Source organism: Mercenaria mercenaria, unplaced genomic scaffold, assembly GCF_021730395.1.
Source record: "Mercenaria mercenaria strain notata unplaced genomic scaffold, MADL_Memer_1 contig_2841, whole genome shotgun sequence".
Lineage (NCBI taxonomy): Eukaryota > Metazoa > Mollusca > Bivalvia > Venerida > Veneridae > Mercenaria > Mercenaria mercenaria.
In genome coordinates, this window is record NW_026460925.1 from 1 (window position 1) to 66,852 (window position 66,852).

Below are 66,852 nucleotides of genomic sequence, written 5' to 3' on the forward strand. Positions count from 1 at the left end.
CAGAAGCAGAGATAACTACATTTCAGACTTACAATATTTTATCAAATTGTCAGAATAGAACTAAAAGATATTAACTGATCCTACAGATATCTTGGAAGATACATGTTAAAGAATTATTTAACTGCTTTCATTGTTTGCACTTGAAGAATTTAAATGGAAAGGTAATGTGTAGGATAGAACTTACGACCCCGCAATCCGTAGACCAACACTCAAAAAAATTTGGGGGCCTCTTCCCCCCCCTTTGGGGGCCAAAGGGTGGTAACCTCACTCCCTCTGTCCAAAAAATTTCCATCCCCTTTAAAATTAAAATGGCCTCTTTTCATGGCCGAAATGGTAAAATTTAAAATTTTTGGGCCCAAACTTAGAAATGGAAAAAACCTTTGTTTTACAAAAGGGCTCTAAACTTCTCACTCAAAAGGGGAAATTGGTAAAAAAAAATCTTTAATTATTGTTGAAAACCCCCTTTAAGGTTTATTTTTAAACACCCTTATGTTTTTTTTTTTTCGTTAAAGGGGAACCTCCCTAAAGGGGGGCTTTTTTTTTTGCAAAAAAGGGAAAAATTTAACCTTCCAAAAAAAACGGGTTAACTGCTGCTTCCAAAATTTTTGGGTAACATTTAAAAACTCCCTCAAAATTTGTCGGAAAAAAATTTTGCTTTTGGGAAATTGGACCCCCAAAATGGGTTTTTTGTCTGTGGCATGAGGGTAAAAAATTTTGGGGCACTGCTCTATTTTTGTCGGGGCACCTTGAAAATAAAGATTGTTACATGCACTAGTAAATTGTTTAAAATTCAAATGAAAAGTTTTTAAAAAAAAACCCTTGAAATTAGGTTTCTCCCCTAACCCTTCGGACGGGGAAAAAAATAAAAATTGGGGGGTTTTAAATCTTTTTTGCAAGAAGGGGTTAACTTGGCACAGTTTTTTGTTTTTGCACTAAATTTAATTTTAAAATTGGTTTTTTTTAAAAAAAAAAACCTGGGTATTGCCAAACGTCCTGAAAACTGCATAAATTTTCCGCCAAAAAAAAGCCTTTTTCCCCCCCGCCCCCTGAAGAGGGTGCCTGCCCACCTTAAACTTCGCATTTCAGAAAGGGTAGCCCCTCTAGCCCCCTTATCCACTGCCATGAAAAGGGAAACCCTTCCCACTAGCCTTTTCTCACTGAAAAGAAAATGGAAAACCTTCCCCTAGCTCTTTTTGCACTGCAATGAAAGGTTTAACCCCTTCACACTCTAAGTCTGCACTGAAAAGGGTAACCTTCCATAGCTCTATTATCTCACTGCAATGAAAAGGGTACCCATTCCCTACTCTATCTGTCTGCACTGCAATGAAGATGTCACCTGCACTACTCTCCTGTCTGCACTGAAAATAAATGTACCCTTCCCACTAGCTTACGTCTGCACGCAATGAAGGGGTAAATTTGCACTAGCTCTACCTGTGCACTGCAGAAGATGGAGCCCTTCCCCACAGCTCTATCTGTCTGCCGGGCAATAAAGGTGGAAAAACCTTCCACCTTATCTGTTCCCGGGCAATGAAAAAAAGGGGTTAAACCTTCCCACTAGTTTACGTCTGCACGCAAGAAAGGGGAAACCTTTCACTAGCTCTATTCGCCTGCAAGAAAATTGGTTTTTTAAAAAATTCCCACAGCTCTATTCTGCACTGCATGAAATGTAACCTTCCACTAGCTCTTCTGTCGCACTGCAATAAAGGGTGGAAAATTCCCACTAGCCACTTCTGCACGCTAAAAGGGAAAATTTGCCCAGCTTTTTGTCTGCACTGCTGAAAGGGTAGCCCCCCCACTACTCTATGTCGCACTGCCATAAAAATGGTAAACCTTCCACTGCTTTTTATGTCTGCACTCCATGAAAATGGTAAACCCCCCCACTAGCTCATTCTGACTGCCAGAAAAGGAAACCCTTTCCCCACTACCTTTGCTGCCTGCAAAAGATGGAAACCTTCCCACAAGCTCTATCGTCTGCACTGCAATGAAGTGGAAACCCCTTCACACTCTATCTGTCTGCACTGCAATGAAGGGTAAAACCTTGCACTAGCTCTACCGTCTACTGCAATGAAATGAAAGACCTTGCACTAGCTCTACCGTCTCACTGCAAAAAGGGTTAGCCCTTCCACAGCTTACCTTCTCACGCATAAGGGAAACTTCCACTACTCTATCTTTGCACTGCAGGGGAAGGGTTTCCCTTTCCCCACTGCCTACCGTCTCATGCCATAAAAATGGAAACCCCCCCACTAGCTCTAATGTCGCACTGCCTGAAAATGGTAAACCCCCCCACTGCTCACTTCTGCACTCCATAAAAAGGGAAACCTTTTCCCACGCTCTACTTCTGCACTGCATAAAAATGGAAAACCCCTTTCCCCTAGCTCTTCTGTCTCAGCATGAAGTGGTAAACCTTTGGGACTGCTCTATCGTCTGCACTGCAAAAAGAGGAAACCTTGTTTTATCTCTTGTCTCCACTGCAAAAAGAGGAACCTTGCACAGCTTACTTCTGCCTGCCATGAAGGGGTAGACCTTCCCCAGCTCTATTTCGCACTGCCATAAAAATGAAAACCCTTGACTAGCTCTACCCGCTGCACTGCCATAAATGGTAAACCTTCCCACTGTCTATCGCTGCATGCCATGGATGGTAACCTTCCCACTAGTCTTCTGTCTGACTGCATGAAGAGGGAACCCTTCCCACTACTGTCTGCACTGCCATAAAGTGGAGACTCCACGCTCAAACCGTCTCCCTGCCATGAAGATGGTCCCTTGCACTAGCTTATCGTCCCCGCATAAAGGGTAGACCTTTCTGTCTTCTTCCCCACTGCCATAAGGGTAACCCTTTTTGTTTACCGCTATCCCTGTTCTGTCCCTTTACTTTTGCCATGAAGAGGTAGACCTTGCTACTAGCTCTACCCGCTCCCTGCCATAAATTTTTAAAAACCTTCACTATCTAATGTCTCCCCCCAAAAGAGGTAGCCCTTGCTAACTCTATCCGCACTGCCAAAAAAGGGGTAGCCCTTGCACTACCACCCGTTACTGCCATGAAGATGGAGCCCTTTGCTCCCAGCTCTATTTCCGTTTTCCTCCCCACTTTGCCATGAAATGGTAAACCCCCCACTACTTCGCTCACTGCCTGAAGAGGTAGACCTTGCACAGCCATCTTCTGCACTGCCATGAAGAGGTAGCCCTGTACTGCCTAATTGCTGCACTCCCCATAAAGGGTAGCCCTCACAGTCTATCTTTACTGCCTGAAGGGGTATACCTTGCTCCCGCTCTCCTTCTGCCTGCCTAAAGATTAGCCCTTGCACACTCTTCTGTCTGCACTCCATAAAGAGGAACCCTTCTACTACTCTACCTAAAACCCATGAAATGGTAATTTTTCCCTACTCTTCGTCCCCTCCCATAAGAGGTAGACTTGCACTATCTACCCCGCCACTCCCAAAGATGGAGACCTTCTATACTCTATCCTACTCCAAAAAATGAACCCTTTCACAGTTACCCGCCCCTCACCCAAAAAAGGAAAACCTTCCCCAACTACTCTCGTCTCCATGCCATAAAGTGGAAACCCTTCTACTTCTATCTGTCGCACGCCATGAAGATGGTAACCTTTATACACTATCTTCCGCACTCCCATGAAGTGGAAATTTTCTACTAGCCTACCCTCCCCACTGCATAAAGAGGAAAACCCCTTGCCCCACCTACCTTCTGCACGCCATGAATGGTAGACCTTTCCCACTAGCTTATCTTCTCCTGCCAGAAGGGTAACCCCCCACAGCTCTACCTTCTCCTGCAATGAAGATGGTAGCCTTTTCACTCCTCACCCTCTCACTCCATGAAAAGGTAAATCCCACACCTTCTTCTGCCTGCCATAAGAGGGACTTGCTACTAGCTCTATCGTCTCACGCCAAAAATGGAAACCTTCACTACTCATCGTCTCACGCCAAAAGGAGGAAACCCTTCTACAGCTTACCGTCTCCACTGCCATAAAGGTGGAAACCTTGCTCTTCAATCTGTCTCACTCCATGAAGATGGTAACCTTTGCACTATCTATCTTCGCACTGCCAGAAGGGTAGACCTTGCACTACTCTTTTCCGCCCATGCCTGAAGGGAGACCTTGCCCCATCTCCTCCTGCCTCCATAAAGAGGGTAAAAACCTTTGCACAAACTCTATCTGTCGCACTCCATGAAAAGGAAAACTTTCCCCACAAGCTCTTCTGTTCACCCCAAAAAAGGGAAAGCCCTTGCTCTGCTTTCCCTCTCCACTGCCTGAAAGGAAAACCCTTTCCCCACTAGCTCTATCTTCGCACTGCCAGAAGATGGTCCCTTTTGCTTTGCTTATCGTCCCCCGCCATAAGAAAACCCTTCTACAGCTTTTCTTCTCCCTGCATGAAATTGGTAACCCCGCACTACTCTTTGTCGCACTGCCTAAAATGGTAGACCTTGCCCCGCTCTACCTGTCTGCACTGCCATGAAGGTGGTAGACCTTGCTACTAGCTCTATCTGTCTGCACTGCCATGAAGGTGGTAGACCTTGCTACTAGCTCTATCTGTCTGCACTGCCATGAAGATGGTAGACCTTGCTACTAGCTCTATCTGTCTGCACTGCCATGAAGATGGTAGACCTTGCTACTAGCTCTATCTGTCTGCACTGCCATGAAGATGGTAGACCTTGCTACTAATTATACCTGTCTGCACTGCCATGAAGATGGTAGACCTTGCTACTAATTATACCTGTCTGCACTGCCATGAAGATGGTAGACCTTGCTACTAATTATACCTGTCTGCACTGACATGAAGATGGTACACCTTGCTACTAATTATACCTGTCTGCACTGCCATGAAGATGGTAGACCTTGCTACTAGCTCTACCTGTCTGCACTGCCATGAAGATGGTAGACCTTGCTACTAGCTCTATCTGTCTGCACTGCCATGAAGATGGTAGACCTTGCTACTAGCTCTACCTGTCTGCACTGCCATGAAGATGGTAGACCTTGCTACTAATTATACCTGTCTGCACTGACATGAAGATGGTAGACCTTGCTACTAGCTCTACCTGTCTGCACTGCCATGAAGGTGGTTTGACCTTGCCACTAGCTCTACCTGTCTGCACTGCCATGAAGATGGTAGACCTTGCTACTAGCTCTACCTGTCTGCACTGCCATGAAGGTTGTTTGACCTTGCCACTAGCTCTACCTGTCTGCACTGCCATGAATATGGTAGACCTTGCCATTAGCTCTACCTGTCTGCACTGCCATGAAGATGGTAGACCTTGCTACTAATTATACCTGTCGGCACTGCCATGAAGATGGTAGACCTAGCATCTAGCTCTATCTGTCTGCACTGCCATGAAGATGATAGACCTTGCTACTAGCTCTTCCTGTCTCCACTGCCATGAAGCTCAGCAACGTTTTGGCTACTAGCTTTACATTTGTGCTCTGCAATGAAGCTCAGTGACTTTCTTCCTACAAGCTTTACCTGTGTACACTGCCATGAAGCTCAATGTCATTGCTACCAGCTTTACCTGTGCACACTGCCATGAAGCTCAGTGACATTGCTACACTTTTACCGGTGTGCACTGCCATGAAGCCCAGCAACCGTTCTGCTACCAGCTTTACCTGTGTACACTGCCATGAAGCTCAGTGACACTGCTACCAGCTTTACCTGTATGCACAGCCATGAAGCTCAGAGACATTGCTACCAGCTTTACATGTGTACATTGCCATGAAGCTCAGTGACATTGCTATTAGCTTTACCTGTATACACTGCCATGAAGTTCAGTGACATTGCTACCAGCTTTACCTATATGCACTGCCATGAAGCTCAGAGACAATGCTACCAATTTAACCTGTGTACACTGCCATGAAGCTCAGTGACTTTCTAGCTGACAGCTTAACATGTGCACACTGCAACGAAGCTGAGTGACATTGCTACCAGCTTTACCTGTATGCACTGCCAAGAAGCTCAGTGACATTGCTACCAGCTTCACCAGTGTACACAGCCATGAAGCTCAGTGATATTACTATCAGCTTTTCCTGTATACACTGCCATGAAGCTGAGTGACTGTCTTGCTACAAGCTTTACCTGTATACACTGCCGTGAAGCTCAGTGACTTTCTTGCTACCAGCTTTACATGTATACACTGCCATGAAGCTCAGTGACTTTCTTGCTACCAGCTTTACCTGTATACACTGACATGAAGCTCAGTGACTTTCTTGCTACCAGCTTTACCTGTATACACTGCCATGAAGCTCAGTGGCTTTCTTGCTACCAGCTTTACCTGAATACACTGCCATGAAGCTCAGTGACTTTCTTGCTACCAGCTTTATCTGTATACATTGCCATGAAGTTTAGTGACTTCCTTGCTGCAAGCTTTACCTCTTTACACTGCCATGAAGCCCAGTGCCTTTCTAGCTGCAAGCTTTACCTGTATACACTGCGATGAAGCACAGTGTCTTTCTAGCTACCAGCACTGCCATGAAGCCCAGCAACCTTCTTGCTACCAGCTTTGACAGTATACAGTTCATGGAGCTCAGTGACTTTGCTACCAGCTTTACCTTTGTGCACTGCAATGAGCCCAGCAACCTTCTTGCTACCAGCTTTATCTGTATACACTGCCATGAAGCTCAGTACATTGCTACAAGCTTTACCTGTGTAAACTGCCATGAAGTTCATCAACCTACTGGCTACCAGCTTTACACTTGTATACCACAACGAAGCCAAGTGACATTGCTACCAGATTCACCTGTGTACACTGCCATGAAGCTCAGTGACTTTCTTGCTACCAGATTTACCTGTATGCAATGCAATGAAGCTCAGTGACATTGCGTATACACTGGCATGAAGCCCAGTGATTTTCTTGCTAAAAGGTTTACCTGTGTACACTGCCACGAAGCTCAATGACATTGCTACCAACGTTACACCTGTGCACTGCCATGAAGCCCAGCAATCTTCTTGTTACCAGCTTAACCTGTATATTCTGCCATGGAGCTCAGTGACATTGCTACCAGCTTTACCTGTGTGCACTGCCATAAACCCAACCAACATTCTTCCTACCAGCTTTACCTGTACACATTGCCATGAAGCTCAGTGACATCGCTACCAGCTTTACAGCTGTGCACTGCCATGAAGCCCAGCAACCTTCTTGCTACCAGCTTTTCCTGTACACACTTCCATGAAACTCAGTGACATTGCTACCAGCTTTACCTGTGTGCACTGCCATGAAGCCAAGCAACCTTCTTCCTACCAGTTTTACCTATATACAATGTCATGAAGCTCAATGACATTGTTACAAGCTTTACAAGTGTATTCGCTGGCATGAAGCCCAGTGATTTTCTTGCTATCAGGTTTACCTGTGTACACTGCCATGAAGCTTAGTGACACTGCTACCAGCGTTACCCCTGTGCACTGCCATGAAGCCCAGCAATCTTCTTGTTTCCAGCTTAATCTGTATACACTGCCATGAAGCTCAGTGACATTGCTACCAGCTTTACCTGTCTGCACTGCCATGAAGCCTAGCAACCTTCTTCCTACCAGCTTTACTTGTATACACTGCAATGAAGCTCAGTGACATTGCTAACAGCTTTACCTGTGTAACTGCAATGAAGCGCGGTGATATTCCTACCAGCATTACCTCCGTAAACTGTCATAAAGCTCAGTGACATTGAGACAGGCTTTACCTATATACCCTGCCATGAAGCTCAGTGACATTGCTACCAGCTTTACCTGTGTAAACTGCCATGAAGCTCAGTGAAAGTGCTACCACTTGTACCTGTATACACTGCAAAAAAGCTCAGTGACATTGTTACCAGCTTTACCAGTGTAAACTGCCATGAAGCTCAGTAACATTGCTAACAGCTTTACCTGTGTAAACTGCCATGAAGCTCAGTGAAATTGCTACCACTTGTACCTGTATACACTGCAAAAAAGCTCAGTGACATTGTTACCAGCTTTACCAGTGTAAACTGCAATGAAGCTCAGTAACATTGCTAACAACTTTACCTGTGTAAGCTGCCATCAAGCTCAGTCACATTGCTACCAGCATTACCAGTGTACACAGCCATGAAGCTCAATGACATTTTTGCTACCAGCTTTACCTGTATGCACTGCCATGAAGCTCAGTGACATTGCTACAAGCTTTACCTGTGTACACTGCCATGAAGCTCACCAACCTTCTTGCTACTACTTTTTTCATGTGTACACTGCCATGAAGCCCAATGAGCTTTACCTGTGTACATTGTCATGTTGCTCAATGGTATTGCTACCAACCTTACCTGTGTGCACTGCAATGAAGTTCAGTGACACTGCTACCAGCTTTACAGGTGTGCACTGCCATGAACCCAGCAACCATTTTGCTACCAGCTTTACCTGTATACACTGCCATGAAGCTAAGTGACATTGCTACCAGCTTTACCTGTAAAATTGCTACTAGTTATACCTGTATACAATGCCATCACAGCTTTACCTGTGTAAGCTGCCATCAAACTCAGTGGCATTGCTAACACCTTTACCTGTGTAAGCTGCCACAATCTCAGTGACATTGCTACCAGCTTTACCTGAATGCACTGCCATGAAGCTCAGTGCCATTGCTACCAGCTTTACCTGTGTACACTGCCATGAAGCTTGACAACCTTCTTGCTACTAGCTTTACATGTGTACACTGCCATGAACTCAATGACTTTATTCCTGCTAGCTTTACCTGTGTACACTGTCATGAAGCTCAATGGTATTACTTCCAACTTTACCTTTGTGCATTGCCATGAAGTTCAGTGACATTGCTACCAGCTTTACAGGTGTGCACTGCCACAAAGCCCAGCAACCATTTTGCTAATAGCTTTACCTGTATACACTGACATAAAGCTCAGTGACATTGATACCAGCTTTACCTGTATACACTACCATGAAGCTCAGCAAACGTCTTGCTACCAGTTTTACCTATATTCACTGCCATGAAGCCCAGCAACCTTCTTGCTGCCAGCTCTACCTGTATACACTGCCATGAAGCATGTGACATTCTTGCTACCAGCTTTACCTGTGTGCACTGCCTTGAAGCTCAGTAACATTTTTGCTACCAGCTTTACCTGTATACACTGGAATGAAGCGCAGCGACTTTCTTGCTACAAGCTTTACCCGTGTACATTGCCATGAAGCTCAGTGAATTACTTGCTACCAGCTTTAGCTGTATAAAACTACCATGAAGCACAGTGACTTTCTACCTGCCTGCTTTACCTGTGTACAATGCCATGAAGAGCAGTGAATTTCTTGCTACCAACTTTACCTGTATACACTGCCATGAACCACAGTGGCTGTCTAGCTGCCAGCTTTACCTGTGTACACTACAATGAAGCTCAATGACTTTCTTGCTACCAACATTACCTGCATACCCTGCCATGAAGCTCAGTGACTCCTTTGCTGCCATGAAGCTCGGTGATATTCCTACCAACTTTACCTCTGCAAACTGCCATAAAGCTCAGTGACATTGCTACCAGCTTTACCTACATACACTGCCATGAAGCTCAGTGACATTGCTACCAACTTTACCTGTGTACACTGCCATGAATCTCAGTGAAATTGCTACCACTTATACCTGTATACATTGCAAAGAATCTCAGTGATATTGTTACCAGTTTTACCAGTGTAAAATGATATGAAGCTCAGTGACATTGCTAACAGCTTTACCTGTGTAAGCTGCAATCAAGCTCAGTGACATTGCTACCAGCGTAACCTGTGTACACAGCCATGAAGCACAATGACATTTTTGTTACCATCTTTATCTGTATGCACTGCCATGAATCTCAAGGACATTGCTACCAGCTTTACCTGTGTACACTGCCATGAAGCCCACCAACCTTATTGCGACTACCTTTTCATGTGTACACTGCCATGAAGCTCAATGACTTTCTTGCTACCAACTTTATCTGTGTGCACTGCAATGAAGTTCAGCGACATTGCTACCAGCTTTACAGGTGTGCACTGCCATGAAGCCCAGCAACCATTCTGCTACCAGCTTTACCTGTATACACTGCCATGAAGCTCAGTGACATTGCAAACGGAAGTACCTGTGTACACTGCCATGAAACTCAGTAAAATTGCTACCAGTTATATCTGTATACAATGCCATGAAGCTCAGTGACAATGATAACAGCTATACATGTATAAGCTGCCATGACGCTCAGTGACATTGCTACTAGCTTTACCTGTGTAAACTGCCATGAAGCTCAATGACATTGCTAACAGCTTTACCTGTGTAAGCTGCCATGAAGCTCAGTGACATTGCTACCAGCTTTACTTGTGTACACTGCCATGAAGCTTGGCAACCTTCTTCCTACTAGCTTTACATGTGTACACTGCCATGAAGCTCAATGACTTTATTTCTACCAGCTTAACCTGTGTACACTGTCAGGAAGCTCAATGGTATTGCTACCAACTTTACCTGTGTGCACTGCCATGAAGTTCAGTGGCATTTCTACCAGCTTTACAGGTGTGCACTGCCACGAAGCCCAGCAACCATTTTGCTACCAGCTTTACCTGTGTACATTGCCGTGAAGCTGTGACACTGATACAAGCTTTACCTGTATACTAGGGATGGGAATGAATATTCGGATAATTGAATATTTGACAATCGGCCGAATATTCGAATATGAAAATCAAATTCGAATATTCGTAAATTAGTGTATATTAAGTATAATTTATTTGGAATATTTCAGAATAAAACCGTTTGTTCTGTCGTGTTTGTTTATCGTATATCAAAAGATGTCCAATTAACAAGAAAAAGGCTATGCATAAATAGGAGGGGCTACCGTTACGGATTAACAGTTTGCAACAGGTGTAAATGTGATACATGTCAAAAATGGTCCAATTAACAAGAAAATTGCAATGCATAATTGACAGCAAGGGGTCATCGTTATGGATTAACAGTTTGCACCAGGCGTAAATGTGATATCTTTTTATCTTTTGTTCCTTTTATATTGGCGCCTGTTTTATGTAACAAATTTTAGATTTTTTTTTCAAAAACAATACCAAACTTGTATTGGCGATCTTTTTGCAAAATTTTGTTTAACATTTCATACTGTCCACTGAAACGGTTTTCATCCACAGCGTCCAGGCCATCGGCCGTATTTGAAATAAATTTTGAAGTAGTTTATAATAAAATCAAGAAATAATATATGATCATGTTGAAGGAGGTTTAGTCTGCCTTCGTTAAGTTTGTCGGCTTTTTACTCGCCGATTGAAAATTTTCAAAATGGTGGCGGTAATACAACAGCGCGACACGTGCTTGAATTGGACGACCTGCTATTTTTAGATAACGTTGCGACGGTCTAAATTTTAATCGATTTGAATGTTTCTTCTAAAAATCTGAATTAGTTAAATATGTTCATAATTATACTCACAGAGTCGTGAAATAAAACACTAGGATCGTCGGGTCTAACTAGGTATGGTCGGGTTACCCGAAACAAACATTTTTAGGCCTTATTACGTACGATGATTCACCTTTTAAAGAGGGGAATATATTGTGTATATGCCAATCAATTAATAAAGATTTAAAAATTCCATTAAAACATGCCGAATATTCGAATATATTCGAATATGGCAAACCGAATATTCGAATATTGATTGAAGTATTCGTTCCCATCCCTACTATATATACTACCATGAAGTTAAGCGAACTTCTTGCTACCAGTTTTAACTGTATACACTGCCATGAAGCCCAGCAACCTTCTTGCTGCCAGCTTTACCTGTATACACTGCCATGAACCTTAGTGACATTCTTGCTACCAACTGTACATGTGTGCACTGCCATGAAGCTCAGTGACACTGCTACAAGCTTTACCTGTGTACACTGCCATGAAGCTCACTAGTCTTCTTGCTACTACGTTTTCATGTGTACACTGCCATGAAGCTCAATGGCTTTCTTGCTACCAGCTTTACCTGTGTACATGTAGCTCAATGGTATTGCTACCAACCTTACCTGTGTGCACTGCAATGAAGTTCAGTGACACTGCTACAAGCTTTACAGGTGTGCACTGCCTTGAACCCAGCAACCATTTTGCTACCAGCTTTACCTGTATACACTGCCATTAAGCTTAGTGACATTACTACCAGCTTTACCTGTGTACACTGCCATGAAACTCAGTACAATTGCTACCAGTTATACCTGTATACAATGCCATGAAGCTCAGTGACTTTTTTGCTACCAGCTTTACCTGTATACACTGCCATGAACCTTAGTAACATTCTTGCTACCAGCTTTACCTGTGTGCACTGCCATGAAGCTCAGTGACTTTTTGCTACCAGCTTTATCTTTCTTTACCTGTATATACTGCCATGAAGCACGGCGACTTTCTTGCTACCACCTTTACCTGTGTAAACTGCCATAAAGCTCAGAGAATTTTTGGCTACCAGCTTTAGCTGTATACACTACCATGAAGCACAGTGCCTTTCTAGCTGCAAGCTTTACCTGTATACAATGCCATGAAGCTCAGTGAATTTCTTGCAACCAGCTTACATGTACCTGTATACACTGCTATGAAGCACAGTGGCTGTCTAGCTGCCAACAATACCTGTGTGCACTGACATGAAGCTCAATAACTTTCTTGCTACCACCTTTACCTGCATACACTGCCATGAAGCTCAGTGTCTCCCTTGCTGCCAGCTTTACCTGTATAAACTTCCGTGAAGCACAGTGACTTTCTAGCTGCCAGCTTCACCTAAATACACTGCCACGAAGCTCAGTCACATTGCTACAAGCTTTACCTGTGTAAACTGCCATCAAACTCAGTGCATTTCTTGCTACCAGCTTCATGTGTGTACACTGCCCAAGAAGCTCAGTGCATTTCTAGCTGCCAGCTTTACCTTTGTACACTGCCATGAAGCACAGTGCCTTTCTTGCCACCAGTTTTACCTGCGTACACTGCCATGAAGCTCAGTGACATCCTGTCTAACAGTTTTACCTGTGTTCACTGCCATGAAACTGAGTGACTTTCTAGCTGCCAGCTTTACCAGAGTACACTGTAATGATGCTCAGTGACATTGCTACTAGCTTTACCTGTGTACACTGCCATGAAGCTCAGTGATTTTCTTGCTGCCAGTTTACCTGTATGCACTGCCATGAAACTCAGTGACTTTCTAGCTGCCAGCTTTACCCGAGTACACTGTAATGATGCTCAGTGACATTGCTACCAGCTTTACCTGTGTTCACTGCCATGAAACTGAGTGACTTTCTAGCTGCCAGCTTTACCTGAGTACACTGTAATGATGCTCAGTGACATTGCTACCAGCTTTACTTGTGTACACTGCCATGAAGCTCAGTGACTTTTTAGTTGCCAGCTTTACCCAAGTACACTGCAATGATGCTCAGTGACATTGCTACCAGTTTTGCCTGTGTACACTGCCATGAAGCTCAGTGGCTTTCTTGCTGCCAGCTTTACCTGTGTACACTGCCATGAAACTCAGTGAATATCTAGCTGCCAGCTTTACCCGAGTACACTGCTATGAAACTCAGTGACCTTGCTACCAACTTTACTCATGTACACTGTCATTAAATTTGATCTTCTGACTCCAAACTAAAAGGGGTCTATGAGTCATCTACTGACCGTAAGCAATCAGCCTTTGAAGTTTGAGAACTGCAGACCAAAGCATGCTTTACTTATAGACCAAAAACCAATTTCAATCTCAAGGTCACAGTGACCTCCACCTTTTATCTACTGATCACAAAGCAACAGGGCTCATCTACTGACCACAGGCAATCAACCTATGAAGTTTGATGACTGTATGCCAAGGCATTCTTCAGTTACTGACCTGAAAGAGTTTTCAGTCTCAAGGTCAGTGACATTTACCTCGACCTACTGACCCGAAAAACAAAATTTCTTTGCAAGTAACAATAATCTAGGTTGAGTAGCTACCAGTAACAAGTGTTTCCCATTGCGGCGGTCCCTGGTTCTTCAATGGTTCCTTATCTTCTTTGTACGACAAAATATACACTCCTCATGAGTGGGTAGTACACAAGAACTTCCAGTCTGTCCATTTGTGCCGTGTCTAGGCTGAAAGGAAGATTTATATAGTCAGTATATCAAAGCTTGACTGGGTTTGATATAAGCATTCTCTTCTTGTGTTACTGCTGTTAAAACATACTGATCTCTAACAATTTGATGCTGAGTCTGTTTTCTATATAGTCATATTAGGGCTATTACTCTGACAGTAATAATGGCCTCTTGGTGATCCAATAGAAGGTTGTAGTTCTCGTGGTTATGTGGTTATGTAGTTTCCGTGTGAAATAAGTCAAAGTTTGTTATATAATGAAAAGCTGCAAGTGTAAACAAAGATAAATTTATTATGCTGGATGTCATATATGGCGGGAATATGTTTTATTTAACAGTATAACCACTGTAAGACTTCCTTTTTTATTGTGTTTTCTGTTCAAGTAAATAAAATTCTTTCAACTATTATGCAATTAGTTGATATATCAGTATGGGAAACTTCCCCTTCGGGAAATCATTTATGGGTTTTTCCCAACTTCTTGAACGGGAAATTTGTACTTTTTATAGTAACATGCTTCCCAAATACCGTTACAAGTACATTTTTCTGCGGGAACTTTATTTTTGCGTTTTCTGCGAAAGACAATAAGACTGCAGATTTAAAATCCGCAGAAAATTTTGTCCTGACATGCCAAGATACGACGATACAAGCGGCCATTATAATCCAGTTAAGAATATGACAATGTCAGACAGCATTATCAGCTTTTGTCCCACATGTAGCCTAAGGCCGACGAAGCAAGATGAAAATTTAGTAGTAACGGTAACATAATAGAACCGTTTTTTTATTGTTTTGCTGTTGAATAAACATAATAAAAACAAGAGCTGTCCATAAGACAGCGCGCTCGACTTTTCTCAGTACTTGACTCTGAATTAGAGCTTTGCTAGTAAAAAATTCAAAGTTAAAAAGGGACATAACTCTGTCAAAATTACAATCAGAGTTATGGGAATTGTGTCTCCTGGTGTAGACTTTGATAGTAAATAACTATTTAGAGTTTCAAGTCAAAAGCTTTAATAGTAACAGAAATATTTGACTTTTAACAAAAAATTCTAAGTTAAAAAAGGGCATAATTCTGTCAAAATTCAAATCAGAGTTATTGTTTCTCCAGGTGTAGACTTTGATGGTAAAGAAGTATTTTAAGTTCAAGTCAATAGCTTTGAAAGTAACAGAGATATCTGACTTTATCAAAAACTTTAACCAAAATTTCTAAGTTAAAAAGGGGCATATTCTGTCAAAATTCAAAGCAGTGTTAAGGGGATTGTTTCTCCTGGTGTAGACTCTGATAGTAAATAACTAATTCAAGTTTCAAGTCAATAGCTTTGATAGTAACAGAGATATTTGACTTTATCAAAAACTTTAACCAACGGCGACGCCGACGCCGACACCAGGGCGAAACGAATTTATTTTAATTTTCGTTCACTACTGAGCAATCAGCTGTCAGTTTCAATTTTCTTAAATTATATGACAAACACAATCCATTGTGTCCTTTGTGTCTATTATTAACCGATCTGGGGCCACTATCTCGAAGGTACCTTAAGTCCAAAGATGTTCATAAACTTTCCTGGGTTCGTAAGGTATTTGTAGCAGATATTTCCTCTATCTCAAAAGCCTCGTTATTTACGACACTTCGTAAATGTTCTTGTAAGTTGAGGCTGAAAAATCCACCCCTTAGCGTTCTTGTAGCATATAAAAACTTACATTTTTCGACCTATCTGAAGATGAATCAGTTTGTTTCTTATTGTACCACGCTGAAACTCGCGGAAATATATTTATTGAAGTTGTCTTTTCATCCGATCGTGTCAAAGAACATGAATTAATTTCGTATAGATGGATAAATTTAATGCTTTTAATCTGTTTTTATAGACGAAAACGCACAGGTTTTGTGCCCCCACAACAGAGTGGAGGGGGCATATATATTTGGTATTGTGCATCCTGTCGTCCGTCTGTGGGTCTGTCTGTTGGTCAGAATATTTTGTGACGCGCCTAGCTCAAAAACTATCTGATATGAATAAATGAAATTTTGCGTAAGTCTTTATCATGATATGAACTTGCGCACCTCCTATTTTTCGTCTGGTTCTGCCCCATATTTCCAGAGTTATGGCCCCTGAAATAGTCAAAAAATGCACATTTTCACCTTGTGATGCTCCTCGCTCAAAAAGTGTTTCATATAAATTGATGAAACCTTGCAAGAGTCTTAATCATGATATGAAATTGCGTACCTCCTACTTTTCATCTGTACCTCCTATATTTCGTCTGTCTCTGCCCCCTATATCCAGAGTTATGACCCCGAGAGTCGAAAATGCACACTGTCACCTTGTGACGTGCCTAGTTCAAAAAGTATTTCATATAAATTGATGAAAACTTGGCTTTTACCACAATTACTGCTGTATATATTCACTGGTGGATTCTATTCATATTGGTGTTGGAAAAAACGCAAACATTATAAAGCTTTAGAACAGTATGAAACATGTGTTAATATAACAGATATACATGTAATTGAAATTTCCTATCATAGAATTACTGGAATCTTTGACATTTAGCCCCTGAACTGTAATAACTGGTGAGACAGAATTATTTTTCCGTCACTGTTTCCTGAACTGACCAAAAATGAAAGGAATTGCATTGTGCAAGACTATGTATGTATAGTTACAAAGAACCAATCTGTCCAATTTTTTTGACAGTAAATATTTCACAATAAGAGTCGCCTCCTGAGAAAGTAACAAGATTAAAAACAGGCTGAAACGTCTATATAGATCAAAGATATATAGAGGATATTACATGAGTTTATTAAACGAGTTGAATAAAATGATAAAATGCCAGGCTGTGCCGAGCATTTTATCAATTTTATTCGACGAGTCAAATGAAATCAATGTGGAAAGTCTCAAATGAAATACTCTTTTTATCACATACTAGTATTAGCTTTTCCTGTCGAAACGTTAAAATTTCTACTTTCTTTAACTATTATAAATAAGTCAATTTGACCAACGTCTCCTATACTTTAAACGACGTCAACGTCAAAGCTTTATTACACTGGTGTATTATCATTTTATGTAATGGCCCGCGACATCAAACATGTGATAAATTGATTTTTAAAATTGAACACTACACGCAAATCCCTGCTCAGCTAGCATAAAACATAGATCACACAAGATCTCAAAACAGGTTCGAATACCTGGCGAGGCATTCTGTTCTCTGTGATTATTGGCTAAAGACAATATATCTCAGGTCATTCATTCTCCACCTCTGACTTATGAGGGGGAGTTGCCAGGCATTTGTGGAGAACAGCTTAAGACTAAATGTAAGGAACCCAGGGATACTAATGCAGTTAACTGACTAATTTTATCACAGAAAAAGGCATGAAACTCTACTTCTCACAAAGGTTTGACATTTGTTTATAGCAAACTCTGACAGTGTTCTTTGCCTTATCGGTGCAGTAGATTGTTTTGACAACACTCCTGTGCAGATGTTGGGTATTTTAAGGCAAAGTCGATACAGTTGAAAAGATGTTTAGTAGAAAGGTTTTTTGAATATAATTATGTATGAAATGTTTGAATACCCTAGTCTAAAATAATACCGTACATTCCTTACAAAACTAAGTATATGTGACCAAAAGTTTAGAGTTTAAGTTGAGCGTAACTCAAACATTTTAGAAGTCATCGCTGAATAAATATTAGACAATTGTTTGTATTTTATGATGGAAGAAAGTCTGATGAAATGTAAATACTTTTAGTAGGCTTTATACCGTTGCAAGTGATAAAGTTCACTTAATATGGACACATTCCTATCATGTTTAGCAACAGACAATTTGTGGGCTATCAGATACACGTGCAATTGGTCGAAAATGACATCACTAAATGGATTATCCACGACTTACAATATCGTAACTAACTAACAATACCTTAAGTTACAAACCCTTTACGATGGCATTAAGAGGTGTTTGGAGATAGCTGAATAATACTACCTAAAGTCTAACCTTAGGTTTATCGTAAATCATACCTTAACTTACGATACATTAAGTTTTCAAGATAGTGGCCCCTGTCTGGCAGTAGTCATATGACCATATTTATAAAATGACTGTTTTTCTTTCGTTTAACATTCAACATTATGTGATGATGATGATGTTACATTAGTATTTGTCAACTTCTTCAACTTTTCAAATCGGAAGCAAACAAAACTGTTAAATTTACAACAAAATACGTACCTGTCTATTTGAAATTAATGAACAAACAGCGAATACAGAAATGAAGAAATAAATCCCATCAACATCAGAAGGAAGACATCGCAGAAATAAGGTACGCTGAAATTTAATACCACCTCATTTTTGAAAAATCGCAGAATATTAAGACCACAGAAATAAGTACTTATACAGTATCACAAGTTTTAGACCCATTTCATCCAAATACCCAGTGCATAAGAATATATATAAGATCTGCAAATTGAATATGCCACATTAAACTTGAATGATATATCTAAATTTCTATCATTAAAATTTTTGTAATGTCTTATCAAAATTTTTATTAAACACTGAAACTGGCCATTTTTTCAGAAATAGCTTAAAAGCAGAGTTTCCGGAATTGGAAACCTAACTTCCCGGTCAGGAAACCTAGCCCTTAAATTACTTCCCAATCAGGAAACTGAAAGCAGGTATCCAGAAAATTTATTCTTTTATTTTGTTACAAAAGGCAATAACTTCAAGTTTCAAGTTTTCAATGAGTTGTGATCCTGTAATTTAGTGTGTCTGGTACCCCAGGATTTTAACAGACTCATATGAGTTTGGATTCAATGGCACTGGGTCAATTACTTGAATGTTTACTTTTGATACATCCACAGATTTTGTTTTTTGTGACTCTAGTATAGTTTCTGATGTTTACATAATCTCTTTCTCAGTTTTTTACTCTTCTGATTTTTAAAAAACATCAATGAGGTAATGTCATCAATTGATGGTCGATGTCAGCATTGTTTAAATTTATGTTTAGATCCACTTTTTCTGAAACACTGCAAGAGCTACAGCTTTGAATCTTTGCACACTTGTTTATCATCATTAGGTGACTATGTAGTTCAAGAACCAAAGCTCTAACCTGCATTTTGTCAGAATTACCGCCCTTTTTTGTACTTAGAAAATCTGAACTATAACTCTTTTCTTACATACTGTCCAGCACTTGCAGACAAGCGATGGCACCCCTATGCGGTGCTATTGTTCTTTTCTCTGCATCACCTTGCTCTGAACAACCTGATTCACTGTCCTCATTGAATCTTTTTTGTGTTTCCCTTAGATTCATTTTGCCAATACTATCGATAGAAATTGCATTCAACAAATGCGGATCACTGCTCTTCAAAAATAATCTTCAATACCTTGTCTAAACAATTGTACAAATATTCATAATGCGTGTCATAAACTGAATCATTACACTGGCCTGTTTTATTCCTTACAGGTAGTTTTCACTATATCGGAACCAGGTATTTGGGTGTATATCCTTGTCAAACTGTATGTTCTAAATGCAAATCTACTGCACAAAATGATGCATTAGCTTTGTTATCAGCTTTAACTGACTATGTTGACGGACACACGACATATGACGGACGACACACGACGGATGACGGACACTGAGCGGTCACAAAAGCTCACCATGAGCCTTTGGCTCAGGTGAGCTAAAAAAAAATTAACCAATACAGATGCAGACACCAGACTTTCTTATTCTTTGAATAGTTGAGCTAGGAGTTGTACAGATGACTTAAAGCTGATTCAATTCCTGATATTTGTTGTCATTCTTACTGACAGAATTAATTATGTTGTTAATAGACTGTGCATCAAATTACCTGTTTCAAAAAGCTGCTGAACTCTGTTTCCATGAATGCCTTAAAAACTTGTACCTGCTGTATCTTGTCTTTCCTGAGGTCATTTTCCTTTTCTTTTCCTGTAAGACAATATTCAACGATATAACCAAGAAAATGTTTAACTGCCAGAATTATATCACATATGCATATACCACCCTTTATTAAATGTGATATCCTTGAAACATTAAAGCAACTGGCAACAATGTATGAAGCCAAGTTTGTGATTTATATGTGCCTTTTTCCCATATTGGCAAACTGATATAATTTCTAGACAATATTATCATAAGAACAAGTGCTGTCTGTAAGACCACCAATGTTTGACTATTCAAACTGTTGTCCCAGAAGTAGGAATATTACCCTGTATGTTAAAATATCTATAGAGTATAGAGTTTCAATCCAGTAACTTGCATGCAAAACATGACCAGGATTTTCTAAGTCCCAAAAAGGGCATGATTTGGCCAAAAACTTGAATCACATAGATTTATAACTTTGAAGATAAAATTAATGTGAAGTTTCCATTCAACAGTTGCATTGGTTTTGGAGATAGTAAGGTGCATACAAAACTTTAACCGTCCAAAAGGGGACATAATCTGGCCTAAACACATGTCAGGGTTATGGGACTTGGCCCAGTGAGGTTGGCAAATGTCACAGAAAAAGCTATACGTCTTTAAGAGATAGCTATATGTACTTGCATGCAAAACTTTAACTAAGATATGACCCTGTTGCCGACATCAGGATGAGTAGAATAGCTTTGAATAGTCAAGCTAAAATAATGATACATGCATATAAGGTTTATGTGTAATTTCATCCTTTTGTTTTATATGTACTAAATATACCTTTCACCAAGCCAGCTCATCCTGTTTACACAACAGGTAAATCTTTCTATCTGAAGGTTGTTGGTTTGAATCCTGGGGAATGTTTGGCTATCTGTAAGACAAAACATCAAGGTGATATTTACTCCTTAGTTCATATGAAGAAGTTATCACACAATTACTTGTAGCAAACAACAAGAATTTGTAGAAGATTTACAAACAGCCCCAGGCTAGGGACATTTTTCACAAAACATTGCGTGCAAACACAGTATCTTCTTCTCAGTAATAGAGCAACATACTAAAAATGTATGTAAATCAAAACTACATATCAGATAATTCACACAGATGCTGTTTAGTTTGAAAATGTCTGGAAATCTATAACTGGTGAATGCTTTCAAATGCTAATATCTGAATATATATATAATATCTGTAAAGATTTACTTTGATTTTATTTTTAAACTGGTAAGGTAACTAAATAAAAATACAAGAGGACCATGATGGTCCTGAATCGCTCACCTCTTCCCACATGACCCAGTTTTGAGTATGACGTCGTTTTTTCTATTATTTCATATAGTGACCTAGTTTTTGAGCTCATGTGACCCAGTTTTGAACTTGACCTAGATATTATCAAGATAAAAATTCTGACCAATTTTCATGAAGATCCATTGAAAAATATGGTCTCTAGGTTTTTCTATTATTTGACCTATTGACCTAGTTTTCGAAGGTACGTGACCCTGTTTTGAACTTTACCTAGATATCATCAAGGTGAACATTCTCACTAATTTTCATGAAGATCTCATGAAAAATATGGCCTCTAGAAAGGTCACAAGGTTTTTCTATTTCTATACCTACTGGCCTAGCTTTTGACCGCACATGACCCAGTTTCGAAACTGACCTAGATATCATCAAGGTGAACATTCAGATCAATTTTCATGAAGATCCATTGAAAAATATGGCCTCTAGAGAGGTCAAAAGATTTTAATAATTTTAGACCTACTGACCTAGTTTTTGAACACAGTTGACTCAGTTTCAAACTTGACCTAGATATCATCAAGATGAACATTGACCTAGATATCATCAAGGTGAACGTTCTGACCAATTTTCATGAAGTTCTTGTGAAATATATGGCCTCTAGAGAGGTCACAAGGTTTTTCTATTTTTAGACCTACTGACCTAGTTTTTGAAGGCACGTGACCCAGTTTCAAACTTGACCTAGATATCATCAAGATGAACATTCACACCAACTTTCATAAAGATCCCATGAAAAATGTGACCTCTAGAGTGGTCACAAGGTTTTTCTATTTTTAGACCTACTGACCTAGTTTTTGACCGCACGTGACCCAGTTTCGAACCTGACCTAGATATCATCAAGATGAACATTCTGATTAACTTTCATGAAGATCCCATGAAAAATGTGACCTCTAGAGTGGTCACAAGGTTTTTCTATTTTTAGACCTACTGACCTAGTTTTTGATCGCACGTGACCCAGTTTCGAACTTGACCTAGATATCATCAAGATGAACATTCTGACCAATTTTCATAAAGATCCCATGAAAAATGTGACCTCTAGAGTGGTCACAAGCAAAAGTTTACGGACGGACGCACGCACGCACGGACTGACGGACGGACGACGGACACCGCGCGATCACAAAAGCTCACCTTGTCACTTTGTGACAGGTGAGCTAATAATGAAATAAGTTATCATATTAAAGGGAGGTAATTAATAAGCAAATGAAATACATGCCATTTATATGGTACTAAAAGAGTCTACCAATGTTAATAGTTTTTATACCTATCAATACGAATCATCTTACTTAAAACATAACTTCATCCTGAAATTAGTGGGAAAACCGATATAAATACATATGTACTGTACTTTATCATATAAAAGGGAAGTAATTTCATGTACAAACATAAAAAGAAATTTAACTTGGGTGTCTGTGACCTTGAATTTATACATGACACAATGTCTTGTAATGGTGAATATTTATGCCAACTTATTTGCAATGCATAAAAATAGTTACAGCGCAGACAAAAAATACAAAAAGGTGAACTTGACCTTGAGTCAGAGGTCTGAGTCTTTCTTGGAGTGAGTGAGTTGAGTTTTACAGCGAATCAACACAAAAACGGCCATATATCGCCGAGTCTTACATGGAACAAATCAATTTGCTGTGGTGACTGTTTGTGTCAAGTTACTTGAATATCCATACATAAAAAGTAAAGTTACTGACTAGATAAATAAACAAGACTTATTTGCTTTGACATCTAAATGTGACCTTGACCTTAGAGACAGGAGCCCGAGTCTTGCACACGATATATCGTCTCATTATGGGGAATATTTGTGCTAAGTGGTTTTAAAACCCTTGATGAATGGTAGAGTCATGGACTAGATATGAAACTGATGCTCAAATCTATGACCTCTATGTGGGACCTTGACCTTGGAGCTAGGGGTCTGGGTCTGGGTCTTGCGCATGACATATCAACTCTTTATGGGGATCATTTGTGCCAAGTAATTTTAAAATCCTTCGATAAATGGCAGAGTTATGGACTGGACAAGAAACATACCATGTGAACATTAAACCTCTAAGAGTGACCTTGACTTTGTACAATGGGTCTGGGTCCTGCATATGACTCGTTGTCCCATTATGGTGAACATTTGTACAAACTAATTTCAAAATCTCTTGATGAATGGCAGAGGTAAGGACCGGACATGAAACAGACCCAAGTTAACCTTTGACATCTATGTAAGACCTTGACCTTGAAGCTAGGGGTATGGGTCTTGCGCATGAAACTTCAACTCATTAAAGGGATCACTTGTCCTGAATCGCTCACCTGTCCCCACATGACCCAGTTTTGAACAGAGTATGATGTCGTTTTTTCTATTATTTGACATAGTGACCTAGTTATTGAGCTCATGTGACCCAGTTTTGAACCTGACCTAGATATCATCAAGATAAAAATTCTGACCAATTTTCATGAAGATCCATTCAAAAGTATTCAAAAGTATGGCCTCTAGAGAGGTCACAAGGTTTTCCTATTTTTAGACCTACTGACATAGTTTTTGATCGCAGTTGACCCAGTTTCAAACTTGACCTAGATATCATCAAAATGAACACTCAGACCAACTTTCATCCAGATCCCATGAAAAATATGGCCTCTAGAGAGGTCTTTTTATTATTTGACCTACTGACCTAGTTATTGACGGCACATGACCCAGTTTCGAACTTAACCTAGATATCATCAAGGTGAACATTCTAACCAATTTTCATGAAGATCCATTCGAAAGTATGGCCTCTACAGAGGTCACAAAATTTTTCTATTTTTAGACCTACTGATCTAGTTTTTGACCACAGTTGACCTAGTTTCGAACTTGATCTAGATATCATCAAGATGAACACTCAGACCAATTTTCATACAGATCCCATGAAAAATATGGCCTCTAGAGAGGTCACAAGGTTTTTGTATTATTTGATCTACTGACCTAGTTATAGATGGTATGTGACTCAGTTTTGAACTTGACCTAGATATCATCAAGGTGAACATTCTGACCAATTTTCATGAAGATCCATTTAAAAGTATGGCCTCCAGAGAGGTCACAATGTTTTTTCTATTTTTAGACCTACTGACCTAGTTTTTGACCGCACTTGACCCAGTTTTGAACCTGACCTAGATATCATCAAGATAAACATTCTGACCAACTTTGATAAAGATCCCATGAAAAATGTGACCTCTAGAGTGGTCACAAGCAAACGTTTACGCACGCACGGACGGACGCCACATGATCACAAAAGCTCAACTTGTCACTTTGTGACAGGTGAGCTAAAAATCCCTTGATGAATGGCAGAGTTATGGACTGGACAAGAAACATACCATGTGAACATTAAACCTCTAAGAGTGACCTAGACTTTGGCACTAGGGGGTGTGGGTCCTGCACATGACACGTCGTCCCATTATGGTGAACATTTTTGCTAACTAATTTCAAAATCTCTTAATGAAAGGCAGAGGTAAGGACCAGATATGAAACAGACCCTGTTAACTTTTTATCTTTAAGTGTTACCTTGATCTTTGAGCTAGGGGTCTCGGTTTTGCGCATTACACATTTTCTCATTATGGGAAACATTTGTGCTAAGTTATTTCAAAATCCCTTCATGGATGGCAGAGTTATGGACACGACATGAAGTGTTACATACGAATGGACGGACAGACTAAATTCTAAGTCATAAGGTGGAATGGCCCTATATCGCTTACCTGCTATCATTGAACTTAAAAACAAGAAAGGTCAAAAAATCATTATCAAGATCAATCAAAAGAATTATGAGAAAATATAGCTGAAATTTCTTAAAGTTACTTCAAATAAAACTATTGTCAAATCAGGCCAGTAGTCTCATACAAGAAGTTTTCTGTATAGCCATATGGGAAAATGAGCCCCTCCACCAGGCGGCCATTTTTTCAATGAATCAAAATTATTTGAAGGAATTTGGTAGAGGGTCACCGAAGAAACATTTTTGTAAAATATGGACCAGCAGTTTCTGACAAAAAAATTTTCAAAGTTCTATATAGGCATATAGGCAAAATAAGCAAAACCCCTTGGGGGCCATGTTTTTCGCTGAATCAAAATTATTTGAAGGAATATAGTAGAGGATCACCCAAGGAACACTAGACTTCTATAAAATTGTTTTGAAATCAGTTTTCTATACAGCCATAAGTCCAAAGGACAGGAACAACAAAGGGAAGAAATTTAACCAAAAAAAAAAAAAAAAATTCTTACAAGGTACAGATGTGTCAAAATACACCTGAAAATTGGAGATACCATCCATGTTGTACCACTGAAATGTGGTCTCGGTTTTTCCCTATGGCCAATAATAAAAAAGTTACTAAATAAGCTATTTAAAGTAACATAAAAGGGAAGTAATTAAACAAGAGGACCATAATGGTCCTGAATCGCTCACCTGTTCCCACATGACCCAGTTTTGGGTATGACGTCGTTTTTTCTATTATTTGACATAGTGACCTAGTTTTTGAGCTCATGTGAACCAGTTTTAAACCTGACCTAGATATCATCAAGATAAAAATTCTGACCAATTTTCATGAAGATCCATTGAAAAATATGGCCTCTAGAGAGGTCAAAAGATTTTTCTAATTTTAGACCTACTGACCTAGTTTTTGACCGCAGTTGACCCAGTTTCAAATCTGTTTGAACTAGATATCATCAAGATGAACATTCAGACCAACTTTCATACAGATCCCATGAAAAGTATGGCCTCTAGAGAGGTCACAAGGTTTTTTTATTATTTGACCTACTGACCTAGTTTTTGACGGCATGTGACCCAGTTTCAAACCTGACCTAGATATCATCAAGGTGAACATTCTGACCAATTTTCATGAAGATCTTGTGAAATATATGGCCTCTAGAGAGGTCACAAGGTTTTTCTATTTTTAGACCTACTGACCTAGCTTTTGATGGCACGTGACCCATTTTAGAACTTGACCTAGATATCATCAAGATAAACATTCAGACCAATTTTCATGTCTGAAGATGAGGAATGTTCACAGGTTATATCTGCATTAGTATCAAGTCATTCTAGTAAGGGGTATTGACGCTAGACGAAACGGTCCCATTTGGTTAACCTCGTACGGACGGACGAACGGATGGACGGACAGGACGATCACTATATGCCTCCCGCATCAGTAGATGCCAGGGGCATAAAAATTATTGTAAGTGAACAAAAGAAGCAACTGCCAAATAAAAACAAGAGCACTGCAATGCAACGCAAATGCAGAGCAATATACACACAAAACAGTCATATGACCTTTGACCCCTAAGTGTGACCTTGACCTTGAAGTGAGCCCTCCTAAACATGCGCTCTGCACGTCGTTTCGATGAGGTGAACATTTGTGTCAGGTTTCTTTGGAATCCTTCAAGTAGTTCAAGAGTTACAGAGCGGAAGGGAAATTGCTAACCAACAGACATACAGACAGACAGACACCAAGGCGATAACATAATATGTATAAACAGGAATTGAGATCTTATGATGATACAAGTTGTGTGCAAGTTTGGTTAAAATCAAATCATAAATGAAACTGCTATTGTGTAGACAAGGTCAAAATAGCCCATTTTGGCCCTTTCCAGGACCATAAATCTGGAACCCATTATGGGATCTTGCCGGTTCAGGAAATGAACCAAGATCTTATGGTGACACAAGTTTTGTGCAAGTTTGGTTAAAATCAAATCATAAATAAAGCTGCTATTGTGCAGACAAGGTCAAAATAGCTACGTTTGGTCCTTTCAGGGACCATAACTCTGGAATCTATAAGCTATTGTGCAGACAAGGTCAAAATAGCAAATTCTGACCCTATCAGGGGCCATAACTTTGGAACCCATAATGCAATCTGGCCAGTTCAAAAAAGAGACACCAAGGCGATAACATAATATGTATAAACAGGAATTGAGATCTTATGGTGATACAAGTTGTGTGCAAGTTTGGTTAAAATCAAATCATAAATGAAACTGCTATTGTGTAGACAAGATCAAAATAGCCCATTTTGGCCCTTTCCAGGACCATAAATCTGGAACCCATTATGGGATCTGGCCGGTTCAGGAAATGAACCAAGATCGTATGGTGACACAAGTTGTGTGCAAGTTTGGTTAAAATCAAATCATAAATGAAGCTGCTATTGTGCAGACAAAGTCAAAATAGCTAATTTTGGCCCTTTTAGGGTCCATAAATCTGGAGCCCATTATAGGATCTGGCCAGTTCAAGAAAGGAACCAAGATCTTATTGTGACACAAGTTTTGTGCAAGTTTGATTAAATTCAAATCATAAATGAAGCTGCTATTTTGCAGACAAGGTCAAAATAGCTAATGCTGGCCCTTTCAGGGGCCATCACTCTGGAATCCATAATGGAATCTGGCCAGTTCAAGAAAGGAACCGAGATCTTATGGTGATACAAGTTGTGTGCAAGTTTGGTTAAAATCAAGTCATAAATAAAGCTGCTATTGTGCAGACAAGGTCAAAATAGCTAATTCTGGCCCTTTCAGGGGCCATAACTCTGGTACCCATAAAGCAATCTGGCCAGTTGAAGAAAGGAACCAAGATCTTATAGTGACACAAGTTATGTGCAAGTTTGGTAAAAATCAAATTATAAATAAAGCTGCTATTGTGCAGACAAGGTCAAAATAGCTTATTCTTGTCCTTTCAGGTGCCATAACTCTGGAACCCATAATGGGATCTGGCCAGTAAAAGATAGGAACCAAGATCTTATGGTGATACAAGTTGTATGCAAGTTTGGTTAAAATAAAACCATAAATGAAACCACTATCGTGCAGACAAGAAACTGTTGACGCACGCACGCACGCAAATTCTGGCCCTTTAAGGGGCAATAACTCTAGAACCCATGATGGGATCTGGCCAGTTTTCAAAAGGAACCGAGATATCACGCCAATACAAGTTTTGTACAAGTTTTATTAAAATTGCTTGCAAAATGTGGTCTCTATGGTGTTCACAAGAAATTGTGGACGGACGGACGACGGTCGAAGGGCGATCCCATAAGCTCACCCTGTCATTACGTGACAGGTGAGCTAAAAACAGGAGCAATGACATGGCACTTTTAAGTATGAATCATGTGAAAAATTATCAAAACTTCAACCTGAAAATTTAATTAATTGGGGGCATAACTGATGTTAGATTGGTATAAAATTTATGGTCTTAGTTTCATATGATGTGAGTGTTATGAGGAATAGCTATTTTAAGTCTGAATAAAGCTATCCAGTAATAACACAGGTGAAATAGAAGTGCAAGAAAACTTGAGTAACCGAACTGCAGGCGCAGAAGCCAGTGCCAGAGAGACAAGGATAGCTCACCCTATACTTTGTACAGTCAAGCCTAAAATATTGATTTGTTTACACATTTTTTTTCAACAAGTACATACCATATTCTTACACATGTATTTTCCTTACCACTTTCCTAAAACAATTCCTTCAAGGCCATACATGTAGAACACAAATCTGTGCAAAAAATGTGAACTTCTTGGGTGTGTCTATGACAAACTGCAGAGCTCTACCTCATGTATTTCTTTACAAAAGAAAAATATTTCCTTACATGATTACATAAAAGCAAGTTTTCTCAATGCAAAGAATGTAAGACAATATTTACAATTCAAATGTGTTTCCTATAAATGAAAGTTTACATCAATTATATATAACATTTTATAAGCTGTTAAGCTGGGAGCATTTCAAAGGGTTACAAAGCTCTACTGGCAGGACCTGATAACATATCTCAGTGTCATATCAGAATTGTACGTTGTAGCAGTTGTTTCTAAGTGTGTGATGTGATGCTGTGTTAAAACATTTAATGTTCGAACAGCTGCTTTCCTTGTTTTCAATTTTGTTATTTCTGAGACTGATAGCAGCACTGAACCAAGTGAAACAAGTGATGGAAGAATTACTGATCTGCAGCTATTAAGGGGAAATTACACAAAACAAGACAGCCATAATGGCCCTAAGTTGCTCACCTGACCTTTACTATGACCTTGAATATATGTATGACACACTGATCCATGAAAGGTAACAAACATGTTTAGTTAAGAAAAACAGAAAACAGGTTCAAGTGCGCCTATCTGAACAAATCTGAGGTAGGACCATACAAAGATGCTACTGATAAACTTAAAAGTTAGTAGAAATCTGTTTGAGAGAGGATATTACAATGATGGTAAAGAAGTAGTTTGATGAAAAAACATTCAGCAGGTCTTTAAAAGCATTTGTTCAAATGTTTTTTTCTCTATTGAAGGGATTAGATACAGGATCATCAACAGAAAATTGCAATGAAATTATTTTGAAATCAAACAAGTACTTTAAGAGGAGAAGATTTTTTAAGTTTCCATATAGCCATATAGAGAAAGCTAGCCATTACCCCTGCCAGCCATATTTCTTTTGACAAACAACATGGCTTGAAGGAATTTGGTACAAATTCACCCAAGGAACATTGCTGCAAAATTATTTTGAAATCAAGCCAGAAGTCTGGGAGAAGATATTTAAAGAAGCCATATAGAGAAAACTAGCTAAGACCCCAGACAAACAACATACCTTGAAGGAATTTAGAAGAGTGTCGCCCAAGAACCATTGCTGTCATATTATTTAGAAATCAGTCAAGTGGTATGAGAGTTAAACATTTCAAAACTTATATATAGCCTTTACGAGAAACTAGCCCCACCTCCTGCCAACCATGAATTTTAAAGAAACAGAATGATTTGAAGGACTTTGGTAGAGGGCCATCAAAAAAACATTGCTTTAAAATTAGTTTCAATTCCAGCCAGACATTTCAAAGAAGATTTTCAAAGTTTTCCTTATAGCCATACTGGAAAAACTAGCCTGGCCCCCATGGTTTTTAATAAAACAAGAGGACCATGATGGTCCTGAATCGCTCACCTCTTCCCACATGACCCAGTTTTGAGTATGACGTTGTTTTTTCTATTATTTGACATAGTGACCTAGTTTTTGAGTTCATGTGACCCAGTTTTGAACCTGACCTAGATATTATCAAGATAAAAATTCTGACCAATTTTCATGAAGATCCATTGAAAAATATGGTCTCCAGAGAGGTCACAAGGTTTTTCTATTATTTGACCTATTGACTTAGTTTTCAAAGGTACGTGACCCTGTTTTGAACTTTACCTAGATATCAAGGTGAACATTCTCACTAATTTTCATGAAGATCTCATGAAAAATATGGCCTCTAGAGAGGTCACAAGGTTTTTCTATTTATATACCTACTGGCCTAGTTTTTGACCGCACGTGACCCAGTTTCGAAATTGACCTAGATATCATCAAGGTGAACATTCAGATCAATTTTCATGAAGATCCATTGAAAAATATGGCCTCTAGACAGGTCAAAAGATTTTTCTAATTTTAGACCTACTGACCTTGTTTTTGACCGCAGTTGACCCAATTTCAAACCTGACCTATATATCATCAAGATAAACATTCAGACCAACTTTCATACAGATCCCATGAAAAATATGGCCTCTAGAGAGGTCACAATGTTTTTTCATTATTTGACCTACTGACCTACTTTTTGAAGGCATGTGACCAACTTTCGAACTTGACCTAGAAATCATCAAGATGAACATTCTGACCAATTTTTATGGAGATCCATTCACAAGTATGGCCTCTAGAGAGGTCACAAGGTTTTTCTATTTTTAGACCTACTGACCTAGTTTTTGACCGCACATGACCCTGTTTCGAACTTGACCTAGACATCATCAAGATGAACATTCAGACCAACTTTCATACAGATCCCATGAAAAATATGGCCTTTAGAGAGGTCACAAGGTTTTTCTATTATTTGACCTACTGACCTAGTTTTTGATGGCACGTGACCCACTTTCGAACTTGACAAGGTTTTTCTATTATTTGACCTACTAACCTAGTTTTTAACCGCACGTGCCCCAGTTTCGAACTTGACCTAGATATCATCAAGGTGAACATTCTGACCAATTTTCATGAAGATCTCATGAAATATATGGCCTCTAGAGAGGTCACAAGGTTTTTCTATTTTTAGACCTACTGACCTAGTTTTTGACCGCACATGACCCAGTTTCGAACTTGACCTAGATATCATCAAGATGAACATTCAGACCAACTTTCATACAGATCCCATGAAAAATATGGCCTCTAGAGAGGTCACAAGGTTTTTCTATTTCAAGACCTACTGACCTAGTTTTTGAGGACACGTGACCCACTTTCGAACTTGACCTAGATATCATCAAGGTGAACATTCTGACCAATTTTCATGAAGATCTCATGAAATATATGGCCTCTAGAGAGGTCACAAGGTTTTTCTATTTTTAGACCTACTGACCTAGTTTTTGAATGCACGTGACCCAGTTTCGAACTTGACCTAGATATTATCAAGATGAACATTCAGACCAACTTTCATACAGATCTCATGAAAAATATGGCGTCTAGAGAGGTCACAAGGTTTTTCTATTATTTGACCTACTGACCTAGTTTTTGATGGCACGTGACCCAGTTTCGAACTTGACCTAGATATCATCAAGGTGAACGTTCTGACCAATTTTCATGAAGATCTTGTGAAATATATGGCCTCTAGAGAGGTCACAAGGTTTTTCTATTTTTAGACCTACTGACCTAGCTTTTGATGGCACGTGACCCATTTTAGAACTTGACCTAGATATCATCAAGATGAACATTCTGAATAACTTTCATAAAGATCCCATGAAAAATGTGACCTCTAGAGCGGTCACAAGCAAAAGTTTACGGACTGACGCACGCACGCACGCACGCACGGACGACGGACACCGCGCGATCACAAAAGCTCACCTTGTCACTTTGTGACAGGTGAGCTAAAAAAATGATTGAAAGAAATCTGGGAAAGGGTAACGTAAGGAAAATTGCTGTGAAATTATTTTAAAACTTGACAAGCAGTTTTAGAAAGATACTTAAAAGTTTTCCATATAGCCATATTAGGAAAAATAGCCCTGCCCTCTGGCGGCTATGTTTTTTAACAAAACAGAATGACTTGATTCACTTGAAGGACTTTGGTAAAGGTCACCCAAGGAACATTTCTGGTATAGTATTTCAAGTTTGAGTCAGCAGTTTCTGAGGAGAAGGTTATAAAGTTTTTCCTTTTGGTTACCATGGCAACTAGAATTCTGCTATGATAGTCTAGATTTTAAGAAATCTGAAATAAGAACAAACCTATGAAGTTTGGTTGAAACTGTCATCATGGTTTAGGAGGAGATGGAGAAATTTTGGATGATAGATGGACGACAGATAACCAATGATCCTAAAAGCTCACCATGTTAACTGAAAAGACTTTAAACCAACGAAGAAAAATTACCTAAAATCTTTTGCAATCTGTCTTTGTAACTGTGAAAAGTTATGCCAAGTTATTTGAGAATCTACGTATCCATTGCAAATTTGTCAGCTGGACAAGTGATAGCCTGACAGACTGATACACACATCTCTGTCCTATAGTCCTGTAAAAAAATATATGGTATGGTAGTGGTTAAATGGTATGAAAATATAAAGTTGCATTTATAGTAATTATTGAAGCATCCATCAATTCTAAAAAAAAACAACTACTGTATGTAGTTCATACTCAATCCAAAACTATAAAACTGATAAGTCTGAAGGTGACAATTTCTGTGAAAACAAGGGCATTTTAGAGTTGTTTTTTTAATTGTGTTAGCTCCCTTCCAATTGTAAGTTTGTTTTATAAAAAAAAAGACATTTTGCTGCTTTTTTAAAACTAATTGTATCTGTTCAGCTATTCTGCAATTTATTAGTGGAAAATTAATCTTAAGGTAGTCGCACGTTTGGATCAAATTTTTTTCTACAATGCAGAATTTTGATTAAACTGTGTTTTTTCCCAAACTTCAGAATTACCCAAAAAAATCAGCAAATAAAAAGATAGGTCATGTGCTTGGTTTTTTGCAAAGACTGACTTGAAAAATTTCGACCTCAGGCAATATTTCATAATGTGAGTCTATGGGAAAATCTTAACTTTCATAACATTTTCGCAAAATAGAAATTTTTCTAAAAGAGATTTTGAAAAAAAAATTCTCACGTTGTAAATAATCACATGGCCTAAAATTTGGTGACGTAAAATGTATAGGTCCGTGTGCTTAATTTGAGATATTTGACGAAAATAAAGTGAAGCGGACATTTCACGCTAATTTTAAGACATTATTTTGATTTTTTATCATGTCTTATGTTTTAATATTATATTTCGACTATAGAAATTAGAAACAGTGCCATTGTAATAAATTTACTTACGGGTTTCGATTAATTCATAAAATTATTTTTTTTTTCCGTATCCCAATCTGGCTTTATTCTACGTTTTCCAGTAAATGATGTTACGCCATCACTTCCTGTTTTTCAAACGTGCAGAACTACTTGCATACAAATATCTGGTTACTTATTAGATATTCTATGACTGCCAAGAAATCCAAAATTCCTCCATGTTCCTCACACATCAAACCCATATAGAACAAAGCCTGCATCTCTTCAATTCAAATTAACAGTCTTTAGCCATTAGTTTTACTGTTACTTCCACACTACAAAAGAAGAGACAGTTTATAAAGTGTTTAGAAAATACAAAGAAATATAAGTTTGCAGATAATAAATTATGAGAATTTTATTTTACAACTTAATGATAATCCCTAGCTGAGCCCCTAACATGTAACTTAAACAAGAGCACCGCCTTGTGGGTGCAGATGCTCATCTGATATTTTTGTCTTGTTAATAGAAAATTGTTCTACCCGTGCGTTTTTTTAAATGATATTTTCCAAGTCCAAAAGGGGCCCCCAATTTCCCTTGCAAAAGCAGGATGGAGTTATTTTTCTTGTTGCACAGAGTCGCTATTGATGGTGAACAAGTCTTGCAAGTTTTAAAGCAATAGCTTAATAGTTTAAGAGAAAAGCTGACCTAAACATAAAACTTAGCAGGCAAAATGATGACAATTTTAAAACTCAACTTTTTTTTCCCCAAAATCAGATGAGATAACTGGGGTCTGAGTTTCCTATTATGAGATTTCATGCAATGTTATTTGGAAGTGAATCTATGTCTGTAAGAAAAAGGTTTAGCCCAAAACAAGAAATTTTACCTAATAAAATTTGGGCCTTAAAAATTCAAAAAACCTCATTTTCTACCTGCTAAATTTCTATAATGCACCATGTGTCCATCTTTCAATTTGGACAGTACCTTTAACTGTTTAAGGGCGTTTACAAAAAAGGGAACTGACTGACTGGCGAACAGTGCAGATCTTGATCAGACTGCACAGATGGTGTAGGCTGATCATGACTACACTGATCGCAAAGGCATAATAAATTTGTGTCCAGCATGGTAAGAGTTAAGGAACAATGATAGAAAGTACAGAACAGAAAATTTTTGTATGAATCAATCTGGGTATCAAAGATTTAAAACATGCTGGTTGTAGTATATACCCGACAAATTTAACTTAAACCCTTGATTTGTTTTTAAATGTTTTAGAATAGTGAACATTTTTGTAAAAACAAACCCTGTAATTTAATTACCAAAATAAAACTAAGCAAATGTTATTGTTTTTTAATTGAGTTACCTCCCTTGAACTGTAAAGTTAAAAAAAAAATCTTATTGTATGTTTTAAGCTTTAGAAAAGCAGCTGGAAGTACAGGACAATAATTCTAAATACAAAATACAAATACAAATACATGGCATTTATATAGCGCAAAAATTATAAAATATTCTATTGCGCTTTACAATTACATAACACACATTTAACATATATACATACAAAATATGAACAGGATTCTAGAACTTAGATTTAAAGATTTGGACATATAAAATACTATTTTACACCACTTCTGAATATTTTGTATTTTAACAAGACACCCTCATTGTTTTATAAAACTGCCTAATAAATGTGTTTTCAGTTTTGATCTAAAGCTGGCTTCCCGACTGAATGTTTTTCAGATAGCTAGGGGAGATCGTTCCACCTTTTTGGGGCCAACGCTGCCATAGATCTGTCTGCTAGTTTTGTTCGCCGTCTAGGGATGTTAAGTTAGTGTCACTTTGTGAGCGAAGTCTGTATCGTTGTCGAGTAGGTACAAACATTTCCCTCAGATATACTGGAGCTGTACCATTTATGACACGGAAAAACTATTACTAAAACTTTGAACATTACTCTAGCCTTAACTGGAAGCCAGTGTAATTCTTTCAGAAGTTCGGTACTTGGTTTTCATAGGAAGCATTCTTGACTACTCTAGCGGCATGATTTTGGGCTCGCTGTAGTTTATTGATTGGTAGGCTGGAAATTTCTGTAAATAAACTGTTGCAGAAGTCAATGTGAGAAAGAACCAATCCATGCACTAATGATTCAGTTGACTTCTGTGTGAGATGTTTCCGATAGCCCTAAGGTTTCGTAACTGTACATGAGCTATCTGACCTTTTTCTGAATGTGAGGTCCCAAAATTGAGTGTATTTGGGCTTTGTTACACCTAGATCTCTGACGTGATCGACGCATTTACGTCACACCCACCAACGTTTACACTTGTGATGTCCAACTTTGCTAACTGTTGTCTTGTTCCATACAAATAATTTCAGGTTTTAGACTGATTCTTTTCAGTTTGAAAGGTTGCCATCCCCTTTATGATTTCATTTAGACAACTGTCGAGTTGTTGAGAACAGTTGTCTCATTTTGAGAATTCCCGCTTTGGGAAATTTTTTAACGCAATCTTGTGGTCGTCCGCGTATCCATAGAGATCAGCTGGATATTTCTGCACCACTCGGTTAAGAGCCGATATATACAGGGTAAAGATCACAGGTCCGGCACAAGAACCCTGCGGGACACCAAACCTTAGTGGCTCCGTGTCAGATGCTGACTGTTCGACTAAAACTTTCATTGCTCTGTTCGTGAGATAAGATTCTATCCATTTCAAGGGAGTGCTATGTATACCAAAGTCATCTTGAAGGATTTGAATCAGTATCGGGATATCGATGGTATCGAACGCTGCACTCAAGTCAATCATGACCACGATTGTTATTTGATTTTCATCTATGGTTTCCAAAAGATCATTATACATTTTGACCATTGCTGTTTCAACCCCATGATATGTTCTATAGGCACTTTGGTAAGCTGGGAGGAGATTGTTAGCTTCAATATGCTTGTTGATTTGATTTAGTGCAGCTTTTTCAAGAATTTTGGAGAGGAATGTTAAATTTGACACTGGGCGATAGTTTTGCAGTTCAAGTGGGAGACCTTTCTTCTTCAACAAAGGTTTTATCACAGCACTTTTCCATTCATCAGGGAACACACCAGATAGCAGTGATCGATTTACAATTTCTGTCACAACGGGAACAAGTTGTGAAAAATGCTCCTTTAATTTCTTAGTTGGTATCACATCAAGTTCACAAGTTGTAGATTTTGATGCATATTCGGAAAGTGGTTTGAACGCAGTAAATGTATTCATAGTCACAGGTGGATTTGAGTAGGAAGAATTACCATTGGGTGTTTCAGTTGATATCTTGTCAAGATCATTTCTCAACTTGATTATTTTATCAGCAAAGTATCGTAGAAAGTCATTTGCCAAAGATACTGCACTTGTGTGTAATGGGAGCGGATTGTCTTTCGACCTTCCCAGTAAATCGGATGTTACGGCATACAGCTTTTTGATGTTTCCTTCTGCTTCTCCAATCTTGTTCTGGTAATACTCATCCTTGGCCCTAGAAAGCTCAGCGCTATATACATTTCTTACACCACTATACACTTTCTTTGAAAGGTCAGATTTGTCATTCATAAAGATTTTTTCTATTGATCGTTTGTATTGTTTCAGCTGTTTTAGGTATCCAGAGTACCAAGGGACTGTCGGTCTACAGAGAATAGTTCTTTCCTTTAGAGGGGCATGTTTCTGAACAATGTCGGACGTGATTCTAGTGAACTCAGACACAAGATCATTGACATTGGAAGTGTTCACTACAATTTCATTTAATTGACCGAATTCTGATTGTAATATGTCACAAATACAAATTTATGGTGTGTTTACTAACTAAATCATTTCATTTCTGCAATCCACAATGTTTCCATATACACCATGCTGAATAATGACATGCATCTCTTCATTTCTTAAGTTCATGGTCTGTAGCTATTTTGCTTTTCTGTAACTTCACACCTACATGAGAGGCATTTCTCATAAACATTTTGTAAATCCAGAGAAGTTCTATATATGCACATTCAAAAAGTTCTTGCACAAATTAATGAAAATTATCTATTTCAGTTGGACAGACATTAGCAAACCTGTTTGTAAAATTATAATAACCACTATATCTGATATTATATACTTAAATTTCAAAGGTACCTTCAATAAATGTAAGGTTATATGACAATGGTCACTCAAGTACTGGTAGAATTAAACAGCCTTCTTGCATCAGAAAACACAAAGGTTTGTAGCATGTGGAAAGGAGTCTAAAAACAAACTATGTGTATTATCAAGACAGGCTGCAAAAGTTAGTGTTCTTGGTGCAATTCTGTTGACACATGCTACTTGCCAGTAAATGCAAACCTCTTATGGTTACATGGTAACATGTATCAATGATCTACCTTATATATCCAAAACTTTGCCATGGTTCCATCATTTACCATTTAGAACAAAGACCTGCATCTCTTCAGTTCTGAAGTTAATGGTCTCCAGCCATTCTGTGTTACTGTTACTTCACACTACAAAAAGAAATATAAAGTGCATAGACATATCAGATGCACATATACAACAATAAAATCAAGCAAAGGTTTTTTGGTTATATAGCAGTGATTCAGACAAAAAAGTCCCTAATTTAAATAGATCCTAATTTTTTCTTTTTTTCGCAAAATTTAGCAGTTTAGGTACTAGTAAGCCAAACGGGCATTATTTCACTTGTGGAATGTATTTTTAGCTCACCTGTCACATAGTGACAAGGTGAGCTTTTGTGATCACGCAGCGTCCGTCGTCCGTCCGTGCGTCCGTAAACTTTTGCTTGTGACCACTCTAGAGGTCACATTTTTTGTGGGATCTTTATGAAAGTTGGTCAGAATGTTCATCTTGATGATATCTAGGTCAAGTTCGAAACTGGGTCACGTGCCATCAAAAACTAGGTCAGTAGGTCTAAAAATAGAAAAACCTTGCGACCTCTCTAGAGGCCAAATATTTCAAAAGATCTTCATGAAAATTGGTCAGAACGTTCACCTTGATGATTTCTAGGCCAAGTTCGAAACTGGGTCACGTGCCTTCAAAAACTAGGTCAGTAGGTCAAATAATAGAAAAACCTTGTGACCTCTCTAAAGGCCAAATTTTTCAAGGGATCTGTATGAAAGTTGGTCTGAATGTTCATCTTGATGATATCTAGGTCAAGTTCGAAAGTGGGTCAAGTACGATCAAAAACTAGGTCAGTAGGTCTAAAATTAGAAAAACCTTGTGACCTCTCTAGAGGCCATACTTTTGAACGGATCTTCATAAAAATTAGTCAGAATGTTCTTCTTGATGATATCTAGGTCAAGTTAGAAAGTGGGTCACGTGCCATCAAAAAGTAGGTCAGTAGGTCAAATAATGAAAAAATGTTGTGACCTCTCTAGAGGCCATTTTTTTTCATGGGATCTGTATGAAAGTTGGTCTGAAGTTTTCTTGATGATATATAGGTCAAGTTTGAAAATGGTTCAACTGCAATCAAAAACTAGGTCAGTAGGTCTTGAAAGAGAAAAAACCTTGTGACCTCTCTAGAGGCCATACCTTGAATGGTCTTTATGAAAATTGGTCAGAATGTTCATCTTGATGATATCTAGGTCAAGTTTGAAATGGGTCAGGGTCCCCGTTAAAAACTAGGTCATTTGGTTTCAAATAATTAAAAACCTTGTGACATCTCTAGAGGCCATACTTTTCATGGGATCTGTATGGAAGTTGGCTGAATGTTCATCTGATGATATCTAGGTCAAGCTTGAAACTGGGTCAAACTGCGGTCAAAAACTAGGTCAGTGGTCAAAATTATTAAATCTTTTGACCTCTCTAGAGGCCATATTTTTCAATGGATCTTCATGAAAATTGATCTGAGTTTTTACCTTGATGATATCTAGGCCCAGTTTCGAAACTGGGTCACGCGTGGTCAAAAAAACTAGGCAGTAGGTATAAAGTAGAAAAACCTTGTGACCTCTCTAGAGGCCTTTTTTCATGAGATCTCATGAAAATTGTGGAATGTTCACCTTGATGATATTTAGGTAAAGTTCAAAACAGGGTCACGTACCTTCGAAACTAGGTCATGGCCCAAATAATAGAAAAACCTTTGTGACCTCTCTAGAGACCATATTTTTAAAATGGTTTCATGAAAATTGGTCAGATTTTTATCTTGTTTAATTTTGGTCATGTTAAAAACTGGGTCACATGAGCTCAAAAAATAGGTCATATGTCAAATAATAAAAAAAAAACGACATCATACTCAAAATGGGTCATGTGGGAAGAGGGTGAGCGATTCAGGACCATCATGGTCCTCTTGTTTATAAAGAAAGACATTTTTTATGTTTATTTTCGATGTTTTCAGGTTGTTTATTTGAAAACGAAAGTGGGTGTTTATTTGCAGACTGCTTTCTGAAATACTGCAATACAATGGTACCCGACTTCAGCTGACTTGCATTTCACTGATACTATTCAACACCTTTTCTCTTTTCATTTTTCCCTTTAAGCAAATGTATGGATACTTGTGGAAAACATGTCTAAGACAGAGTGAATATCTAAAAACTATATCAAAATTGATCTTTTGTAGCTGGATTTTATATGAAACAAAGAACAATTTCTTTTACTGGTATACAGTCTTTTAGTGTTCATTTTTTAAATTGCGTTACCTCCCTTCCATTGTAAAATTTGTTTCATTTTTAGAAGAACTATATTCAGCTTTTCTATAACTCTAGAGAGTGCAGCTGGATAAGAGGAAAATAGTACTAAATGTAAATGATCTTCTTACTTGTCACATGCTTCCTATCCACTATGTGTCCCACATACACCGTGACATGCTTCCTATCCGCTATGTGTCCCACATACACCGTGACATGCTTCCTATCCGCTATGTTTCCCACATTCACCGTGACATGCTTCCCATCCACTATGTGTCCCACATACACCGTGACATACTTCCTATCCACTATGTGTCCCACATACACCATGACATGCTTCCTATCCACTATGTGTCCCACATACACCGTGACATGCTTCCTATCCACTATGTGTCCCACATACACCATGACATGCTTCCTATCCACTATGTGTCCCACATACACCATGTTGAACAATTTAGAACTGCATCTGCATTTTTCAACTTGATAGTCAGTAGCTGCTTTACTGTTACTTCACACATTGCACTGCAAAAGATTTGTTTGCTTTATTGTTTTGGGTTAAATGCTGTTTTTCAAAAATATTTCAGTTGTGTACAGGTAGGCAGTTAACCTACCCAGTGTTCCTGGATTCTGTACCAGTACAAACATGTTCTCTACAAGAAACTGCCAATTACCTATATGAAACTGAGGTAGAGGACAAATGATTTAAGATACAATGTCTTTCTCATATTGTCAAGAACATATGCCTCACTCTATGTTCTAACTCACAACCCGTGATCCGTAGATCAGACTGCCATATAGAGGCAGTTTTTTTTGTTTTTTTAAATGTTTAGTAAAGCCAGAAAGAGTCAAGTCAAGTATTCTAATTTACATTCACTGAGGTTGAATTCCATCAACTTTTCTCCTCATGTTTTAGATTCAAGTCTTCTTGTTGCCTGTGGTAGTCTTGCAGCTTTTAAAAGCAAGACAAACTGCAGTGTCACTTGTAAACTAACAAACTGGAAATTTGAAGTCTTAAAAGAACTAAATCAGAGCAACATCCCCTTTAGTCATGTTGTAGATTATAACGAAAGTTACATTTAGTAAAATGAGAAGAGATTTTAGATGCTACAATGTGTTCTAAAATTTTAGATAAAATACAACTAGGGGAAATAGGAAGGTAATATCAGGGATTTTTTCAATATTCTTTTTTTAAAAAGGGGCAAAACATTCCCTTAAATGTCCATACATTGGGTATTAAGAAATTAAATACAGGTTAGTGTTTATTAATGTGTATTCATAAAATTTAATCAGCTACGAGCCACACAGCCGCGAGGCTGATTAAGTTTTGTAAATGCACATTAATAAACACTAACCTACTTAGTGTTTGAAATTATTTTTGTTTCCAGATGACGTCAGAGCGAATAAAATCAATAACACACCTCTTGTCCCTTCTATACACATGACTAACATGATCTAATAAACGACTGCATGTTAATGCTGATTTACTAAAATAAATTTCCGAAAATTCGAAAAGTACTGCAATGCCATTGGTCAGAAAATAATTCTAAACACTATTAAGGATTTTTGAAAAACAACTATTTTTACTGTGATATACTGTGAAATCATTTTTATTCGCGTAGGACGCATTTTCGCGTATTTCGCGCTAGGACCGATGCGCGAATTAAAGACCGTGCTATTATTATTTTTTTATTATATTTTTCCCTTTCTAAAATTGAAAATGCGCAAATTTAAGCCCGCGCGAAACAGTCCTTTTTCACGTTTGCGCGAAATTTCATGCCAGTGAATTTAAATGATCTCACAGTAACACAGTCTGAGAGTGCTCCAGAATGCACCAAAGACATCCTAGGAAAAAAATCCCCCCATCCCCCCTAGTCAAAATAATTCGACGTTCAGATTGTTTTATATTTGTGACTGGCAATCTAAACGTCAAAACTTTGAAGGACCAAAATAATGGAAGATAAATCACAGTACACTGTCATGTAAAGTTATTGGTTTTATCGCTTGCGCATACTGGCATGTAGACAGGACTGGTAAACGTTAATCGTGTACAGTACATACATAGGTTTTAATCACCTGAAAATTCGTAATTTTGGATATTATTTGATAATTTTTACATAAATCAATGAGAAATTGAATCCCCTTTCGATACATGTAAGTTTTATTTGAATTTATGGCCAATTTGTGAAATAATCGGCATTTAAACCTATAGCATGTAAAGCTTGGCAGCATTGCTTCAACTATTTTGGTCTTTCGAGTGTTTGACGCGAGTGGGGATATTGCCCGTATGAAAAAATTATCTCTATATATTTCCTAGGATCGCATCAAATTAGTTGGACTACCCCTGACATTGCGAAAGTTGCCAAAAATGCCGGACATTTGGTCCGGCACTGCCTGAAAGTTTGTCGGACCGAACAAAATTTTGCCAGACTGAACATTAAATATGGAACAAACAGGAGTCTTGCTTCCTTTTATCAGTATGCAGCTGTTGATATATTTTTCTTGTATCCCATGTTCTACATTGCTTTGGATTCAAAAATCAATAATCATCATCAACCCACCCGTGTTAAAAGTGAAAAGAAAAACATTAACAATTATCGGTAATTATTTTGTCAATGAACTAAGTAATTGGCCTTGTTTTCATCAGCAATTAACACCCTCAAAGAGCTAAAGAAGTGTGTCGGTTTCATGGCATCTGAAGTGGAGATCAAAGCTGTATAGTTGCCCGAGATTGTCATGGCATTACGTCATGTTTTCATGCCATGTGACACATCACTGTCTGATTGTACCGCCTCGGTTCTTTAAACTGCTGAGAAGAAATCAATAAAAGTTTCTTCCAAGTTTCTCCCAGTGATTTTCTTCCTTCTTTATAAAGTACCCCTAAAAGGACCTTTTCCCAATTCAAAATTGCAATCTTTTTTCCCAATTATCATCCACAAATTCCCCAAATGACCAAATTAAGTTTGCATTTTGATGACTGCAGAAGGAAAACTTAGTTACATTGACATCCACCATGATTTAACCATTTAAACAGTTTGTTTGATTCTATTTACATGGAATTAAAGGAAGAAGCATTCTAAATAATGTTATTAATTAACTATAAAAATTCCCAATCTGAGTGAAAGCCCCGCTATTTTTCCCAATTTATCCGGTACCGGACCTTTTCCCAAAAGGGCAAAAAAAATCACTGTCTCCTTTAATTTTTCAAAACTGATTGTGCAATATCCTGTATAAACTGACGGGTAAATGTGTCAAACGATAATAGTAGATATTCTAACTCTGAGACCTATTTGCACTCAAGGAATTTACATTATTGTTTGAGAAGAATATCTAACATAGTGTCGTGTCAAAAAAAATACTTGTACGAAGATTCATTTAAAACTTAATTAAAACCACAGCAACATCATACTGCTTTATTTTAAAACCACATTTCTATTTACGTGCACAAGGTCACGTAACCTATTCTGCCGCACTAACAGAAATCTGTTTGCCGAAAATCGTTTCTCTATGTATTTAAATAGCTGCCGCTTTTTCCTTATTTAAGATTTTGTAATTCAGTCTCTTTTTGTACTTTCTGGTCAAAAGTCTGAATTTTATGACCATAGTATGTATCATTTATTTACTTTTAGAAATAAATAAAAAAAATTAAGATCGCGCTGTTTTAAATTTTACAAATTATATGAAAATTTGATCATTTTTATAGAATTTGTCTACATTTCGGTTGATATATTCTTAAAATTATTATAGGATTCAAACTGTATATTTTTCAAGTGGTGCTGAAATTTGAAGTGATTATAGTAGAAATGAATGCACTACGCGCGTTTGTGGGACAGTCATAATCAAAAGTAACGGCGGACCGGTAAATTAGACTTACAATAGGTCGCCGTGCTCGTGGAATGGAAAAATTACTGCGTGACATTTTTTGGTATCTTTAGATTGCAAGTAATTCCAGTCATTCTAGGTAGTGTTTAGGATCGGATTGTAAAACTCTGAATTTGGTAAGAATGACGTAAAACCACCGGCCGAGAATTGCAGTGAGATCCACTCGTGCTATCTAGACTTTAATTCACATATGCGAGCGGGCGAGTGGGAATTTACACCCTAAATGCTGGAGGGGCGGACCGGCCCTTGGACTAGACGAAAATGGCGGCCGCGTCAAAAATTCCGCGTCTTGTCCATTGGACCGACGAATTTTCCCACGATGGCTGCTACCCCGCCATCCCCACCCAACCTCCCTTGATGCCTCGGTGAAATTTGTGTCGGCTATGCAACTGACAGTGATGAAACAATCACAACTGATAAATTGGGCTTGTAAAGTTTTTATCATACAAAACGTTATTTTTATGCAGTTTTGAAAAAGGTTGTGGTCGGAAAATCTGGTTGTAGTAATTGTAGTCTTGGTAGTAAGTATAACTTCACCAATAATAGACGGCGTCACTATTAACTTTTAGCATATTTAAGGGAAAAGAATGTTTAGACTTTCAGATATCTAAAACTTACTAACACTTTAAAACTGGTGCTGGCATTCATATCAATATTTGATTTATTTGAATCATTCTTTTATGTCTGAGTTATGATGAAATATTTTCTACCTGTATCTGATTTACAATAGGGGGTCACTTTTGACAATAGGGGGTCACTAGTTTATCATTTTTTGATCCATTTAAAATTTGTTTTTCCGGACAAAATGACTGTGTATAAAACATTTCCAAGACAGACAGAATATAAGTGAGAGACAGTATTGTAAAATTTCAAACGGAGATATTAAGTAAAAGAATATAGCACTAGTTTTCACAAGTGATTTCTATGCATAATAGCACCGCCTATATCTAAAAACTAAAATCAAAATACTGATTCACAGAACCTTATTCATTATCGAGATTTTGCCAGTGAAAACCAAGTACATCAAATCAACCTTTACCCCAATTGCCATATAAAGCCAGAAGATTGGCGCCTGGGCAGTTTTAGATAAATTAGCATGTTTCACCATCACAGAGCCCTTTTTCAAATTTTAAATAAACTACTGAATAAAAAGTTAGAAACATTGCATAAATACACCATTGAAACATTCTTTATCAATTGGCTGTTTTTATTTTTTAAAACAAAAATTGTGAAGTATAGTTTCAAAAAAATGTTTAAACTAAATGCAAAAATTGAATTATGCCGGGAGGAAAGTAATGAGGTTATGAAACCTTAGAGAAACAGAGGAATGTAAACAATTCCCATGTGGTAATTTTATCAACAAACTTGATCGCAGAAGGCTTGAGTCTCAATGGAATTAACCCCTAGAGGCAGTAAAACTTTCCAGGAAAGTAATTTGATTTTTAAAACTGAATAGAATAATCATATTCATCATGTTGCAGTTATATTTTTATGTGTTATTAAAAAATGTTCTAAAGGATATAGGGAAAATGAATAACAGAATAAGTGATAATTATTTCAAAAGCTTATCAGTTTATAGCCTTATCACAGCAACAATTGCTATTTTGGTGCATTGTGATAAAATCTCAGACTTAAATAGTTTATTATTTGCATTTATGCTAATTATCTCAATTAATGGACTGCCAGCAATTGACCAGAAAAGTTAAGAATGTATGATTTCGAGTTTCAATGTACAATTTTACATAATAAGAAGCTTTAAAAATCAGAATGCGTAGTTCTAGAACCAATGGTTCATAAACAATGAGATTGAGAGGATGCACAAAAATAATTTTAATGATAATGTAATCATCAAAACATGTAAGTTCATATTTCTTCTTCAACTGACCATTGTTTACATTTGCTTGGGAATCATTGAAAGTGAGCTATTTTTAGCTGACAGACAGCCTAGATTAGCCTTGTTATTTGACAGGCTCCTCCTACAAAACTTACTGCCAGGGTAGTAAAAGTTGGGGCTTTATATAAACAACCTTTTGATTATCCCTGAAATGGGTGATTCTCTATTGGCTGAATGACCACCTCTGTTTAATGGCACTTTTGTTCATCGAAGTCAATCAAAAAATTCATAATCATATTATTCCTAGAAAGTGTGTTTTCACCCCTTTAAAATGGTACCAAATTTGGGGGGTTTATCTAAGAAATTTGTGAGGTATGCTCAAAAAATTCTACTTTGAAGAATTCAAAAGTTTTCTAAAATCCAAGTCAAGAAACATGGTTGCCAGAGTTACCTACTCATGAAACTGAAACTCATTAGATTAGATCCATCTTCTTTTGTCTAATAATTGCTAAATGATAAGTTTATATAACTGGATACTTAAACATTATATTCCAGGATACTCTAATATGTTTAAGGTATAGGTCCATGTTTCGTAGAAAAAAAGTTCGAACGTCATCAAATCATAGAAAGAAAGCATTGTTTTACATAAAAATTCAACAGCATATAAAACATTTATATCATTTTACAAAACCATTGTCAATTTACGCATATATTTATTGAATTCTGGAAAGGGACTGCATGAAGGGGCCACACTTCTGGACAGTTCAGCGCCTTTAAAAACTCACCATTTTTAAAAAGCTGTTACATGTCTTCGTTTTGATGCATTTGCAACATCGTGCGAGTGTTTAAACTTCACGTAAGTAGGTAAAACATCATTTTTGACAATTGTTTACATTTATTTCTTTACAAATGGCATTTTTATTTACAGGGGAACAACTCATTTTGAATAATTTTAGTATCCAACTTTGTGGGACAGAACAGTAAAACATGTATTGGACAAATAAGATGTGTGTCAAGATGCTATTCATTTACTAAAAAAATCTGTTGTTTTGTGATATACTGTTAAACCTTAAGAGAGATTCACATTTTATTTTCAAGTGACCGCTATTGGCAGTGATTCTCTATTGGCGAGTTGACTGTAGTCGAAGTAATCCAACATTATACAGTTTGTTTTATACTGCGACGGTCAAACTGTCAGAAATTTAAAAAAGCAGCCACTCAGCAACAGTAAGCTTGTCTTAGTTTTGACTTTCCTGGAAGAACGCACCTCTGGCCTAGGGTCTGTGCCTCCTTACTTTTCAATTAAAAGAGCAAGTTCCACTTACTGGTACAACACCTGTATATTCTGACACTAAATTAGCACACAGTTTTAGACGTCAGCTTCCAAGTCATGCTTATTCATGACTTGTTTTAACTGCTCAGACGATATCACACCTCCAGTACAAATGGCGTATTTGATTAAAGGGCAGTAACTGTGTGCTATCAAAAATACCTTCCCGTAATTAAAGATCTAGCTATCTATCTTCCATATAGTCAAACCCCTGCTGGGGACCTAGACTTGGCGCTAGCAAGACATTTCGACCCCAAGACATTTCAACCCCAAGAGACAATTCGACCCCAAGACATTTCAACCCCAACTCCTTGGACTTTTCGACCCATTCGTTGATATGCCTGAAAACATCAAAGAATGCCGTCATTATTATAATTAAGCTTTAATCTATAGATAATTGAGCAATTTCAAAATTAATAACGTTTAAATTTAAACAATTAAAATGTTAAAATACGGTTATTTTCGCGAAAAAAGATTTTTTTTATGAAATGAGCCATATTTGTCAAAATTTCTTTATTTTCAAAAATTCTTTTTCTAATTTCTTAAAGACTTTATTAGTACCTGCCTTATATGAGAATGGGTGATTTTATTTCACAATAACGAAATAATCATCATTTATAATTTTTTTTGATTAACGAAAATAACGGGATTATGTATCAGCCGCTATATTACGTAAATAATTTAAGAACAAATCGTTCTGATATCTATCTTAAAATAACCTTTATATAAATATTTTCATATTGGTGTTTATTTATTTTTTCAAATCATTTTTAAAGACTATTTTAGTCACGGCTATATTAAAAAAACAAACAAGATTTTTAAATCAGGGGCCCCCGGATTTCGCTGTTTTTAAAATTATGAAAATAATTTTAATAAAGTCACATCTTTAATACCTCTTTATTTTTTTATTTCAACCAAATATAAATAATTATAATGAAACTCAAAAAATTTTTTTTAAAGATGTCACTATCTTCTTTACATTGATATTTAAAATCATAATCAGAAAAACGTGATCTTTTGATTGGATTATCACACCTTGATTAATTGTTTGTTGATTTTCAGCACGTGTATATTTATCTTCAGTGCGCATTGCAATTAATAATCAATTAAGCGATTGTGGTGACATCGGATATTTATAAACATGTGTCAACATTATCTTTAATTTCGGCGAAAATGTAAAGAAAACAATAGGAAATTAAACAACACTTTGCTTATTTTGGCATTTAATGTTTTTTTCGTAGCGATTTTGACGCAACATAAAGTATTTGTTTACAGATACAGAATATGATTTTTGTTATTCACAAACTGCCTTTTCTTTCTATGAACGACATTCCTTCCAGTTGAAAAATATCAAACATGAAATCCCGTTACTGCAAAAATACAAAAATATATGATTTACTGTTCTGTTAAAAACGGGGAAATAATTATATCATATTTCATATCTGTAAAGAAATGTGACAGCCCGTATTACTTTTTTCTTATTAAATTTTTTAGCAAATACATGTGATTTAATGTATGATTTAAAAAGTATGATTTAAGCAACTTCAAGCGATTTCGGTAAACACATTAAACCGGAATCCACCTAAAAAAACCGGGATACGCCGGAATACATTTTCCATAACCGGGATACCCGGTATTTGTAGTTGAAGGTTTTTTTTAAAGTTTTTTTGAAATAATTCAATCAAAAATGAACAAAATACGAAAGGAAAAAAATACGTTCACGTAAAATTTCCATTCCCGAAATACACCATTATTTATTAACAAAGGGTATTTTCTTTGTGTTTATTGCAGAATCATTCGTGTATAATAAAAAATAAACTGGCAGTAAGTTTCAGAAGGATAATAAAATTCTTTAACGCAAAATGTTTTTAAAGAGATTGAAATTCGGCGACCACGCGGGAAATTACCATAACCGAAATACACCCGTATTTCTTTAAACAAATGGTATTTTTGAAGTGATTTATGATGAATTCAAACATATATATCATAAATTTATTTTTTCAAAAGGAAATTAAAATACTTTTGCGCGTTTTCGTCTTGTACATGATTGAAAATCGGCATGCGCACTGGAAATTTTGCATTCGGAATTTCCATGTCCTAGATTTTCTAAGTACACAGGTATTTCTTAATAAATCGTGTTTTTAGGGTTTATGATAGAATTCAATCATATCTTAAATAAATAATTAATTACAAAAGGAAAATAAAATGCACAAAACGGTTTTACACGAAGTTGAAAATTTGTTGAGCGCACGGGGAAAATTTTCGCACTCGTGGATGAACAACAATCGCAAAACTTTTTTTAGCTTTTAAATTAAATAAAAGCTTATCATATTTAATGCACTTACCTTAACTTGTAAGACATTTTTTGTCACATGTCACTTGTGTGTGCTTACAAATATACGATTATAATTTATATAATCAATAGGGTGATAATCCATCAAACTCTATCAAGACTAATCAGAGGCACGTGTTTGTTACGCCCCCATATATTCAAAGGACATTAATTGTGCTTGGCAAAAAATGCAGTAAACGTTTTTATATTCTTTTATAAACATGATAAATTCTTTTAAAAACTGATTTTTCATAATAAATTTTCTTCTTAATTATCAAATTAAACATGAAGAAATAATTCAATTATTCCAATAATAAAAACTTCCCGTCAGCGCAGTTTATTCACTGACATGTATTTTGTGTATGATTCATTTAAATTAGATGTTTATATACATCTATATATTAAAATTTTCTAAAATATGCCAAATGGAAAGAATATAAAAGGAAAACATACAACTATTTCTGAGGGTCGAAATGTCTTGGTCGAAATGTCTTTGGGGTCGAATTGTCCAAGAAATTTTATTTTGGGGTTGAAATGTCCTGGGGTCGAAATGTCTTGGGGTCGAAACGTCCAAGATTCATCTTTAATTACGGGAAGGTATTTTTGATAGCACACAGTTACTGCCCTTTAATCAAATACGCCATTTGTACTGGAGGTGTGATATCGTCTGAGCAGTTAAAACAAGTCATGAATAAGCATGACTTGGAAGCTGACGTCTAAAACTGTGTGCTAATTTAGTGTCAGAATATACAGGTGTTGTACCAGTAAGTGGAACTTGCTCTTTTAATTGAAAAGTAAGGAGGCACAGACCCTAGGCCAGAGGTGCGTTCTTCCAGGAAAGTCAAAACTAAGACAAGCTTACTGTTGCTGAGTGGCTGCTTTTTTAAATTTCTGACAGTTTGACCGTCGCAGTATAAAACAAACTGTATAATGTTGGATTACTTCGACTACAGTCAACTCGCCAATAGAGAATCACTGCTAATAGCGGTCACTTGAAAATAAAATGTGAATCTCTCTTAAGGTTTAACAGTATATCACAAAACAACAGATTTTTTTAGTAAATGAATAGCATCTTGACACACATCTTATTTGTCCAATACATGTTTTTCTGTTCTGTCCCCCAAAGTTGGATACTAAAAATTATCAAAATGAGTTGTTCCCCTGTTTAAAAAAAAATGCCATTTGTAAAGAAATAAATGTAAAAAAAATTGTCAAAAATGATGTTTTAACCTACTTACGTGAAGTTTAAACACATCGCACGAGTTGCAAATGCATCAAAACGAAGACATGTAACAGCTTTTTAAAAATGGTGGTTTTTAAAGGCGCTTTAACTGTCCAGAAGTGTGGCCCCTTCATGCATCCTTCCAGAATTCCCAAAAAATATATGGTAAATTGACAATGGGTTTTGTAAAATGATAAAATGTTTTATATGCTGTTGAATTTTTATGTAAAACAATGCTTTCTTTCTATGATTTGATGACGTTCGAACTTTTTTTCTACGAAACATGGACCTATACCTTAAACATATTAGAGTATCCTGGAATATAATGTTTAAGTATCCAGTTATATAAACTTATCATTTAGCAATTATTAGACAAAAGAAGATGGATCTAATCTAATGAGTTTCAGTTTCATGAGTAGGTAACTCTGGCAACCATGTTTCTTGACTTGGATTTTAGCACTCTTGAATTCTTCAAAGTAGAATATTTTTGAGCATACCTCACAATTTTTAGATAAAAACACACAAAATTTTGGGACCATTTTGAAGGTGAAACACACACTTTCATAGGGAAAAATATGATTATGAATTTTTGATTTACTTCGGATGAAACAAAAGTGCCATTAAAACAGAGGTGGTCATTTTAGCCAATAGAGAATCAACCATTTCAGGGAAATCAAAAGGTTGTTTAATAAAGCCCCAACTTTTTCTACCCCGGCAGTAAGTTTTGTAGGAGGAGCCTGTCAAATAACAAGGCTAATCTAGGCTGTCTGTCAGCTAAAAATAGCTCACTTTCAATGATTCCCAAGCAAATGTAAACAATGGTCAGTTGAAGAAGAAATATGAACTTACATGTTTTGATGATTACAAATTATCATTAAAATTATTTTGTGCATCCATATCAATATCATTGTTATGAAAAATTGAGTCGAGACTAGCATTCCTGATTTTTAAACTTCTTATTAATGTAAATTGTACAGTGAAACTCGAAATCAAACATTCTTAACTTTTCTGTCATTGCTGGCAGGTCCATTAATTGAGATAATGTAGCAATAAATGCAGAAATAATAAACTATTTAAGTCTGAGATGTAGCACAATGCACACAAATTAGCAAGTGTTGCTGTGATAAGGTCTAATAAAACTGATAAGCTATTTGAAATAATTTATCACTTATGTCTGTTATTCAGTTCCCTATATCTTTAGAACATTTTTTAAATAACACATAAAAATATAACTGCAGAAATGATTGAATATGATATTCTATTCAGTTTAAAAATTCAAAATTACTTTCCTGGAAAAGTTTTACAATGCACTCTAGGTGTTAATTCCATTGATACATCAAGCCTTCTGCTGATCAAGTTTGTTGATAAAATTAACCACATGGGAATTGTTTACATTCTCTGTTTCTCTAGGGTTCATAACCTCATTAGCTCCTCCCGGCAAATTCAAATTTTTGGCAGTTAGGTTTAAACAATTTTTTGAAACTATACTTCACAATTTTTTGTTTTAAAAAATAAAAACACCAATTGATAAAGAATGTTTCAATGTGTATTTATGCAATGTTTCATAACTTTTTATTCAGTAGTTTATTTAAAATTTTGAAAAAGGGCTCTGTGATGTGAAACATGCATAATTTATATAAAAACCTGCCCCAGCGCCATCTTCTGGCTTTTATATGGCAATTGGGGTAAAGGTTGATTTGATGTACTGGTTTTAACTGGCAAATCTAGATAAATGAATAAGGTTCTGTGAATCAGTATTTTGATTTTAGTTTTAGATATAGGCGGTGCTAATTATGCATAGAAATACAACTGTGAAAACTAGTGCTATATTCTTTGACTTAATATCTCCTGTTTGAAATGTTAACATACTGTCTCTCATTATATTCTGTCTTGAAATGTTTATACCACAGTCACATTTTGTCGGAAAAAGACAAATTTTAAATGGATAAAAAAAATGATAAACTAGGTGACCCCCTATTGGCAAAAGTGACCCCCTATTGGTAAATCAGACAGGTATAAATATTTCATCATAACTTCAGACATAAAAGAATGATTCAAATAAATCAAATATTGATATGAATGCAAGCAACAGTTTTAAGTGTTAGTAAGTTTAGATATCATGAAAGTCGAAACATTCTTCACTATATGCTAAAAGTTTAGATAGTGACCCGCTATTGGTGAGTTATCTGTACTACAAGACTACATGACTACAACAGATTTCCGACCACAACCTATTTTCAACTGCATAAGACGTTGTATGATAAAAATCTTTACAAGCCAAATTTATCAGTTGTGATTGTTTCACTGTTCAGTGCCATAGCCAGACACAAATTTCAACCGAGGCAATCAAGGGAGGTGGGGTGGGGATGGCGGGGTAGCAGACATCGTGAAATTCGTCGGTCCAATGGACAAGACCGGAAGATTTTGACGCGGGCCGCCATTTTCCGAGTCAAGGCCGGTCCGCCCTCCGGCATTTATGGTGTAAAATTCCACTCGCCCGCTCGCATAGGTGAATTAAAGTCTAGATAGCACGAGTGGATCTCACTGCATTCTCGGCCGGTGGTTTTTACGTCATTATTACCAAATTCAGAGTTTACATCCCTAAAAACTACCTAGAATGACTGGAATTTACTTGCAAATCGTAAAGATACCAAAATGTCACGCCAGTAATTTTCCATTCCACGAGCACGTGCGACCTATTGTAATGTCTAATTTACGTCGCCGTTACTTTTGATTATGGACATGTACACAAAAAACGCGCGTAGTGCATTCATTTCTTAATATAATCACTTCAAATTTTCAGCACCACTTGAAAAATAATACAGTTTGAATTCTATAATAATTTTAATAAGATATCAACAGAAATGTAGACAAATTCTATAAAAATGATCAAATTTTCATATAATTTGTAAAATTTAAAACAGCGCGATCTTAATTTTTTTTTATTTATTTCTAAAAGTAAATAAATGATACATACTATGGTCATAAAATTCAGACTTTTGACCAGAAAGTACAAAAAGAGACTGAATTACAAAATCTTAAATAAGGAAAAAGCGGCAGCTATTTAAATACATAGAGAAACGATTTTCGGCAAACAGATTTCTGTTAGTGCGGCAGAATAGGTTACGTGACCTTGTGCACGTAAATAGAAATGTGGTTTTAAAATAAAGCAGTATGATGTTGCTGTGGTTTTAATTAAGTTTTAAATGAATCTTCGTACAAGTATTTTTTTTGACACGACACTATGTTAGATATTCTTCTCAAACAATAATGTAAATTCCTTGAGTGCAAATAGGTCTCAGAGTTAGAATATCTACTATTATCGTTTGACACATTTACCCGTCAGTTTATACAGGATATTGCATAATCGGTTTTGAAAAATTAAAGGAGACAGTGATTTTTTTTGCCCTTTTGGGAAAAGGTCCGGTACCGGATAAATTGGGAAAAATAGCGGGGCTTTAACTCAGATTGGGAATTTTTATAGTTAATTAATAACATCATTTAGAATGCTTCTTCCTTTAATTCCATGTAAATAGAATCAAACAAACTGTTTAAATGGTTAAATCATGGTGAATGTCAATGTAACTAAGTTTTCCTTCTGCAGTCATCAAAATGCAAACTTAATTTGGTCATTTGGGGAATTTGTGGATGATAATTGGGAAAAAAGATTGCAATTTTGAATTGGGAAAAGGTCCTTTTAGGGGTACTTTATAAAGAAGGAAAAAAATCACTGGGAGAAACTTGGAAGAAACTTTTATTGATTTCTTCTCAGCAGTTTAAAGAACCGAGGCGGTACAATCAGACAGTGATGTGTCACATGGCATGAAAACATGACGTAATGCCATGACAATCTCGGGCAACTATACAGCTTTGATCTCCACTTCAGATGCCATGAAACCGACACACTTCTTTAGCTCTTTGAGGGTGTTAATTGCTGATGAAAACAAGGCCAATTACTTAGTTCATTGACAAAATAATTACCGATAATTGTTAATGTTTTTCTTTTCACTTTTAACACGGGTGGGTTGATGATGATTATTGATTTTTGAATCCAAAGCAATGTAGAACATGGGATACAAGAAAAATATATCAACAGCTGCATACTGATAAAAGGAAGCAAGACTCCTGTTTGTTCCATATTTAATGTTCAGTCTGGCAAAATTTTGTTCGGTCCGACAAACTTTCAGGCAGTGCCGGACCGAATGTCCGGCCATTTTTGGCAACTTTCACAATGTCAGGGGTAGTCCAACTAATTTGATGCGATCCTAGGAAATATATAGAGATAATTTTTTCATACGGGCAATATCCCCACTCGCGTCAAACACTCGAAAGACCAAAATAGTTGAAGCAATGCTGCCAACGCTTTACATGCTATAGGTTTAAATGCCGATTATTTCACAAATTGGCCATAAATTCAAATAAAACTTACATGTATCGAAAGGGGATTCAATTCCTCATTGATTTATTTAAAAATTATCAAATAATATCCAAAATTACGAATTTTCAGGGGATTAAAACCTATGTACATGTATGTACTGTACACGATTAACGTTTACCAGTCCTGTCTACATGCCAATATGCGCAAGTGATAAAACCAATAACTACATGACAGTGTACTGTGATTTATCTTCCGTTATTTTGGTCCTTCAAAGTTTTGACGTTTAGATTGCCAGTCACAAATATAAAACAATCTGAACGTCGAATTATTTTGACTAGGGGGATGGGGGGATTTTTTTTCCTAGGATGTCTTTGGTGCATTCTGGAGCACTCTCAGATTGTGTTATAGCACAGTAAAAATAGTTGTTTTTCAAAGATCCTTAATAGTGTTTAAAATTATTTTCTATCCAATGGCATTGCAGTACTTTCCAAATTTTCAGAAATTTATTTTTGTAAATCAGCATTAACATGCAGTCGTTTATTAGATCTTGTTAGTCATGTGTATAGAAGGGACAAGAAGTGTGTTATTGATTTTATTCGCTCTGACGTCATCCGGAAACAAAAACTGATTTCAAACACTAAGTAGGTTAGTGTTTATTAATGTGCATTTACAAAACTTAATCAGCCACGCGGCTGTGCGGCTCATAGCTGATTAAATTTTATGAATACACATTAATAAACACTAACCTGTACTTAATTTCATATTACCCAATGTATGGACATTTGAGGGAATGTTTTGCCCCTTTTTAAAAAACGAATATTGAAAAAATCCCTGATTATACCTTCCTATTTCCCCTAGTTGTATTTTATCGAAAATTTTAGAACACATTGTAGCATCTAAAATCTCTTCTCATTTTACTAAATGTAACATTCTTTATAATCTACAACATGACTTCAGGGAATATTGCTCTGATTTAGTTCTTTTAAGACTTCAGATTTCAGTTTGTTAGTTTACAAGTGACACTGCAGTTTGTCTTGCTTTTAAAAGCTGCAAGACTGCCACAGGCAACAAGAAGAATCTAAAACATGAGGAGAAAAGTTGGGATGATATGTATTACTTTAGACATCTCATGCCAGTTATTTTTTACCTTTTTTCACACTGATGGGCAGCCGAGAGAGAGATATCGAGAAAGGGAGAGAGAGAGAGAGAGAGAGCAAGCAGACAAAAAGAAAATGAAGTCTAATTTTTTTGGTACTGTTCTGTTGTTTTGGTTTTATACTGATGATGTTATATTACCCCGATGGGCTAAATTAACACTGATTGCACCCAGTGATGACTGTTTTCATAATACATATTAGCACCGACATAAGTGGAACTTTGTTCTATATAATAAGTTGTTCCATCCATTCAAAATTGGGATTTTTGTCGACCACCCATGCTAAATAAGAAGCATTTACCTTCACAAACATTGAAGGTAATCGGTGATAATGTAGTCTTTATCTTGAAGTCCATAATATCAGGTAGGTTATGGATACATATGCCTATGTATACATGAGAGGTTTGAATTCATGGGGAAGCAGCATATATCAAAACAGTGCTGAACCAAGAATACTTCCTTTTGCAGCCATTTTTGATATTACATGTAGATGGTTTTCAGACTCCTTTCCACATACTACTTGAACCCTTTGTGTGTTCTCAGATGCAAGAAGGCTATTTATAGCTATTTGAATGTTTTGTGATTGTCATATAACCCTAGATATAAGTATATATAATGTCAGACATTGTGCTTATTATCAGTCGTTTACTCATATATTCTTTGATCAAATGTTTGGCAGTCTCTGTAGCTGATACAGACACTTTTCATTTATTTGTGCAATAACTTTTTAAATGTGATTGTACATACCCTCTCAGGATTTACTAAATTTTTTTTTTTAAGAACTGCCTCTTATTTGGCAGCCTGATCTACAGATCACGGGGTTGTGAGTTAGATCCTAGGGTGAGGCATATGTTCTCCGTGACAATATGAGAAAGACATTGTATCTGTCAAATCATTTGTCCTCTACCTCTGTTTCATATAGGGAATTGGCAGTTACTTTTGGAGAACATGTTTGTACTGATGCAGAATCCAGGAACACTGGTTAGGTTAACTTCCTACCAGAACACAACTGAAATATTGTTGAAAAACAGCATTAAACCCAAAACAATAAAATAAACAAATCTTTTGCAGTGCAAATTGCCAATGTGTGAAGTAACAGTAAAGCAGCTACAGACGATGAAGTTGAGAAATGCAGATGCAGTTTTAATTGTTCAACATGGTGTATGTGGGAAACATAGTGGATAGGAAGCATGTCGCGGTGTATGTGGGACACATAGTGGATAGGAAGCATGTCACGGTGTATGTGGGACACATAGTGGATAGGAAGCATGTCACGGTGTATGTGGGAAACATAGTGGATAGGGAGCATGTCACGGTGTATGTGGGACGGTGTATGTGGGACACATAGTGGATAGGAAGCATGTCACGGTGTATGTGGGACACATAGTGGATAGGAAGCATGTCACGGTGTATGTGGGACACATAGTGGATAGGAAGCATGTCACGGTGTATGTGGGACACATAGTGGATAGGAAGCATGTCATGGTGTATGTGGGACACATAGTGGATAGGAAGTATGTCACGGTGTATGTGGGACACATAGTGGATAGGAAGCATGTGACAAGTAAGAGTTCATTTACATTTAGTTCTATTTTCCTCTAATCCAGCTGCACACTAGGGTTATAGAAAAGCTGAATACAGTTCTTCTTAAAACAAAACAAATTTTACAACGGAAGAGAGGTAACTTAGTAGGCCTCTGATTTGGGGAAAAAAACAACTCGGTATTTGGGCAAAGGGGAATAAAAAACCTGATGTAAAGTCAATTTTTGGGGAAAACTGCATGATTTTAAAGAAATTTTCTGAGGGGAAGGGGCCTATAAACGGCCCCTATTATAAAGGAAAAAAAAACCCTGGTTTAAAAAATGAACACTAAAAGGCTTTATATCAATAGAAGAAATTGTTCTTTGTTTCATATAAAATCCAGCTACAAAAGATCAATTTTGATATAGTTTTTAGATATTCACTCTGTCTTAGACATGTTTTCCACAAGATATCCATACATTTGCTTCAAGGAAATGAAAAGAAATCAGAGTGTTGAATAGTATGCAGTGAAATGCAAGTCAACTGAAGTCGGGTACCATTGTATTGCAGTATTTCAGAAAGCAGTCTGCAGAATAAACACCCCACTTTCGTTTTCAAGTAAACAACCTGAAAACATGCGAATATAAACATGAAAAGTGTCTTACTTTATGAAAAATACATTCCACAAGTGAAATAATGCCCGTTTGGCCTACCTAAACTGCTAAATTGTGCGAAAAAAGGAAAAATTAGGATCAAGTTAAATTAGGGACTTTTTTGTCCGAATCACTGCTATATAACCAAAAAACTCTTGCTTGATTTTATTGTTGTATATGTGCATCTGATATGTCTATGCATTTTATATTTCTTTTTGTAGTGTGAAGTAACAGTAACACAGAATGGCTTGTGATCATTAACTTCAGAACTGAAGAGATGCAGGTCTTTGTTCTATATGGTAAATGATGGAACCATGGCAAAGTTTTGGATATATAAGGTAGATCATTGATACATGTTACCATGTAACCATAAGAGGTTTGCATTTACTGGCAAGTAGCATGTGTCAACAGAATTGCACCAAGAACACTAACTTTTGCAGCCTGTCTTGATATTACACATAGTTTGTTTTCAGACTCCTTTCCACATGCTACAAACCTTTTTCTGATGCAAGAAGGCTGTTTAATTCTACCAGTACTTGAGTGACCATTGTAATAATAATAATAAAGACTTTATTTAAAGAGGCAACACAGTCAGGTAACCCGATCTTCCCTGTGAGCCTCATCATATATACACTATTTACAACAGTGTAGACTTTCAAATTAACATAGTAATAAAATACATAATTATAGTCATGACAAAAAGTTATATAATGCAATAAATAATTTGAAATATATGCACACAGGCACTCACACACATACACTCACACATGCGCACACACATGTACAAAATGCACAATTATAACAGTAGAAAATGACACAGATAGTTCTATAATTAATAAATGTGGAATTTGCCCCTGAAAACCATTTTTAGACCCGTGACCCTTTCCAGTATGCCAGGTATTTTAGTTTAAAACAACTTAAGTTTTCTGCAGTACGGACTTCAACAGGCAACTCATTCCATAGACTGGGACCTGAATAATCGAGACATTTCCGAAATATTTCTATGTTTGGCTTTGGCAAGTACAGATTTTGTTTTGAATCTAATGACCTTAAGTTAACTTTTTTGACTTTGTGCAAGTATGTGAATTTTGTTCTGAAGTAGTCTGGGCATATGTCATTAAGTGATTTGTACACAATGATTGCTTTTTTATATTTAACCCTGTCAGGAAATTTCATCCAATTTAGTGTAGTAAATAGTTCCTCTGATGGAGTGTCAACATTAGTATCAAGAATTGTTCTTGCTGCTCGTTTCTGAAATTTTATAATTGTTTCAATTTCTGTTGCATTGCAGTTACCCCAAACAGAGCAGCAGTAATCTAAATGTGGTAAGATGTACGCATTAAAAAACATTTTTCGCACAGGCAAATCTAAGAAACATTTTATACGCTGCAAGAGATATAGTTTAGAGTTGCATTTTTTTAGTACTTTGTGTACTTGTTCTTTCCATTTGAGACCCTGGTCAACTTGTACTCCCAGAAGGCTTTCCGAGTCAGAAAATTCTATTTTTTCATTTCCAAGATAGAGTTGAATAGAGCTATTGACTTTTGGTTTATTTGTTGTTTGTATTGCCATTGCCTTTGTCTTTTTTGCATTAAGAGACATGGAGTTGTTCTGACACCAAGTAAGGATTCTGTTTAGAGAATTTTGAAGAGTATTTTGTACTTCAATGTTTGTTTTACCTGCTGCAGTTATTGTGGTGTCGTCCGCAAACATGTCTGTGAATATATCTTTTAATTCATTTGGTAGGTCATTGATATACATCACAAAGAGTATTGTCAAATAACCTTACATTTATTGAAGGTACCTTTGAAATTTAAGTATATAATATCAGATATAGTGGTTATTATAATTTTACAAACAGGTTTGCTAATGTCTGTCCAACTGAAATAGATAATTTTCATTAATTTGTGCAAGAACTTTTTGAATGTGCATATATAGAACTTCTCTGGATTTACAAAATGTTTATGAGAAATGCCTCTCTTGTAGGTATGAAGTTATAGAAAAGCAAAATAGCTACAGACCATGAACTTCAGAAATGAAGAGATGCATGTCTTTATTCAGCATGGTGTATATGGAAACATTGTAGTTGGCAGAAATGAAATGATTTAGTTAGTAAACACACTATAAATTTGTATTTAGAATTATTTTCCTGTACTTCCAGCTGCTTTTCTAAAGCTTAAAACATACTATAAGATTTTTTTTTTAACTTTACAGTTCGAGGGAGGTAACTCAATTAAAAAAAACAACATTTGCTTAATTTTATTTTGGTAATTAAATTACAGGGTTTGTTTTTACAAAAATGTTCACTATTCTAAAACAGTTAAGAAACAAATCAAGGTTTTAAGTTTAAATTTCTGTTCGGGTATATACTACACCAACATGTTTTAAATCTTTGATGACCGAGATTTGATTCATACCAAACATTTTCTGTTCTGTACTTCCTATCATTGTTCCCTTAACTCTTACCATGCTGGACACAATTGATTATGCCTTTGCGATCAGTGTAGATCATGATCAGCCTACACCATCTGTGCAGACTGATCAAGATCTGCACTGTTCGCCATTCAGTCAGTATCTTTTTTGTAAACGCCCCTTAAACAGTTAAAGGTACTGTCCAAATTGAAAGATGGACACATGGTGCATTATAGAAATTTAGCAGGGTAGAAATTGAGGTTTTTTGAATTTTTAAGGCCAATTATTTTAGGTATATTTTCTTGTTTGGTCTAAACCTTTTACTTACAGACATAGATTCACTTTCAAATAACATTGCATGAAATCTCATAATAGGAAACTCAGACCCTAGTTAGCTCATCTGATTTTGGGGAAAAAAAGTTGAGTTTAATATTGTCATCATTTTGCCTGGTTAAGTTTTATGTTTAGGTCAGCTTTTCTCTTAAACTATTAAAGCTATTGCTTTAAAACTTGCAAGACTTGTTCACCATCAATAGCTGACTCTGTGCAACAAGAAACATAACTCCATCCTGCTTTTTGCAAGAATTGTGGCCCCTTTTGGACTTGGAAAATATAATTTAAAAAAACGCACGGGTAGAACAATATTTCTATTATACAGAGACAAAAATATCAGATGAGCATCTGCACCCACAAGGCGGTGCTCTTGTTTAAGTTACATGTTAGGACTCAGCTAGGTGATTATCATTAAGTTGTAAAATTACTTCTCATAATTTATTACCTGCATCTTATATTTCTTTGTATTTTCTAAACACTTTATAAACTGTCTCTTCTTTTGTAGTGTGAAGTAACAGTAAAGCATAATGGCTAAAGACTGTTAATTCAGAATTGAAGAGATGCAGGTCTTTGTTCTATATGGTGTTTGATGTGTGATGGAACCATGGAGGAATTTTGGATTTCTTGGCAGTCATAAAAATATCTAATAAGTAACCAGATAATTTGTATGCAGGTAGTTCTGCACGTTTGAAAAACAGGAAGTGATGGCGTAACATCATTTATCTGGAAAACGTAGAATAAAGCCTAGATTTGGCATACGGAAATAAAAATAATTTTATGAATTAATCGAAACCTGTAAGTAAATTTATTACAATGGCACTGTTTCTATATTTCTATAGTCGAAATATAATATTAAAACATAAGACATGATAAAAAATCAAAATAACATCTTAAAATTAGCGTGAAATATCCGCTTCACTTTATTCATCGTCAAATATCTCAAAATTAAGCACACGGACCTATACATTTTACGTCACCAAATTATAGGCCATGTGATTATTTACAACTGTGAGAATTTTTTATCAAAATCTACATTTTAGAAAAATTTCTGTGCGCGAAAATGTTATGAAAGTTAAGATTTTCCCATAGACTCACGTTATGAAATATTGCATGAGGTCGAAATTTTTCAAGTCAGTCTAGCAAAAAACCAAGCACATGACCCTATCTTTTTTATTTGCTGATTTTTCTGGGTATATTCTGAAGTTTTGAAAAATCACAGTTTAATCAAATTCTACATTGTAGAAAAAAATTCGATCCAAACGTGCAGAACTACCTTAAGATTAATTTACCACTAATAAATTGCAGAATAGCTGAACAGATACAATTAGTTTTTAAAAAAGCAGCAAAAATGTCTTTTCTTTTATAAAACAAACTTTACAATTGAAGGGAGCTAACACAATTTAAAAAACAACTCTAAAATGCCCTTGTTTTCACAGAAATTGTCACCTTCAGACTTATCAGTTTTTAGCTCACATGTCACAAAGTGACAGTGTGAGCTTTTGTGATCGCGCAGCGTCCGTCGTCCGTGCGTCCGTGCGTAAACTTTTGCTTGTGACCACTGTAGAGGTCACATTTTTCATGGGATCTTTATGAAAGTTGGTCAGAATGTTCATCTTGATGATATCTAGGTCAAGTTTGAAACTGGGTCAACTGCGGTCAAAAACTAGGTCAGTAGGTCTAAAAATAGAAAAACCTTGTGACCTCTCTAGAGGCCATATTTTTCAAAAGATCTTCATGAAAATTGGTCAAAATGTTCACCTTGATGATATCTAGGTCAAGTTCGAAACTGGGTCACGTGCCTTCAAAAAGTAGGTCAGTAGGTCAAATAATAGAAAAACCTTGTGACCTCTCTAGAGGCCATATTTTTCATTGGATCTGTATGAAAGTTGGTCTGAATGTTCATCTTGATGATATCTAGGTCAAGTTCGAAACTGGGTCAGCTGCGGTTAAAAACTAGGTCATTAGGTCTAAAAATAGAAAAACCTTGTGACCTCTCTAGAGGCCATACTTTTGAATGGATCTTCATGAAAATTAGTCTGAATGTTCACCTTGATGATATCTAGGTCAAGTTCGAAACTGGGTCACGTGCCATCAGAAACTAGGTCAGTAGGTCAAATAATAAAAAAACCTTGTGACCTCTCTAGAGGCCATATTTTTCATGGGATCTGTATGAAGGTTAGTCTGAATGTTCATCTTGATGATATCTAGGTCAAGTTCGAAACTGGGTCAACTGTGGTTAAAAACTAGGTCAGTAGGTCTAAAAATAGAAAAACCTTGTGACCTCTCTAGATGCGATGTTTTTCACAAGATCTTCATGAAAATTGGTCTGAATGTTCACCTTGATGATATCTAGGTCAAGTTCTAAACTGGGTCACGTGCCATCAGAAACTAGGTCAGTAGGTCAAATAATAGAAAAACCTTGTGACCTCTCTAGAGGTCATATTTTTCATGGAATCTGTATGAAAGTTGGTCTGAATGTTCATCTTGATGATATCTAGGTCAAGTTCGAAACTTGGTTAGCTGCGGTCAAAAACTAGGTCATTAGGTCTAAAAATAGAAAAACCTTGTGACCTCTCTGAAGGCTATACTTTTGAATGGATCTTCATGAAAATTGGTCAGAATGTTCATCTTGATGATATCTAGGTCAAGTTTGAAACTGGGTCACGTGCCATCAATAACTAGGTCAGTAGGTCAAATAATGAAAAAACCTTGTGACCTCTCTAGAGGCCATATTTTTCATGGGATCTGTATGAAAGTTGGTCAGAATGTTCATCTTGATGATATCTAGGTCAGGTTCAAAACTGGGTCACATGAGGTCAAAAACTGGGTCACTATGTCAAATAATAGAAAAAAATGACGTCATACTCAGTTCAAAACTGGGTCATGTTGGGACAGGTGAGCGATTCAGGACCATCATGGTCCTCTTGTATAGTTTTGGATTGAGTATGAACTACATACAGTAGTTGCTTTTTTTTAGAATTGATGGATGCTAAAATAATTACTATAAATGCAACTTTATATTTTCATACCATTTAACCACTGCCATACCATATATTTTTTTACAGGACTATAGGACAGAGATGTGTGTATCAGTCTGTCAGGCTATCACTTGTCCAGCTGACAAATTTGCAATGGATACGTAGATTCTCAAATAACTTGGCATAACTTTTCACAGTTACAAAGACAGATTGCAAAAGATTTTAGGTAATTTTTCTTCGTTGGTTTAAAGTCTTTTCAGTTAACATGGTGAGCTTTTAGGATCATTGGTTATCTGTCGTCCATCTATCATCCAAAATTTCTCCATCTCCTCCTAAACTATGATGACAGTTTCAGCCAAACTTCATAGGTTTGTTCTTATTTCAGATTTCTTAAAATCTAGACTATCATAGCAGAATTCTAGTTAACATGGTAACCAAAAGGAAAAACTTTATGATCTTCTCCTCAGAAACTGCTGACTCAAACTTGAAATACTATACCAGAAATGTTCCTTGGGTGACCTTTACCAAAGTCCTTCAAGTGAATCAAGTCATTCTGTTTTGTTAAAAAACATAGCCGCCAGAGGGCAGGGCTATTTTTCCTAATATGGCTATATGGAAAACTTTTAAGTATCTTTCTAAAACTGCTTGTCAAGTTTTAAAATAATTTCACAGCAATTTTCCTTACGTTACCCTTTCCCAGATTTCTTTAAATCATTTTTTTAGCTCACCTGTCACAAAGTGACAAGGTGAGCTTTTGTGATCGCGCGGTGTCCGTCGTCCGTCCATGCGTGCGTGCGTGCGTCAGTCCGTAAACTTTTGCTTGTGACCACTCTAGAGGTCACATTTTTCATGGGATCTTTATGAAAGTTGGTCAGAATGTTCATCTTGATGATATCTAGGTCAAGTTCGAAAATGGGTCACGTGCCATCAAAAACTAGGTCAGTAGGTCTAAAAATAGAAAAACCTTGTGACCTCTCTAGAGGCCATATATTTCACAAGATCTTCATGAAAATTGGTCAGAACGTTCACCTTGATGATATCTAGGTCAAGTTCGAAACTGGGTCACGTGCCATCAAAAACTAGGTCAGTAGGTCAAATAATAGAAAAACCTTGTGACCTCTCTAGAGGCCATATTTTTCATGGGATCTGTATGAAAGTTGGTCAGAATGTTCATCTTGATGATATCTAGCTCAAGTTCGAAACTGGGTCACGTGCGTTCAAAAACTAGGTCAGTAGGTCTAAAAATAGAAAAACCTTGTGACCTCTCTAGAGGCCATATATTTCATGAGATCTTCATGAAAATTGGTCAGAATGTTCACCTTGATGATATCTAGGTCAAGTTCGAAAGTGGGTCACGTGTCCTCAAAAACTAGGTCAGTAGGTCTTGAAATAGAAAAACCTTGTGACCTCTCTAGAGGCCATATTTTTCATGGGATCTGTATGAAAGTTGGTCTGAATGTTCATCTTGATGATATCTAGGTCAAGTTCGAAAGTGGGTCACGTGCTGTCAAAAACTAGGTCAGTAGGTCAAATAATAGAAAAACCTTGTGACCTCTCTAAAGGCCATATTTTTCATGGGATCTGTATGAAAGTTGGTCTGAATGTTCATCTTGATGATGTCTAGGTCAAGTTCGAAACAGGGTCATGTGCGGTCAAAAACTAGGTCAGTAGGTCTAAAAATAGAAAAACCTTGTGACCTCTCTAGAGGCCATACCTGTGAATGGATCTCCATAAAAATTGGTCAGAATGTTCATCTTGATGATTTCTAGGTCAAGTTCGAAAGTTGGTCACATGCCTTCAAAAAGTAGGTCAGTAGGTCAAATAATGAAAAAACGTTGTGACCTCTCTAGAGGCCATATTTTTCATGGGATCTGTATGAAAGTTGGTCTGAATGTTTATCTTGATGATATATAGGTCAGGTTTGAAATTGGGTCAACTGCGGTCAAAAACAAGGTCAGTAGGTCTAAAATTAGAAAAATCTTTTGACCTGTCTAGAGGCCATATTTTTCAATGGATCTTCATGAAAATTGATCTGAATGTTCACCTTGATGATATCTAGGTCAATTTCGAAACTGGGTCACGTGCGGTCAGAAACTAGGCCAGTAGGTATATAAATAGAAAAACCTTGTGACCTCTCTAGAGGCCATATTTTTCATGAGATCTTCATGAAAATTAGTGAGAATGTTCACCTTGATATCTAGGTAAAGTTCAAAACAGGGTCACGTACCTTTGAAAACTAAGTCAATAGGTCAAATAATAGAAAAACCTTGTGACCTCTCTGGAGACCATATTTTTCAATGGATCTTCATGAAAATTGGTCAGAATTTTTATCTTGATAATATCTAGGTCAAGTTCAAAACTGGGTCACATGAGCTCAAAAACTAGGTCACTATGTCAAATAATAGAAAAAACGACGTCATACTCAAAACTGGGTCATGTGGGAAGAGGTGAGCGATTCAGGACCATCATGGTCCTCTTGTTTTATTAAAAACCATGGGGGCCAGGCTAGTTTTTCCAGTATGGCTATAAGGAAAACTTTGAAAATCTTCTTTGAAATGTCTGGCTGGAATTGAAACTAATTTTAAAGCAATGTTTTTTTGATGGCCCTCTACCAAAGTCCTTCAAATCATTCTGTTTCTTTAAAATTCATGGTTGGCAGGAGGTGGGGCTAGTTTCTCGTAAAGGCTATATATAAGTTTTGAAATGTTTAACTCTCATACCACTTGACTGATTTCTAAATAATATGACAGCAATGGTTCTTGGGCGACACTCTTCTAAATTCCTTCAAGGTATGTTGTTTGTCTGGG

General features: G+C 36.9%; 2 long non-coding RNA genes across 3 annotated transcripts; both read right to left on the reverse strand.

Annotated features, from left to right (window-relative positions):
- Positions 1–13,897: 13,897 nt before the first annotated feature.
- Positions 13,898–28,748, reverse strand: LOC128552487 (uncharacterized). 2 transcript variants are annotated; one of them, XR_008369089.1, is made up of 5 exons: positions 28,626–28,748; positions 20,693–20,783; positions 19,839–19,936; positions 18,223–18,318; positions 13,898–14,029 (listed from the first exon to the last, which is right to left on the reverse strand). It is a non-coding gene; the product is annotated as an uncharacterized LOC128552487 (long non-coding RNA). The 2 variants fall into 2 exon arrangements; XR_008369090.1 differs by lacking the exon at positions 18,223–18,318.
- An 8,466-nt stretch (positions 28,749–37,214) lies between these two features.
- On the reverse strand, positions 37,215–40,531 carry LOC123556257 (uncharacterized). Its single transcript, XR_008369088.1, has 3 exons — positions 40,146–40,531; positions 37,765–37,881; positions 37,215–37,336 (listed from the first exon to the last, which is right to left on the reverse strand). It is a non-coding gene; the product is annotated as an uncharacterized LOC123556257 (long non-coding RNA).
- Positions 40,532–66,852: the final 26,321 nt, after the last annotated feature.